Source organism: Syngnathus leptorhynchus, chromosome 9, assembly GCF_054491065.1.
Source record: "Syngnathus leptorhynchus isolate UIUO chromosome 9, UIUO_Slep, whole genome shotgun sequence".
NCBI classification, from domain to species: Eukaryota; Metazoa; Chordata; class Actinopteri; order Syngnathiformes; family Syngnathidae; genus Syngnathus; species Syngnathus leptorhynchus.
Window position 1 is genome coordinate 7,343,165 of NC_141203.1, and position 57,395 is coordinate 7,400,559.

At 47.0% G+C, this 57,395-nt stretch overlaps 3 protein-coding genes and 1 long non-coding RNA gene across 12 annotated transcripts; 1 reads left to right on the forward strand and 3 right to left on the reverse strand.

Moving 5' to 3' along the window:
- Nucleotides 1-25,564: 25,564 nt before the first annotated feature.
- On the reverse strand, nt 25,565-29,759 carry LOC147050922 (uncharacterized). The gene is made up of 4 exons (XR_015067326.1): nt 29,734-29,759; nt 29,112-29,172; nt 28,374-28,434; nt 25,565-25,873 (listed from the first exon to the last, which is right to left on the reverse strand). It is a non-coding gene; the product is annotated as an uncharacterized LOC147050922 (long non-coding RNA).
- A 767-nt stretch (nt 29,760-30,526) lies between these two features.
- On the reverse strand, nt 30,527-35,142 carry LOC147050923 (cell surface glycoprotein CD200 receptor 1-A). Of its 3 annotated transcripts, XM_085921158.1 has the most exons (8): nt 35,033-35,142; nt 34,779-34,858; nt 33,186-33,290; nt 31,995-32,297; nt 31,604-31,867; nt 31,330-31,429; nt 31,174-31,216; nt 30,527-31,062 (listed from the first exon to the last, which is right to left on the reverse strand). In XM_085921158.1, exons 3-8 carry the CDS (start codon nt 33,259-33,261, stop codon nt 30,991-30,993), a joined length of 858 nt encoding a protein of 285 aa, XP_085777284.1. In that variant the 5' UTR covers nt 33,262-33,290; nt 34,779-34,858; nt 35,033-35,142; the 3' UTR covers nt 30,527-30,990. The 3 variants fall into 3 exon arrangements, with proteins under 3 accessions (XP_085777284.1, XP_085777285.1, XP_085777283.1); XM_085921159.1 differs by lacking the exon at nt 33,186-33,290; XM_085921157.1 differs by lacking the exons at nt 34,779-34,858; nt 35,033-35,142 and having other exon boundaries at nt 33,186-33,335.
- cfap91 (cilia and flagella associated protein 91) lies at nt 35,053-40,088 on the forward strand. The gene is made up of 17 exons (XM_085920361.1): nt 35,053-35,401; nt 35,507-35,577; nt 35,920-36,068; nt 36,153-36,236; nt 36,340-36,393; nt 36,467-36,642; nt 36,715-36,892; nt 37,065-37,222; nt 37,295-37,465; nt 37,555-37,682; nt 37,749-37,838; nt 37,920-37,991; nt 38,074-38,220; nt 38,410-38,631; nt 38,696-38,844; nt 38,939-39,030; nt 39,200-40,088. The coding sequence occupies exons 1-17, from the start codon at nt 35,320-35,322 to the stop codon at nt 39,655-39,657; spliced, it is 2,481 nt and encodes an 826-aa protein (XP_085776487.1). The 5' UTR covers nt 35,053-35,319; the 3' UTR covers nt 39,658-40,088.
- Nucleotides 40,089-40,556: 468 nt separating this feature from the next.
- gsk3ba (glycogen synthase kinase 3 beta, genome duplicate a) lies at nt 40,557-56,940 on the reverse strand. Of its 7 annotated transcripts, none has more exons than XM_085920254.1 (11): nt 56,107-56,940; nt 52,717-52,946; nt 51,051-51,134; nt 47,043-47,153; nt 46,672-46,802; nt 46,487-46,593; nt 46,307-46,404; nt 46,127-46,222; nt 45,100-45,313; nt 44,882-44,980; nt 40,557-44,576 (listed from the first exon to the last, which is right to left on the reverse strand). In XM_085920254.1, exons 1-11 carry the CDS (start codon nt 56,192-56,194, stop codon nt 44,506-44,508), a joined length of 1,329 nt encoding a protein of 442 aa, XP_085776380.1. In that variant the 5' UTR covers nt 56,195-56,940; the 3' UTR covers nt 40,557-44,505. The 7 variants fall into 7 exon arrangements, with proteins under 7 accessions (XP_085776380.1, XP_085776379.1, XP_085776383.1 ...); XM_085920253.1 differs by having other exon boundaries at nt 46,115-46,222; XM_085920257.1 differs by having other exon boundaries at nt 45,100-45,286; nt 56,107-56,939.
- Nucleotides 56,941-57,395: the final 455 nt, after the last annotated feature.

A 57,395-nucleotide genomic window follows, 5' to 3' on the forward strand; every position in this document is an offset into this window, starting at 1 on the left:
CGGCATTTTCCTGGCGCAATCGAGGAAGTCCTGACGTGGTCTTAGCGCATCCAAGGCAATCCTAGCGTCGTTGAGGAGCATCCGAGGCAGTACTGGGTTCGTCCAGGCGCATTCAGAGGAAGTCTTGGGTTCGTACAGGCGCTACTAGTAGTCTTGGGTTTGTCCTGGCGCATGTTAGGCGGTCTTGGGATCGCCCTAGCGCATCCGAGGCAGTCCTGACTTTGTTCAGGCACATCTGAGGCAGTACTGGGTTCGTCCGGGCGCACTCAGAGGAAGTCCTGGGTTCGTCCAGACGCTACTGGTAGTCCTGGGACCGTCCAGGCGCATGTTGGGCAGTCTTGGGATCGCCCAGGCGCATCCGAGGCAGTCCTGGCTTCATCCAGGTGCATCTGGGGCAGTCCTGGCTTTGACCAGGCGCATTAGAGGCAGTCCTGAATCTTTGCCGGCCCATCCTAGGCAGTCCTGGCGTGATCCAGGTGCATCCGAAGCAGTACCGGCGTGGTCCAGGCACATCCAAGGCAGTCCCGGCGTCGTCCAGGCACATCTGAGGCAGTCCTGGCGTCGTCCAGGCACATCCGAGGCAGTCCTGGCTTCGTCCAGGCATATCAGAGGCAGTCCTGGCGTCGTCCAGGCGCCTCCGAGGCAATCCTGGGGTCGCCCAGGCGTATCAGAGGCTATTTTGGTGTCGTCCAGGTACATTTGAGGCAGTCCTGGCTGATCCGAAGCAGTCCTGACATCGTCCATGCGCATCCAAGGCAGTCCTGGCGTAGTCGGGGCGCATCCGAGGCAATCCTGGCTTCGTCCAGGAGCATCCGAGGCAGTCCAGATTTCGTCTAGCATCCGAGGCAGCCCTGGCCTGGTCCAGGTGCATCCAAGGCAGTCCTGGGTTCGACCAAGCGAGGGACTCCTTGACTTCCCTCTTCCCAGCCACTTCGTCCAGGAGGCATCTTGATGAGATGCTTGAGCCAGCTCATCTAGCTCCTCTCAACGTGGAGGAGCAGCGGCTCTACTCAAAGTCTCTCCCGGATGATCGAGCTTCTCACCTGGTCACTAAGGGGAGAGTCCAAACACCCTGCGGAGGGAACTCATTTCTGTCATTTGTATCAGAGATCTCGTTTTTACGGTCACAAGCCACGGCTCGTGACCATAGGTGAGGATAGAAACGTACATCGACCGGTAAATTGAGAGCTTTGCCTTTTGGCTCAGCTCTCTCTTCACCACGATGGACCGGTACAGAGTCTGCATTACTGCTGACACTGCACCGATCCGCCTGTCGATCTCGCTCTCCTCCACTTGGGGCAGGATCTCATCCCCGATCCGAAGAGGGCATTCCACCCTTTTCCGACCGAGGACCATGGACTCGGTTTTTGAGGTGCTGACCCACATCCTGACCGCTTCACACTCGGCAGCGAACCGCTCCAGTGAGGGCTGGAGGTCAAGGCTTGCAAAAAGCAGGGACGCAATGCTGAGGTCCCCAAAACGGACACCTTCACCGCCTTGGCTGTGCCTAGAAATTCTGTCCATAAAAGTTATAAACAGAATAACTGGGCAGCCTTGGCGGAGTCCAACCCTCACTGGGAACAAATCCGACTTACTACCGGAAATGCGGACCAAACTGTGGCATCGGTGATACAGGGACCGAACCGCTCTTCGGCACCCCGTACTTCCGAAGCACCCTCCACAGAACTTCTCGAGGGACTCGGTCGATTGCCTTCTCCAAGTCCACAAAACACGTGTGGACTGGTTGAGCGAACTCCCATGCCCCCTCGAGGATCCCGCCGAGGGTGTACAGCTGGTCCACTTATACACGGCCAGGATAAAAACCACACTGCTTCTCCTGAATCTGAGGTTCATGACAGCGCCACAACATCCAGAGCCTTTAAAAACTCCGGGCGGATCTCCTCCACCCTGGGGCCTTGTCCCTGAGAAGTTTTTTAACTAACTCAGTGACTTCAACCCAGAACTTAGAGAGTCCGCCTCAGAATCTCCAGGCCCTGCTTCCACAATGGAAGGCGTGTCGGAATTGAGGAGGTCTACAAAGTATTCTCCCCACCGACTCGCGACGTCCCGAGTTGAGGTCAGCAGCACGCCCTCTCCACTGTATACAGCGCACTGCTTTCCTTCCTGAGATGCCAGATGGAAAAGCAGAATTTCCACCGCTTGGCCATCCCAAACCTGTCGGCTTCATCTGAAGTCCCGCAGGCCAAAACAGCCCGATAGGACTCCTTCAGCTTGACGGCATCCCGTACCGCCGGTGTCAAAATCCACAGCAGGTTCGGGGATTGCCGCCACGACAGGTACCAACCACCTTACGGCCACAGCGCCGGTGGGCTACGTCAACAATGGAGGCACGGAACATGGTCCACTCAGACTCAAAGTTCCCCGCTTCCTCTGAGACGTGGGAAAAGCACTGCCGGAGGTGGGAATAGAAGCTCTTCCTGACAGGGGATTCTGCCAGACGTTCCCAGCAGACCCTCACAGTACGTTTGGGCCTGCCAGGTCGGACCGGCATCTTCCCCCACCATCGGAGCCAACCAACCACCAGGAGGTGATCAGTTGACAGCTTCGCCACTCTCTTCACCTGGATGTCCAAAACATGCGGCTGCAAATCCGATGACACGACTACAAAGTCGATCATCAAACTGCAGCCTAGGGTGTCCTGGAGCCAAGTGCACACATAGACACCCTTATGCTTGAACATGGTGTTCATTATTGACAATCCGTGTCGAGCACAGAAGTCCAATAATAGAACACCGCTCGGGTTCAGATCGGAGGGGCAGGTCCTTCCAATCACACCCTTCCAGGTCTCACTGTCACTGCCCACGTGAGCATTGACGTCACACTCTAGAACGATGGAGTCCCCAGAAGGAGTGCTCTCCAGCAGTTCTTCGAAAGACTCCAAAAAGGTGAGGATGTTGACCTACCGTTTGGTGCTTGGACACAAACCACAGTCAGGACTCGTCCCTCTACCCGAAAGGTGGAGGAAGGCTACCCTCTCGTTTAGGCTTTGTCCAGGCGCATCCGAGATTGACCTGGCTTCGTCCAGACGCATCCTAGGCAGTCCTGGCTTTGTCCAGACGCATCCGAGGCAGTCCTGGCTCCGTCCAGACGCATCCGAGGCAGTCCTGGGTTGGTCCAGACGCATCCGAGGCAGTCCTGGCTTGGTCCAGGCGCATCCAAGGCAGTCCTGGCTTCGCCCGAAGGCTTCCGAGGCAGCCCTGGCTTGGTCCAGGCGCATCAGCGCCAGTCCTGGCATCGTCCAGGCGCATCTAAGGCATTCCTGGGTTTGTCCAGGCGTGTCAGAGGCAGTCCTGAGATCTTCCAGGAGCATTCAGGGCAGTCCTGAATTCGCCCGGGCGCAATTGAGGCAGTCCTAGCGTCGTCCAGGAGCATCCGAGGCATTGTTGTTTTCCTGGCGGATCCAGAGCGGTTCTGAACTCGCCCGGGCGCAATTGAGGCAGTCCTGGCGTCCTCCGGGCGCCGTCCTAGGAAGTCCTGGCGTCGTCCGGGCGCCGTCCTTGGCAGTCCTGGCGTCGTCCGGGCGCCGTCCTAGGCAGTCCTGGCGTCGTCCGGGCGCCGTCCTAGGCAGTCCTCTCTTCGTCCGGGCGCCGTCCTAGGCAGTCCTCTCTTCGTCCGGGCGCCGTCCTAGGCAGTCCTCTCTTCGTCCGGGCGCCGTCCTAGGCAGTCCTGGCGTCGTCCGGGCGCCGTCCTAGGCAGTCCTGGCGTCGTCCGGGCGCCGTCCTAGGCAGTCCTGGCGTCGTCCGGGCGCCGTCCTAGGCAGTCCTGGCGTCGTCCGGGCGCCGTCCTAGGCAGTCCTGGCGTCGTCCGGGCGCCGTCCTAGGCAGTCCTGGCGTCGTCCGGGCGCCGTCCTGGGCATTCCTGGCGTCGTCCGGGCGCCGTCCTGGGCATTCCTGGCGTCGTCCTGGCGTCGTCCGGGCGCCGTCCTGGGCAGTCCTGGCGTCGTCTGGGCGCCGTCCTGGGCAGTCCTGGCGTCGTCCGGGCGCCGTCCTGGGCAGTTCTGGCGTCGTCCGGGCGCCGTCCTGGGCAGTCCTGGCGTCGTCCGGGCGCAGTCCTGGGCAGTCCGGGCGCCGTCCTGGGCAGTCCTGGCGTCGTCCGGGCGCCGTCCTGGGCAGTCCTGGCGTCGTCCGGGCGCCGTCCTGGGCAGTCCTCTCTTCGTCCGGGCGCCGCCCTGGGCAGTCCTCTCGTCGTCCGGGCGCCGCCCTGGGCAGTCCTCTCGTCGTCCGGGCGCCGTCCTGGGCAGTCCTCTCGTCGTCCGGGCGCCGTCCTGGGCAGTCCTCTCGTCGTCCGGGCGCCGTCCTGGGCAATCCTCTCGTCGTCCGGGCGCCGTCCTGGGCAATCCTCTCGTCGTCCGGGCGCCGTTCTGGGCAATCCTCTCGTCGTCCGGGCGTCGTCCGGGCGCTATCCTAGGCAGTCCTGGCGTCGTCCGGGCGCAGTCCTAGACAGTCCTGGCGTCGTCCGGGCGCCGTCCTAGGCAGTCCTGGCGTCGTCCGGGCGCCGTCCTAGGCAGTCCTGGCGTCGTCCGGGCGCCGTCCTGGGCAGTCCTGGCGTCGTCCGGGCGCCGTCCTAGGCAGTCCTGGCGTCGTCCGGGCGCCGTCCTAGGCAGTCCTGGCGTCGTCCAAGCGCCGTCCTAGGCAGTCCTCTCTTCGTCCGGGCGCCGTTCTAGTTATTCCTGACGTCGTCCGGGCGCCGTCCTAGGCAGTCCTGGCGTCGTCCGGGCGCCGCCCTAGGGAGTCCTCTCTTCGTCCAGGCGCCTAGGGCGCCGTCCTAGGCAGTCCTGGCGTCGTCCGGGCGCCGTCCTAGGCAGTCCTGGCCTCGTCCAGGCGCCGTCCTGGGCATTCCTGGCGTCGTCCGGGCGCCGTCCTGGGCAGTCCTGGCGTCGTCCGGGCGCCGTCCTGGCGTCGTCCGGGCGTCGTCCGGGCGCCGTCCGGGCGCAGTCCTGGGCAGTCCGGGCGCCGTCCGGGCGCAGTCCTGGGCAGTCCGGGCGCCGTCCGGGCCCAGTCCTGGGCAGTCCGGGCGCCGTCCGGGCCCAGTCCTGGGCAGTCCGGGCGCCGTCCTGGGCAGTCCTGGCGTCGTCCGGGCGCCGTCCTAGGCAGTCCTGACGTCGTCCGGGCGCCGTCCTAGGCAGTCCTGACGTCGTCCAGGCGCCGTCCTAGGCAGTCCTGGCGTCGTCCGGGCGCCGTCCTAGGCAGTCCTGGCGTCGTCCGGGCGCCGTCCTAGGCAGTCCTGGCGTCGTCCGGGCGCCGTCCTAGGCAGTCCTGGCGTCGTCCGGGCGCCGTCCTAGGCAGTCCTGGCGTCGTCCGGGCGCCGTCCTAGGCAGTCCTGGCGTCGTCCGGGCGCCGTCCTAGGCAGTCCTGGCGTCGTCCGGGCGCCGTCCTAGGCAGTCCTGGCGTCGTCCGGGCGCCGTCCTAGGCAGTCCTGGCGTCGTCCGGGCGTCGTCCGGGCGCCGTCCTGGCGTCGTCCGGGCGCCGTCCTAGGCAGTCCTGGCGTCGTCCGGGCGCAGTCCTAGGCAGTCCTCTCTTCGTCCGGGCGACGTCCTAGGCAGTCCTCTCTTCGTCCGGGCGCCGTCCTAGGCAGTCCTCTCTTCGTCCGGGCGCCGTCCTAGGCATTCCTGGCGTCGTCCGGGCGCCGTTCTAGTTATTCCTGGCGTCGTCCGGGCGCCGTCCTAGGCAGTCCTGGCGTCGTCCGGGCGCCGCCCTAGGCAGTCCTCTCTTCGTCCGGGCGCCGTCCTAGGCAGTCCTCTCTTCGTCCGGGCGTCGTCCTAGGCAGTCCTCTCTTCTTCCGGGCGCCGTCCTAAGCAGTCCTCTCTTCTTCCAGGCACCTTTCAAAGCAGTACTCTCTTCTTCCAGGCACCTTTCGAAGCAGTCCTCTCTTCTTCCAGGCACCTTTCGAAGCAGTCCTCTCTTCTTCCAGGCATCTTTCAAAGCAATCCTCTTTTCTTCCAGGCGCCTTTCGAAACAGTCCTCTCTTCTTCCAGGCGCCTGCCGAAGCAGTTCTGGCATCATCCAGGCACATCCGAGGCAGTGTTGGTTTTGTCCAGGCACATCTGAGGCAGTCTTGGCGTTATTCTGGCACAATAGATGCATTCCTGGCGTCATCCTTGCGCATCCAATGCAGTCCTGGCGTCGTCCAGGAGCATCCGAGGCAATCTTGGTGACGTCCAGGCGCACTCAAAGGTAGTCCTGAGTTCATCCAGGCACACTCAGAGGAAGTCCTGGGATTGTCCGGGCACATTCGAAGCGGTCCTGTGATCGTCCAGGGGCATCTGAGGCAGTCTTGGGATCTTCAAAGCATATCCGAGGCACTTCTGGCATGGTCCATGTTCTGTCGAGAGAGTCCTGGCTTTGTCCAGGCACATCCAAGGCCGGCAGTCAGGCAGGCAGGCAGGCAGCCAGGCAGGCGTCAGGCAGGCACATCCGAGGCAGTCAGGCAGGCAGGCGCATCAGAGACAGTCAGGCTCATTCGAGGCAGGCAGGCGCATTCGAGGCAGGCAGGCAGGCAAACATATCCGAGCCAGGCAGGCAGAAAGGCAAACGCATCCAAGCCAGGCAGGCACATAGGCGCATCCAAGGCAGGAAGGAAGGCACATAGGCGCATCCAAGGCAGGCAGGAAGGCAGGCACATCCAGGGCGGGCAAGCGAAATTTGATGCGAGGGGCCAGGCGGGGGGCCAGACGGGGGGGCCAGACGGGGGGGCCAGACGGGGGGGCCAGACGGGGTTGAGCTACTAAGCTTCCATCAGGTTTTAGGGTACATTACATACCATGCCCATTAGTATTGCTATATTTTCTGCCTACAAGTGTTTCTGCAAAGTTTGTGTTCAAATATTGGAGCTAGATTGACTGCAACATTGATCTAGGTTTGTTAAGATGTTAGCATTAAGCTCAGACAAAACTAAAACATCTGGGAGATACTAAAATACTTGTTGTAAAGTGTGACCTTTGAAAAACAGTGATAATGACTTACTTGTTTGCTGTTCAAGTTTTCGAATCATAATGGCTGACATCATTTTCAGAACGCCATATGAACACAAATGGAACTTAAAGTACACTATTGAAAATGAGTGATAATGACTTACTTGTTTGCTGGTCTCCTCGAGTGTTCAAATCATAACGGCTGTTATAATTTTTGGATCTCGTCCAAGCACATCGGAGGCAATCTTGGGATTGTCCAGGCGCATCTGAGACAGTCCTGGCTTCGTCCAGGCACATGCATCCAAGGCAGTCATGGGTTGTTCCAGATGCTTTTGTTGCAGTCCTGGCTCAATCCAGGTACATCCGTGACAGTGTTGACGTTTTCAGGCACATCCGAGGCAGTACTGGTTTCGTCCAGACCATCCGAGGCACTCCTGGCTTCGTCCAGGTGCATCAGAAGCAGTCCTGGTTTTAGGTAGGCGCATCCATGGAAGTATTGACTTTGACCAGGCAATTCCAAGGCAGTCCTGGCTTGGTCCAGACATCCGAGGCAGTCTTGGCTTTGTCAGGGCGCATCCGAGGAAGTCCTGGCATTGTCCAGGCGCATCCAACGCAGGCAGTCAGGCAGGCAGTCAGGCAGGCAGTCAGGCAATCAGGCAGGCGTCAGGCAGGCACATCCGAGGCAGTCAGGCAGTGAGGCAGCCGAGGCAGTCAGGCAGGCACATCCGAGGCAGTCAGGCAGTCAGGCTGCCAAGGCAGTCAGGCAGGAAGGCACATCCGAGGCAGTCAGGCAGGCAGGCGCATTAGAGGCAGTCAGGCGCATTCGAGGCAGTCAGGCAGGCAAACATATCCGAGCCAGGCAGGCAGAAAGGCAAACGCATCCGAGCCAGGCAGGCACATAGGCACATCCAAGGCAGGAAGGAAGGCACATAGGCGCATCCAAGGCAGGAAGGAAGGCACATAGGCGCATCCAAGGCAGGTAGGAAGGCAGGCACATCCAGGGCGGGCAAGCGAAATTTGATGCGGGCAGCCAGGCGGGGGGCCAGACGGGGGGCCAGACGGGGGGTCCAGACGGGGGGTCCAGACGGGGGGTCCAGACGGGGGGGCCAGACGGGGGGGCCAGACGGGGGGGCCAGGCAGGGTTGAGCTTCCATCAGGTTTTAGAGTACATTACATACCATGCCCATTAGTATTGCTATATTTTCTGCCTACAAGTGTTTCTGCAAAGTTTGTGTTCAAATATTGGAGCTAGATTGACTGCAACATTGATCTAGGTTTGTTAGGATGTTAGCATTAAGCTCAGACAAAACTAAAACATCTGGGAGATACTAAAATACTTGTTGTAAAGTGTGACCTTTGAAAAACAGTGATAATGACTTGTTTGCTGTTCAAGTTTTCGAATCATAATGGCTGACATCATTTTCAGAACGCCATATGAACACACATGGAACTTAAAGTACACTATTGAAAATGAGTGATAATGACTTACTTGTTTGCTGGTCTCCTCGAGTGTTCAAATCATAACGGCTGTTATAATTTTTGGATCTCGTCCAAGCACATCGGAGGCAATCTTGGGATTGTCCAGGCGCATCTGAGACAGTCCTGGCTTCGTCCAGGCACATGCATCCAAGGCAGTCATGGGTTGTTCCAGATGCTTTTGTTGCAGTCCTGGCTCAATCCAGGTACATCCGTGACAGTTTTGACGTTTTCAGGCACATCCGAGGCAGTACTGGCTTCGTCCAGACCATCCGAGGCACTCCTGGCTTCGTCCAGGTGCATCAGAAGCAGTCCTGGTTTTAGGTAGGCGCATCCATGGAAGTATTGACTTTGACCAGGCAATTCCAAGGCAGTCCTGGCTTGGTCCAGACATCCGAGGCAGTCTTGGCTTTGTCAGGGCGCATCCGAGGAAGTCCTGGCATTGTCCAGGCGCATCCAACGCAGGCAGTCAGTCAGGCAATCAGGCAGGCGTCAGGCAGGCACATCCGAGGCAGTCAGGCAGTCAGGCAGCCGAGGCAGTCAGGCAGGCACATCCGAGGCAGTCAGGCTGCCAAGGCAGTCAGGCAGGAAGGCGCATCCGAGGCAGTCAGGCAGGCAGGCGCATTAGAGGCAGTCAGGCGCATTCGAGGCAGTCAGGCAGGCAAACATATCCGAGCCAGGCAGGCAGAAAGGCAAACGCATCCGAGCCAGGCAGGCACATAGGCACATCCAAGGCAGGAAGGAAGGCACATAGGCGCATCCAAGGCAGGAAGGAAGGCACATAGGCGCATCCAAGGCAGGTAGGAAGGCAGGCACATCCAGGGCGGGCAAGCGAAATTTGATGCGGGCAGCCAGGCGGGGGGCCAGGCGGGGGGCCAGACGGGGGGCCAGACGGGGGGTCCAGACGGGGGGTCCAGACGGGGGGGCCAGACGGGGGGGCCAGACGGGGGGGGCCAGACGGGGGGGCCAGGCAGGGTTGAGCTACTAAGCTTCCATCAGGTTTTAGGGTACATTACATACCATGCCCATTAGTATTGCTATATTTTCTGCCTACAAGTGTTTCTGCAAAGTTTGTGTTCAAATATTGGAGCTAGATTGACTGCAACATTGATCTAGGTTTGTTAGGATGTTAGCATTAAGCTCAGACAAAACTAAAACATCTGGGAGATACTAAAATACTTGTTGTAAAGTGTGACCTTTGAAAAACAGTGATAATGACTTACTTGTTTGCTGTTCAAGTTTTCGAATCATAATGGCTGACATCATTTTCAGAACGCCATATGAACACACATGGAACTTAAAGTACACTATTGAAAATGAGTGATAATGACTTACTTGTTTGCTGGTCTCCTCGAGTGTTCAAATCATAACGGCTGTTATAATTTTTGGATCTCGTCCAAGCACATCGGAGGCAATCTTGGGATTGTCCAGGCGCATCTGAGACAGTCCTGGCTTCGTCCAGGCACATGCATCCAAGGCAGTCATGGGTTGTTCCAGATGCTTTTGTTGCAGTCCTGGCTCAATCCAGGTACATCCGTGACAGTTTTGACGTTTTCAGGCACATCCGAGGCAGTACTGGCTTCGTCCAGACCATCCGAGGCACTCCTGGCTTCGTCCAGGTGCATCAGAAGCAGTCCTGGTTTTAGGTAGGCGGATCCATGGAAGTATTGACTTTGACCAGGCAATTCCAAGGCAGTCCTGGCTTGGTCCAGACATCCGAGGCAGTTTTGGCTTTGTCAGGGCGCATCCGAGGAAGTTCTGGCATTGTCCAGGCGCATCAAACGCAGGCAGTCAGGCAATCAGGCAGGCGTCAGGTAGGCACATCCGAGGCAGTCAGGCAGTCAGGCAGGCACATCCGAGGCAGTCAGGCAGTCAGGCTGCCAAGGCAGTCAGGCAGGAAGGCGCATCCGAGGCAGTCAGGCAGGCGCATTAGAGGCAGTCAGGCGCATTCGAGGCAGTCAGGCGCATTCGAGGCAGTCAGGCAGGCAAACATATCCGAGCCAGGCAGGCAGAAAGGCAAACGCATCCGAGCCAGGCAGGCAGGCAGGCACATAGGCACATCCAAGGCAGGAAGGAAGGCACATAGGCGCATCCAAGGCAGGCAGGAGGGCAGGCGCATCCAGGGCAGGCAAGCGAAATTTGATGCGGGCAGCCAGGCGGGCAGCCAGAGGGGCAGCCAGGGGGGCAGCGTTGAGCAACTAAGCTTCAATCAGGTTTTAGGGCACATTACATACCATGCCCATAAGTATTGCTATATTTTATGCCTACAAGTGTTGCTGCAAAGTTTGTGTTCAAATATTCGAGCTAAAACGACTGCAACATTAATCTAGGTTTGTTAGGATTGTATGTTAGCCTTAAGCTCAGACAAAACTAAAACATCTGGGAGATACTTAAATACTTGTTGTAAAGTGTGACCTTTGAAAAACAGTGATAATGACTTACTTGTTTCCTGTTGAAGTTTTCGGATCATAATGGCTGACATTTTCAGAACGCCAAATGAACACAAATGGAACTTAAAGTACACTATTGAAAATGAGTGATAATGACTTACTTGTTTGCTGGTCTGCTCGAGTGTTAAAATCATAATGGCTGTTATAATTTTAGGATCTCGTCCAGGGGCATCGGAGGCAGTCTTGGGATCGTCCAGGCGCATCTGAGACAGGCACATGCATCCAAGGCAGTCATGGCTTGTTCCAGATGTCTGTTGCAGTCCTGGCTCAATCCAGGCACATCCGTGACAGTCTTGGCGTTTTACAGGCGCATCCGAGGCAGTACTGGCTTCGTCCAGGCCATCCGAGGAACTCCTGGCTTCGTCTAGGTGCATCAGAAGCAGTCCTGGTTTTAGGTAGGCTCATCCATGGAAGTATTGACTTTGACCAGGCACATCCAAGGCAGTCCTGGCTTGGTCCAGACATCCGAGGCAGTCTTGTCTTTGTCAGGGCGCATCCGAAGAAGTCCTGGCATTGTCCAGGCGCATCCAACGCAGGCAGTCAGGCAGGCAGTCAGGCAGTCAGGCAGGCACATCCGAGGCAGTCAGGCAGCCGAGGCAGTCAGGCAGGCACATCCGAGGCAGTCAGGCATCCGAGGCAGTCAGGCAGGCAGGAAGGCGCATCAGAGGCAGTCAGGCAGGCAGGCAGGCGCATCCGAGGCAGTCCTGGCTTTGTCCTGGCGCAATCGAGGCAGTCCCGGCGTCGTCCTAGCGCATCGCAGCCAGCCCTGGCGTCTTAGGCACGTCCGAGGCAGCCCTGGCTTGGTCCAGGCGTATTCGAGGCAGTCCTGGCAAGGTCCAAGTGCAGCCGAGATAATCCTGGCTTTGACCAGGCAAATCTGAAGCATTACTGGCGTCGTCCTGGCGGATCCAAGGCAGTTCTGGCTTTGACCAGGCACATCTGTGGTAATCCTAGTTTCGTCCAGGTGCATCAGTGGCAGTCCTGGCTTTCTCCAGGCTCATCAGAGGCAGTCTCGGCATTTTCCTGGCGCAATCGAGGAAGTCCTGACGTGGTCTTAGCGCATCCAAGGCAATCCTAGCGTCGTTGAGGAGCATCCGAGGCAGTACTGGGTTCGTCCAGGCGCATTCAGAGGAAGTCTTGGGTTCGTACAGGCGCTACTAGTAGTCTTGGGTTTGTCCTGGCGCATGTTAGGCGGTCTTGGGATCGCCCTAGCGCATCCGAGGCAGTCCTGACTTTGTTCAGGCACATCTGAGGCAGTACTGGGTTCGTCCGGGCGCACTCAGAGGAAGTCCTGGGTTCGTCCAGACGCTACTGGTAGTCCTGGGACCGTCCAGGCGCATGTTGGGCAGTCTTGGGATCGCCCAGGCGCATCCGAGGCAGTCCTGGCTTCATCCAGGTGCATCTGGGGCAGTCCTGGCTTTGACCAGGCGCATTAGAGGCAGTCCTGAATCTTTGCCGGCCCATCCTAGGCAGTCCTGGCGTGATCCAGGTGCATCCGAAGCAGTACCGGCGTGGTCCAGGCACATCCAAGGCAGTCCCGGCGTCGTCCAGGCACATCTGAGGCAGTCCTGGCGTCGTCCAGGCACATCCGAGGCAGTCCTGGCTTCGTCCAGGCATATCAGAGGCAGTCCTGGCGTCGTCCAGGCGCCTCCGAGGCAATCCTGGGGTCGCCCAGGCGTATCAGAGGCTATTTTGGTGTCGTCCAGGTACATTTGAGGCAGTCCTGGCTGATCCGAAGCAGTCCTGACATCGTCCATGCGCATCCAAGGCAGTCCTGGCGTAGTCGGGGCGCATCCGAGGCAATCCTGGCTTCGTCCAGGAGCATCCGAGGCAGTCCAGATTTCGTCTAGCATCCGAGGCAGCCCTGGCCTGGTCCAGGTGCATCCAAGGCAGTCCTGGGTTCGACCAAGCGAGGGACTCCTTGACTTCCCTCTTCCCAGCCACTTCGTCCAGGAGGCATCTTGATGAGATGCTTGAGCCAGCTCATCTAGCTCCTCTCAACGTGGAGGAGCAGCGGCTCTACTCAAAGTCTCTCCCGGATGATCGAGCTTCTCACCTGGTCACTAAGGGGAGAGTCCAAACACCCTGCGGAGGGAACTCATTTCTGTCATTTGTATCAGAGATCTCGTTTTTACGGTCACAAGCCACGGCTCGTGACCATAGGTGAGGATAGAAACGTACATCGACCGGTAAATTGAGAGCTTTGCCTTTTGGCTCAGCTCTCTCTTCACCACGATGGACCGGTACAGAGTCTGCATTACTGCTGACACTGCACCGATCCGCCTGTCGATCTCGCTCTCCTCCACTTGGGGCAGGATCTCATCCCCGATCCGAAGAGGGCATTCCACCCTTTTCCGACCGAGGACCATGGACTCGGTTTTTGAGGTGCTGACCCACATCCTGACCGCTTCACACTCGGCAGCGAACCGCTCCAGTGAGGGCTGGAGGTCAAGGCTTGCAAAAAGCAGGGACGCAATGCTGAGGTCCCCAAAACAGACACCTTCACCGCCTTGGCTGTGCCTAGAAATTCTGTCCATAAAAGTTATAAACAGAATAACTGGGCAGCCTTGGCGGAATCCAACCCTCACTGGGAACAAATCCGACTTACTGCCGGAAATGCGGACCAAACTGTGGCATCGGTGATACAGGGACCGAACCGCTCTTCGGCACCCCGTACTTCCGAAGCACCCTCCACAGAACTTCTCGAGGGACTCGGTCGATTGCCTTCTCCAAGTCCACAAAACACGTGTGGACTGGTTGAGCGAACTCCCATGCCCCCTCGAGGATCCCGCCGAGGGTGTACAGCTGGTCCACTTATACACGGCCAGGATAAAAGCCACACTGCTTCTCCTGAATCTGAGGTTCATGACAGCGCCACAACATCCAGAGCCTTTAAAAACTCCGGGCGGATCTCCTCCACCCTGGGGCCTTGTCCCTGAGAAGTTTTTTAACTAACTCAGTGACTTCAACCCAGAACTTAGAGAGTCCGCCTCAGAATCTCCAGGCCCTGCTTCCACAATGGAAGGCGTGTCGGAATTGAGGAGGTCTACAAAGTATTCTCCCCACCGACTCGCGACGTCCCGAGTTGAGGTCAGCAGCACGCCCTCTCCACTGTATACAGTGTTGACGGCGCACTGCTTTCCTTCCTGAGATGCCAGATGGAAAAGCAGAATTTCCACCGCTTGGCCATCCCAAACCTGTCGGCTTCATCTGAAGTCCCGCAGGCCAAAACAGCCCGATAGGACTCCTTCTTCAGCTTGACGGCATCCCGTACCGCCGGTGTCAAAATCCACAGCAGGTTCGGGGATTGCCGCCACGACAGGTACCAACCACCTTACGGCCACAGCGCCGGTGGGCTACGTCAACAATGGAGGCACGGAACATGGTCCACTCAGACTCAAAGTTCCCCGCTTCCTCTGAGACGTGGGAAAAGCACTGCCGGAGGTGGGAATATAAGCTCTTCCTGACAGGGGATTCTGCCAGACGTTCCCAGCAGACCCTCACAGTACGTTTGGGCCTGCCAGGTCGGACCGGCATCTTCCCCCACCATCGGAGCCAACCAACCACCAGGAGGTGATCAGTTGACAGCTTCGCCACTCTCTTCACCTGGATGTCCAAAACATGCGGCTGCAAATCCGATGACACGACTACAAAGTCGATCATCAAACTGCAGCCTAGGGTGTCCTGGAGCCAAGTGCACACATAGACACCCTTATGCTTGAACATGGTGTTCATTATTGACAATCCGTGTCGAGCACAGAAGTCCAATAATAGAACACCGCTCGGGTTCAGATCGGAGGGGCAGGTCCTTCCAATCACACCCTTCCAGGTCTCACTGTCACTGCCCACGTGAGCATTGACGTCACACTCTAGAACGATGGAGTCCCCAGAAGGAGTGCTCTCCAGCAGTTCTTCGAAAGACTCCAAAAAGGTGAGGATGTTGACCTACCGTTTGGTGCTTGGACACAAACCACAGTCAGGACTCGTCCCTCTACCCGAAAGGTGGAGGAAGGCTACCCTCTCGTTTAGGCTTTGTCCAGGCGCATCCGAGATTGACCTGGCTTCGTCCAGACGCATCCTAGGCAGTCCTGGCTTTGTCCAGACGCATCCGAGGCAGTCCTGGCTCCGTCCAGACGCATCCGAGGCAGTCCTGGGTTGGTCCAGACGCATCCGAGGCAGTCCTGGCTTGGTCCAGGCGCATCCAAGGCAGTCCTGGCTTCGCCCGAAGGCTTCCGAGGCAGCCCTGGCTTGGTCCAGGCGCATCAGCGCCAGTCCTGGCATCGTCCAGGCGCATCTAAGGCATTCCTGGGTTTGTCCAGGCGTGTCAGAGGCAGTCCTGAGATCTTCCAGGAGCATTCAGGGCAGTCCTGAATTCGCCCGGGCGCAATTGAGGCAGTCCTAGCGTCGTCCAGGAGCATCCGAGGCATTGTTGTTTTCCTGGCGGATCCAGAGCGGTTCTGAACTCGCCCGGGCGCAATTGAGGCAGTCCTGGCGTCGTCCGGGCGCCGTCCTAGGCAGTCCTGGCGTCGTCCGGGCGCCGTCCTAGGCAGTCCTGGCGTCGTCCGGGCGCCGTCCTAGGAAGTCCTGGCGTCGTCCGGGCGTCGTCCTAGGCAGTCCTCTCTTCGTCCGGGCGCCGTCCTAGGCAGTCCTCTCTTCGTCCGGGCGCCGTCCTAGGCAGTCCTCTCTTCGTCCGGGCGCCGTCCTAGGCAGTCCTCTCTTCGTCCGGGCGCCGTCCTAGGCAGTCCTGGCGTCGTCCGGGCGCCGTCCTAGGCAGTCCTGGCATCGTCCGGGCGCCGTCCTAGGCAGTCCTGGCGTCGTCCGGGCGCCGTCCTGGGCATTCCTGGCGTCGTCCGGGCGCCGTCCTGGGCATTCCTGGCGTCGTCCGGGCGCCGTCCTGGGCAGTCCTGGCGTCGTCCAGGCGCCATCCTAGGCAGTCCTGGCGTCGTCCGGGCGCCATCCTAGGCAGTCCTGGCGTCGTCCGGGCGCCGTCCTAGGCAGTCCTGGCGTCGTCCGGGCGCCGTCCTAGGCAGTCCTGGCGTCGTCCGGGCGCCGTCCTAGGCAGTCCTGGCGTCGTCCGGGCGCCGTCCTGGGCAGCCCTGGCGTCGTCCGGGCGCCGTCCTAGGCAGTCCTGGCGTCATCCGGGCGCAGTCCTCTCTTCGTCCGGGCGCCGTCCTAGGCAGTCCTCTCTTCGTCCGGGCGCCGTCCTAGGCATTCCTGGCGTCGTCCGGGCTCCGTCCTAGTTATTCCTGGCGTCGTCCGGGCGCCGTCCTAGGCAGTCCTGGCGTCGTCCGGGCGCCGTCCTGGGCAGCCCTGGCGTCGTCCGGGCGCCGTCCTAGGCATTCCTGGCATCGTCCAGGCGCCGTCCTAGTTATTCCTGGCGTCGTCCGGGCGCCGTCCTAGTTATTCCTGGCGTCGTCCGGGCGCCGTCCTAGTTATTCCTGGCGTCGTCCGGGCGCCGTCCTAGGCAGTCCTGGCGTCGTCCTGGCGTCGTCCGGGCGCCGTCCTAGGCAGTCCTGGCGTCGTCCTGGCGTCGTCCGGGCGCCGTCCTAGGCAGTCCTCTCTTCGTCCGGGCGCCGCCCTAGGCAGTCCTCTCTTCGTCCGGGCGCCGCCCTAGGCAGTCCTCTCTTCGTCCGGGCGCCGTCCTAGGCAGTCCTCTCTTCTTCCGGGCGCCGTCCTAGGCAGTCCTCTCTTCTTCCGGGCGCCGTCCTAGGCAGTCCTCTCTTCTTCCAGGCACCTTTCAAAGCAGTACTCTCTTCTTCCAGGCACCTTTCGAAGCAGTCCTCTCTTCTTCCAGGCACCTTTCGAAGCAGTCCTCTCTTCTTCCAGGCATCTTTCAAAGCAATCCTCTTTTCTTCCAGGCGCCTTTCGAAACAGTCCTCTCTTCTTCCAGGCGCCTGCCGAAGCAGTTCTGGCATCATCCAGGCACATCCGAGGCAGTGTTGGTTTTGTCCAGGCACATCTGAGGCAGTCTTGGCGTTATTCTGGCACAATAGATGCATTCCTGGCGTCATCCTTGCGCATCCAATGCAGTCCTGGCGTCGTCCAGGAGCATCCGAGGCAATCTTGGTGACGTCCAGGCGCACTCAAAGGTAGTCCTGAGTTCATCCAGGCACACTCAGAGGAAGTCCTGGGATTGTCCGGGCACATTCGAAGCGGTCCTGTGATCGTCCAGGGGCATCTGAGGCAGTCTTGGGATCTTCAAAGCATATCCGAGGCACTTCTGGCATGGTCCATGTTCTGTCGAGAGAGTCCTGGCTTTATCCAGGCACATCCAAGGCCGGCAGTCAGGCAGGCAGGCAGGCAGCCAGGCAGGCGTCAGGCAGGCACATCCGAGGCAGTCAGGCAGGCAGGCGCATCAGAGACAGTCAGGCTCATTCGAGGCAGGCAGGCGCATTCGAGGCAGGCAGGCAGGTAGGCAGGCAGGCAGGCAGGCAGGCAGGCAGGCAGGCAGGCAGGCAGGCAAACATATCCGAGCCAGGCAGGCAGAAAGGCAAACGCATCCAAGCCAGGCAGGCACATAGGCGCATCCAAGGCAGGAAGGAAGGCACATAGGCGCATCCAAGGCAGGCAGGAAGGCAGGCACATCCAGGGCGGGCAAGCGAAATTTGATGCGGGGGGCCAGGCGGGGGGCCAGACGGGGGGGCCAGACGGGGGGGCCAGACAGGGGGGCCAGACGGGGGGGCTAGACGGGGGGGCCAGACAGGGTTGAGCTACTAAGCTTCCATCAGGTTTTAGGGTACATTACATACCATGCCCATTAGTATTGCTATATTTTCTGCCTACAAGTGTTTCTGCAAAGTTTGTGTTCAAATATTGGAGCTAGATTGACTGCAACATTGATCTAGGTTTGTTAGGATGTTAGCATTAAGCTCAGACAAAACTAAAACATCTGGGAGATACTAAAATACTTGTTGTAAAGTGTGACCTTTGAAAAACAGTGATAATGACTTACTTGTTTGCTGTTCAAGTTTTCGAATCATAATGGCTGACATCATTTTCAGAACGCCATATGAACACACATGGAACTTAAAGTACACTATTGAAAATGAGTGATAATGACTTACTTGTTTGCTGGTCTCCTCGAGTGTTCAAATCATAACGGCTGTTATAATTTTTGGATCTCGTCCAAGCACATCGGAGGCAATCTTGGGATTGTCCAGGCGCATCTGAGACAGTCCTGGCTTCGTCCAGGCACATGCATCCAAGGCAGTCATGGGTTGTTCCAGATGCTTTTGTTGCAGTCCTGGCTCAATCCAGCTACATCCGTGACAGTTTTGACGTTTTCAGGCACATCCGAGGCAGTACTGGCTTCGTCCAGACCATCCGAGGCACTCCTGGCTTCGTCCAGGTGCATCAGAAGCAGTCCTGGTTTTAGGTAGGCGCATCCATGGAAGTATTGACTTTGACCAGGCAATTCCAAGGCAGTCCTGGCTTGGTCCAGACATCCGAGGCAGTCTTGGCTTTGTCAGGGCGCATCCGAGGAAGTCCTGGCATTGTCCAGGCGCATCCAACGCAGGCAGTCAGGCAGGCAGTCAGGCAATCAGGCAGGCACATCCGAGGCAGTCAGGCAGCCGAGGCAGTCAGGCAGGCACATCCGAGGCAGTCAGGCAGTCAGGCTGCCAAGGCAGTCAGGCAGGAAGGCGCATCCGAGGCAGTCAGGCAGGCAGGCGCATTAGAGGCAGTCAGGCAGGCAAACATATCCGAGCCAGGCAGGCAGAAAGGCAAACGCATCCGAGCCAGGCAGGCACATACGCACATCCAAGGCAGGAAGGAAGGCACATAGGCGCATCCAAGGCAGGAAGGAAGGCACATAGGCGCATCCAAGGCAGGTAGGAAGGCAGGCACATCCAGGGCGGGCAAGCGAAATTTGATGCGGTCAGCCAGGCGGGGGGCCAGGCGGGGGGCCAGGCGGGGGGGCCAGACGGGAGGGCCAGACGGGGGGGCCAGGCAGGGTTGAGCTTCCATCAGGTTTTAGAGTACATTACATACCATGCCCATTAGTATTGCTATATTTTCTGCCTACAAGTGTTTCTGCAAAGTTTGTGTTCAAATATTGGAGCTAGATTGACTGCAACATTGATCTAGGTTTGTTAGGATGTTAGCATTAAGCTCAGACAAAACTAAAACATCTGGGAGATACTAAAATACTTGTTGTAAAGTGTGACCTTTGAAAAACAGTGATAATGACTTACTTGTTTGCTGTTCAAGTTTTCGAATCATAATGGCTGACATCATTTTCAGAACGCCATATAAACACACATGGAACTTAAAGTACACTATTGAAAATGAGTGATAATGACTTACTTGTTTGCTGGTCTCCTCGAGTGTTCAAATCATAACGGCTGTTATAATTTTTGGATCTCGTCCAAGCACATCGGAGGCAATCTTGGGATTGTCCAGGCGCATCTGAGACAGTCCTGGCTTCGTCCAGGCACATGCATTCAAGGCAGTCATGGGTTGTTCCAGATGCTTTTGTTGCAGTCCTGGCTCAATCCAGGTACATCCGTGACAGTTTTGACGTTTTCAGGCACATCCGAGGCAGTACTGGCTTCGTCCAGACCATCCGAGGCACTCCTGGGTTCGTCCAGGTGCATCAGAAGCAGTCCTGGTTTTAGGTAGGCGCATCCATGGAAGTATTGACTTTGACCAGGCAATTCCAAGGCAGTCCTGGCTTGGTCCAGACATCCGAGGCAGTCTTGGCTTTGTCAGGGCGCATCCGAGGAAGTCCTGGCATTGTCCAGGCGCATCCAACGCAGGCAGTCAGGCAGGCAGTCAGGCAATCAGGCAGGCGTCAGGCAGGCTCATCCGAGGCAGTCAGGCAGTCAGGCAGCCGAGGCAGTCAGGCAGGCACATCCGAGGCAGTCAGGCAGTCAGGCTGCCAAGGCAGTCAGGCAGGAAGGCGCATCCGAGGCAGTCAGGCAGGCGCATTAGAGGCAGTCAGGCACATTCGAGGCAGTCAGGCAGGCAAACATTTCCGAGCCAGGCAGGCAGAAAGGCAAACGCATCCGAGCCAGGCAGGCACATAGGCACATCCAAGGCAGGAAGGAAGGCACATAGGCGCATCCAAGGCAGGAAGGAAGGCACATAGGCGCATCCAAGGCAGGTAGGAAGGCAGGCACATCCAGGGCGGGCAAGCGAAATTTGATGCGGGGGGCCAGGCGGGGGGCCAGGCGGGGGGTCCAGACGGGGGGTCCAGACGGGGGGGCCAGACGGGGGGGCCAGACGGGGGGGCCAGGCAGGGTTGAGCTACTAAGCTTCCATCAGGTTTTAGGGTACATTACATACCATGCCCATTAGTATTGCTATATTTTCTGCCTACAAGTGTTTCTGCAAAGTTTGTGTTCAAATATTGGAGCTAGATTGACTGCAACATTGATCTAGGTTTGTTAGGATGTTAGCATTAAGCTCAGACAAAACTAAAACATCTGGGAGATACTAAAATACTTGTTGTAAAGTGTGACCTTTGAAAAACAGTGATAATGACTTACTTGTTTGCTGTTCAAGTTTTCGAATCATAATGGCTGACATCATTTTCAGAACGCCATATGAACACACATGGAACTTAAAGTACACTATTGAAAATGAGTGATAATGACTTACTTGTTTGCTGGTCTCCTCGAGTGTTCAAATCATAACGGCTGTTATAATTTTTGGATCTCGTCCAAGCACATCGGAGGCAATCTTGGGATTGTCCAGGCGCATCTGAGACAGTCCTGGCTTCGTCCAGGCACATGCATCCAAGGCAGTCATGGGTTGTTCCAGATGCTTTTGTTGCAGTCCTGGCTCAATCCAGGTACATCCGTGACAGTTTTGACGTTTTCAGGCACATCCGAGGCAGTACTGGCTTCGTCCAGACCATCCGAGGCACTCCTGGCTTCGTCCAGGTGCATCAGAAGCAGTCCTGGTTTTAGGTAGGCGGATCCATGGAAGTATTGACTTTGACCAGGCAATTCCAAGGCAGTCCTGGCTTGGTCCAGACATCCGAGGCAGTTTTGGCTTTGTCAGGGCGCATCCGAGGAAGTTCTGGCATTGTCCAGGCGCATCAAACGCAGGCAGTCAGGCAGTCAGTCAGGCAATCAGGCAGGCGTCAGGTAGGCACATCCGAGGCAGTCAGGCAGTCAGGCAGCCGAGGCAGTCAGGCAGGCACATCCGAGGCAGTCAGGCAGTCAGGCTGCCAAGGCAGTCAGGCAGGAAGGCGCATCCGAGGCAGTCAGGCAGGCGCATTAGAGGCAGTCAGGCGCATTCGAGGCAGTCAGGCGCATTCGAGGCAGTCAGGCAGGCAAACATATCCGAGCCAGGCAGGCAGAAAGGCAAACGCATCCGAGCCAGGCAGGCAGGCAGGCACATAGGCACATCCAAGGCAGGAAGGAAGGCACATAGGCGCATCCAAGGCAGGCAGGAGGGCAGGCGCATCCAGGGCAGGCAAGCGAAATTTGATGCGGGCAGCCAGGCGGGCAGCCAGAGGGGCAGCCAGGGGGGCAGCCAGGGGGGCAGGGTTGAGCAACTAAGCTTCAATCAGGTTTTAGGGCACATTATATACCATGCCCATAAGTATTGCTATATTTTATGCCTACAAGTGTTGCTGCAAAGTTTGTGTTCAAATATTCGAGCTAAAACGACTGCAACATTAATCTAGGTTTGTTAGGATTGTATGTTAGCCTTAAGCTCAGACAAAACTAAAACATCTGGGAGATACTTAAATACTTGTTGTAAAGTGTGACCTTTGAAAAACAGTGATAATGACTTACTTGTTTGCTGTTCAAGTTTTCGAATCATAATGGCTGACATCATTTTCAGAACGCCATATGAACACACATGGAACTTAAAGTACACTATTGAAAATGAGTGATAATGACTTACTTGTTTGCTGGTCTCCTCGAGTGTTCAAATCATAACGGCTGTTATAATTTTTGGATCTCGTCCAAGCACATCGGAGGCAATCTTGGGATTGTCCAGGCGCATCTGAGACAGTCCTGGCTTCGTCCAGGCACATGCATCCAAGGCAGTCATGGGTTGTTCCAGATGCTTTCGTTGCAGTCCTGGCTCAATCCAGGTACATCCGTGACAGTTTTGACGTTTTCAGGCACATCCGAGGCAGTACTGGCTTCGTCCAGACCATCCGAGGCACTCCTGGCTTCGTCCAGGTGCATCAGAAGCAGTCCTGGTTTTAGGTAGGCGCATCCATGGAAGTATTGACTTTGACCAGGCAATTCCAAGGCAGTCCTGGCTTGGTCCAGACATCCGAGGCAGTCTTGGCTTTGTCAGGGCGCATCCGAGGAAGTCCTGGCATTGTCCAGGCGCATCCAACGCAGGCAGTCAGGCAGGCAGTCAGGCAATCAGGCAATCGGACAGGCAGGCACATCCGAGGCAGTCAGGCAGCCGAGGCAGTCAGGCAGGCACATCCGAGGCAGTCAGGCAGTCAGGCTGCCAAGGCAGTCAGGCAGAAAGGCGCATCAGAGGCAGTCAGGCAGGCAGGCGCATCAGAGGCAGTCAGGCAGGCAGGCGCATCAGAGGCAGTCAGGCAGGCAGACGCATCAGAGGCAGGCAGGCGCATCAGAGGCAGGCAGGCGCATCAGAGGCAGTCAGGCAGGCAAACATATCCGAGCCAGGCAGGCAGAAAGGCAAACGCATCCGAGCCAGGCAGGCACATCGGCGCATCCAAGGCAGGCACATCGGCGCATCCAAGGCAGGCAGGCAGGCACATAGGCGCATCCAAGGCAGGAAGGAAGGCACATAGGCGCATCCAAGGCAGGCAGGAGGGCAGGCGCATCCAAGGCAGGCAGGAGGGCAGGCGCATCCAAGGCAGGCAGGAGGGCAGGCGCATCCAAGGCAGGCAGGAGGGCAGGCGCATCCAAGGCAGGCAGGAGGGCAGGCGCATCCAGGGCGGGCAAGCGAAATTTGATGCGGGCAGCCAGGCGGGCAGCCAGGCGGGCAGCCAGGCGGGCAGCCAGGCGGGCAGCCAGGCGGGCAGCCAGGCGGGCAGCCAGGGGGGCAGGGTTGAGCCACTAAGCTTTAATCAGGTTTTAGGGCACATTATATACCATGCCCATTAGTATTGCTATATTTTTCTGCCTACAAGTGTTGCTGCAAAGTTTGTGTTCAAATATTGGAGGAAGAACGACTGCATCATTGATCTAGGTTTTTTAGGATTGTATGTTGGCATTAAGCTCAGACAAAACTAAAACATCTGGGAGATACTAAAATACTTGTTGTAAAGTGTGACCTTTGAAAAACAATGATAATGACTTACTTGTTTGCTGTTCTCCTCAAGTTTTCGGATCATAATGGCTGACATCATTTTCAATGGCTGTTGTAGTTTTCGGATCTCCTTCTCGGAGATTACAATATCGATATCTCCAGAGATGACAGCAAAAAATGACAATACTCATCTTTCATCAGCCTTTTTCCCCTACCATTACAGTACCCACATGAGTTACCCACTCCTCCAGAACTATCATTGACAACATCTTCACAAATATTCAATAGAACAAACTTGACTTTGGTGTGCTCTTCTCTGATATCTCCCTATAGTAATGTTTTTGAATCTTACACTCAAGTGTCCTACACTACAACATATAGCGCAAACTAGAGTCATAAACGAGAGTATACTACAGCAATTACACTTGACCTCCAGGTAAAGACTGGGGCAATGTTCAACTGTGGAACGATCCAAACACGGTACATGACAGTCTGGTCCTGGCAATCAGTGTTGCAATATTAAAAACCATCCCCGTCAAGACTGTCAGATGCAGCAAAAGGGAAACTAAACCCTGGGTAACCCAAGAGCTTTCTAATACCATTAAGCACAAAAATAAACTATACAAAAGATATTTAGGACAGACAACAATTGAAAATAAAAATAAACTTACACATTTATTCAGGATAAGTAAAGCCAACTATTATAGCAAACTCCTGCAAGATGACTCGAAAAAAATCTTGGCACATATTAAACAATGTCCTGAACAGACGCCATAAACAAACTCGGCTCCCCGAATCCTTTACTAACAGCAACAATGACCTCGCTAATGAATTCAATGACTATTTTATATCTATAGGTCAGAATTTATCAAGTAAGATCAGCCAACTACAAGGAGCTTCGTATCAAAATTACATGACAGGTAATTACCCAACTTCTTTCTTCCTGAAACCAACAAACAAATATGAAATTCTCAACATCATAAAGTCCATGAAGACTTGCAACCTAGCTGGTGAGTAAAGGATCAAGAGCAGAATTTTAAAATCTATAGCAAATGTAATCGCTGACCCACTTGCGCACTGTCTCAACTTCTCCCTACTCACAGGCATTTTTCCCAAAAGGACAAAAATTGCAAAATTCATCCCTACATACAAATCTGGTGACAAAAATGATAAGACCAATTGCTGGCCCATAGCGATACTACCCACCCTCTCCAAAATATTAGAAAGAATAGTCTACAGCAGATTAATCAATTACCTCAACAAACTAAACATGTTAACATCATCCCAATACGGTTTCAGGAAGAAACCCACTACCTGTATGGCTATCCTGGATCTATTTGAAAAAGTTAACGATACCTTAGAACAAGGGGACTATGGTATAGGTGTATTTTTGGACCTATCAAAGGCCTTTGACACCATTGATCGGAACATACTTATAGATAAATTGAAGCATTATGGGATCCGTGGCTTAGCTCTTAACTGGTTCAAAAGGTATCTTACTTACAGATAACAATACGTAAGGCATTAATAACACAGAAATGCATCAAGTGTGGGGTCCCACAAGGCTCTATTCTTGGCCAGTTGCTCTTCATCTATATAACCAACTTGGTTTATTCCTCTAAAACTCTCCATAAAATATTTTTTGCAAATGATACAAACCTGTTTATATCGTACAATAATATTTATGAACTTCATAACCTTCTCAACAAGGAATTACAGTATGCGAACTCTTGGCTTAAAGTAAATAAACTTTTTTTCACGATTGGGAAAACCAGTTATATGCCATTCCACTAACAAAAAAACTATTAAAAATGGAAAATCCTATCATTAATATAAAAACAAATGTGAAGAGATTAAAAGGGTTCACTCTACCAAATTCCTTGGGGTCCACATAGATGACTGTTTAAATTTCAAAAGTCACATCGACTACCTAGCACAAACTGTCAAAATATGTTGTTTTTTTCTTCAAGATGCGGTACCTGCTGCCATGCTCATCCCTTCTCACTTTATATTAAACTTTATTTGAACAACACCTTAACTATTATATTATTTGGTGCAACACCTATCCCAGCCATAAAGAAACTGGAAATATTACAGAAAAAGGTCATTTGCACCATCTCCTGGACTAAACCTAACTCACCCACCTGTCACCTGTTTGCCAGTTATTGTATCCTTTGACTTCATGATTTTAACTACAATCACAACGCTTGCGTGAAATATCAGGTAATCTCAGACTCAAATTACAGATTAAAATAGCTCATTCCCATCTTTGTTCCCCAACACACCCACAATAGACAAAAACCTCAGTGTAGGTAAGAAATGCAAATTAATGAGAACCAGTATGAGTGTGGTGTGCCGTGGACCACAGATTTGGAATGCGTTGAGCAACAACCTCAAAATATCACAATCAGTCTCCATATTCAAACATTAACTAAAACAACAACTGTTGAACTCTTTATATATATATATATATATATGCCTAAATGATATGTCCAGCAAGCTGTATAAATTATCTCTGTGTGTGTGTGTGTGTGTGTGTGTGTGTGTGTGTGTGTGTGTGTGTGTGTGTGTGTGTGTGTGTGTGTGTGTGTGTGTGTGTGTGTGTGTGTGTGTGTGTGTAAATGTAACTTGAAAGATGCTTAAATACTTGTCAGAAAATATGACCTCTGTACATGAGTGATAATGACTTACTTGTTTGCTGTTCTCCTCAAGTATTCTGATCATAATGGCTGATTATGATTTTCGGAACTCCAAATGAACACACATGGGACCTACAGTACACCATTGAAATGAAGGCAAATGCAATTCGCGCAGCCCCCTAAAACAAAAATAAAAAAAGGAAATTGGTTTATTTTTTACTTCATAAAAAACCTACAGTAATAGCATAATTAAAAAGAATGTGAAGAGTTACAGATAAACAGTTTGTACATCATGATTTCATGCTTCAGTATAATACAAAGAGTTGAGCCACGAAGCTTCAATCAGTTTTTCGTATACATAATATATGCCCGTGAGTATTGTTATATTTTCTGCCGACAAGTGTTACTGCAAAGTTTGAGTTCAAATATTGGTGTTATATTGGAGTCATAACGACTTCGACATTGATCTAGATTTGTTATCATTAGTAAAAAGTAAAAGTACAAAAAAGGATTTTATGAAAGTGTATATCCATAATTGAATGAATGATGTCTTTATTTTTAACACATTTAAAACATAGAAAGATTAAAAATAAAAATAAGACTTAAGTGCCATATTCAAGTCCATATAACAAACGAACAGACTATAAAGCAACAAACTGAAAAACAAAATCTGTAACAAAGAAATAAGTTATACAGAACCCTTTTTAGGTTGTTCTTATGTTTAAGATTTTTAAGTTGTGATTCACCTTTAACTGATAACCTCCCACCCGATTCCTGAATAAGTTCTTGATATGTTCTGGTAGTTGTTTTGCTTTTGTCTTATACATGATGATTGCTGTTTGATAAGACACGATGTCATTGAATTTCAATAGTTTGGATTGTATGAAAAGTGGATTTGTGTGTTCCAAATAGTTGACTTTATGAATAGTCCTTATTACTCTTTTCTGCAGGATGATAAGTGGGTGTAGTGAAGTTTTGTAAGTATTCCCCCAAACCTCAGCACAATAATGCAAATAGGGCAAGACAAATGAACAATAAAGTGTTCGAAGTGAATGATAATCCAATCATTCTTTTGCTTTGTATATGACTGCAATGCTTCTTGAAATTTTGGACTGTATGTGTTTGATGTGTGGCTTCCAACTCAGACTGTCATCTATTATAACCCTAAAATTTATTTTTCTGCACCATTTCAATTTCAGTCCCATCTATTTCTATTCATACCTTTATGTTCGCTGTGCCTTTGCCAAATAACATAAACTTGGTCTTGTATACATTTAATGATAATTTGTTCCAGTCAAAACATTTTTATTTTTTTCATTTCCTCATTTAACACTGATTCCACTTGTTAGATATTACCTGAACAATAGATATTGGTGTCATCTGCAAAACTGACGAGTTTTAGTTCTTAACAGACTTTACACATATACTTTATGTACAAAATGAACTATTTAGGGCCAACATTTACAAAGAACTTATTAAGACTGTTCGCCACCTCTTCCATATTATAATTTTTAGTATCATTTATAACAAAATATTTAGGTAATTTGTGTTGTTCGGTAACTCCTCTGATAATGTTGTTTAGCAGAGTCCATATCTCGTTAATGTTATTTTATTATCCTCCAATTTATTTTTATAGCATTAATTTTTGCTTAATCTTATAACATTAGTGAATTTATTCTTATATCTTTTATATTAATCTTCAGCGCCTTTGTTCTTTGTTTTGCGAAGTTTCTATTGAGTAGATTTTTCTTTTTACAGGCATTTCTTAAGGCTATAGTTATTTATATTTTTTTTGTTATATTCCTTGATCGGACAATGCTTATATAATAAAGTGAATATAGTTATTAATTTATTGTATGCATTGTTTACATATTTTTCTTTATATATTGTATCACAGTTCTGTTCCATTAATTCATGTTTTAGAGTAGCAATTGTCTTCTGTCCTAATTCTTCTTTGTTGTTTGAACTCCCCTATTTCAATCTTGAAATTATTGTCATATACTGCGAATACTGGAAGGTAGTCAGTAATGTCATTAATTAATAACCTGCTCGCTGTCCTGTTTTCCATTATATTGGTGAATCTTATCTATCAGAGTAGCTATAATTAATACATGATCTGTAGTATTAAAACTGAAGTATACAACAATAATTTGAAATTAGGATTAATATTCCTTCTCTACAACGCTTAAACCCTCAAACACTGCAAGATAATAATAATATTATATTATTAATTATTAATAATATATTAATATTCCAGTTGGTTATCAACACTTTTGGGCAAAGACACCAAAATACTGCATGAATATCAACCGATAGAAAACGAAGCATCATTGCACATATTTTTAAATGGACGATATAAACACATTTTCCACAAGACATATCTTTAAATGTTGTCATATTTAGGGGCAAGTCTATCAACAATTCTCACAGTACAAACAAACATACAATTGTAAAGCGGTTTAGAAAGAAATCATGTAGTATGGTAGGCTAAGCTACAAGCTAAAGCTACCTCGTGTTGCAAGAATGCTAAATTAGCGCGGAACGAGAACATTTACTACAGTACTACAAATACTAGTACGACGATAGTTTATTGTATCATTTAATAAAGTTGTTTATTGTTACATTTACCACAATATTACGAGTGTTGGTAGTAGTTAATTTATAATACATCGTTCTTACCTCGTGCGTTTTGACGTTACTCAAAATGGAGGCCGCCGGCATTTGATTACACACACCTGCGCTGCACGAGAAAAAAAAAACTAGTACTCACGGCTTGTTACTGATTAAAATGACGATATGAATAAAACGAACACGATGGGATTAAATAAAAAAGGATTCTATGAAAGTACATTTTGTAATTAAAACATGAAATGTAGCATTCAAGCAAATAGGTACAACAAGAAGATAATGTGAAATTAGGATTACTATTCCTTCTCTACAATGCTTAAACCCTCAAACTCTGCCACAATATGGCAATATTAATATTCCAGCTGGTTATCAACACTTCTGGGCAAAGACACCAAAATACAGTATGAATATCCACCGATTGAAAACGAAGCAACATTGCACATCATATTTTCAAATAGACGAGATAAACACTTTTTTCACGAAACATATCTGTTTCCATATTTAGGGGCAAGTCTATCAACAGTTCTAACAGTACACACCAACTCCATACAATTGTAAAACTGTTTAGAAATAAATCGTGAAGTAAGGTAAGATAAGCTACAAGCTAAAGCTACCTCGTGTTACACCGAATGCTAAATTAGCGCTGAACTGCGCGGAACGAGAAAATTTACTACAGTACGACAAATAGTGCGACAATAAATTCTTGTATCATTTAATTAAGTTGTTTATTACATTCTCCACAATATTTCGAGTGTTGGTAGTAGTTAACTTATAATACATCGTTCTTACCTCATGCGTTCCGACGCTACTCAAAATGGAGGCGGCCGGCATTTGATTACACGCACCTGCGCTACACGAGAGGAAGAAAAAAAACTAGTACTCACGGCTAATTACGGAATAAAAATGAACTAAATGATTAAAACGAACACGATGATTTTTCACCAGTTACCTTTACAGTTTACCATATTGAGGAGCAAACCTATAAAAAGTTTTAACAGTACTCACCATTTCCATATATTTGTCAAGGAGTTTAGAATAAAATCGTGTTGCCCCGAATGCTAAATTACCGCTAAACTGAGCTCTAACGAGAATAATTACTACAATACGACTATTAGTACGACAATAGTTCATCGTATCGTTTAATAAAGTTGTTTATTATTACATTCACCAAGTTATTACGAGTGTTGGTCGTCGTTAACTTATGATAAATTGTTCTTACCGCATGCGTTTTGACGCTACGCAAAATGGAGACAGCCGGCAATTGATTACACACACCTGCGCTACACGAGAACCAACCTAGTATTCACAGTCAATTACTGATTAAAATGAACTATATTAATGAAACGAACACGATGAATTTAAATAAAGTCGTCAAATAAAATACTCGACGAAAATGGCCAAAATAACTTACTTTGACACGAACACGATGCGGTCTGTAGAAGAAAAGGACCGCTGCTGTCTGTCGGGCCTCTTTTGTATAGGATACGTCAGAGTCTCAAAGTCAAGGCGCGGGGGCCAGATCCGGCCCGCCACATAATTTTATGGGGCCCGTTGCTGGTTTAAATGCCAAAATTCTAAATTGTCTTTCCTCTTAATAACAGTGAGATATTGCAATGATCTTTTGTTAAAACCACACTCTCAAAGGGAATTACAAAATTGTTGAATTTTTTTTACTGGATGTTATTATGTCTATGCAATAATATAAGTCATTATTGGCCCCATGATGGAAACCATGATGATGTGGCCCGCAACAAAATGTTGTTTGACACCTCTGGTGTACGTGGATAGAGGGGCGGCCGGACGAACTGCACCATAAATCTGTTTCCCTGAAGCTGTCACAAAAGTAACAGTGGCTATACTTTACCTCAGGACTTTAGCAGGAAAGAAAAAAGTTGATGAGTCAAAATAAATTGGACTTGATTTGATGATGATTTCTTCACTTTTTTTTGTCACTCATACATTCACACAGTCATGTGTGGGAAACAAACACAGGGTGTTGGCACACAAGCCAAGCAAGTGCACGCTACACCACCAGTAGGTCTTGTTATTTTGAGAACCGTTATGGCTTCCATAGGACAGTATTTTTATATTTGCCACGATGGTGTCGCTTGAAAAGAGAAGTGATTCTTTTAGGTGGTACTTTATGTAAAAATTTTGGGTTACCACCAATGTCTGATGATTGGATGTTATGTATTGTAGGGTGAATAACTGTTTATTTAATAAAATACAAGAAATACTACAAAATAATGGTGCTGGTGTACTTCATGTGATGACTGGTGAACATCTTAAACCGCTGGCAGTTGAGTTGATTTGAAAAGAAAAAGAGAGAAGGGAAAAAAAAGCAAGATTTTTTTTCATAACAGCACTGTGGCGATAACACTCGTTGAAAAAAAGAACGTGTCACATTTCTGCAGTGCATGTCATGTTTCAGAAATATATTTAAACTTAAGGTATATGGATACAATATGTATTTTAATTTCAATGTATTAGTGTTCTCAAGCAACCTGAAGTATATGTAAATATACATTTAAGACACATAATTAAGGTACACGCCGCATAGGTCAAACATAATTGTGTTCCCCAAGTTAAGTTAACATAGCACAAGAGGAGTGGACTTCATGCACTGACTAGTCAAGTGGTGCAAGTACTTCTTATTTTTTTTTGCACGTCATGAGTTATAGATGGAGTTGACACGTTCAACGTAGCACTCATAAGGCTCCACTTTGTCTACTTCCTCAGTCTGAAAAAAATAACAGACCACAGACAAAGTATGGTGTCATTATCGGAAAACGAAAATGTGCAGAAAAACCAAAGAAACTAAACCTCATAAGAACAATTGAAAAACACTTACGGGCTCAGGTTTGGTGGGCGAGCGGTCTGTGATCAAGCAATTTCTGAAAAAGGAAACGGAACTGTTTAGTAGTAAAAGAATAATTTAGTTCCCCCCAAAAAAGGGGAAAAAAAACAATATTCCAGAATTTAAATGGAGTAGATTGTAAATTCTCACCTGAGAATGATTTGCTTCTTGTATAGAAAGAATAAAAGTGCAGCTAGGACCATCAAGACTGACACGACTATAAGAAGGCACGCCACGGTATCAAGAAGACCTGAATGGTAAACGAGAAAGTAGTTCATTAGTTCTCATTAACTTTACTAACCTTGGTGCTGATGTACAATCTTATCACAATCTGATTGTTTTGCGTCCTCAAGCTTCTTAGATAGTGTTCACTCATTGACTCATCCTTGTTTGGCACTAAATGAAGAACTTAAAATTCACAAACCTTTTCGGTGCCTTGGTACCAACATCTTCTCTGCTTCCCAGTACGGATGCCTGATGATGCATGTCGTGTTCTTCGAGCCCTCAGGTAGTTTCAGGCAACTTTCTACAGAGAACAATCCACCGGAACGCCACTGCGTCACCACGGCTGATTCGTTTTCAGCATAGCGCCACGTGACATTGGCGGCCGGCTTTCCTCCCTCCGCTGCGCAAACGGCCACCATGCTGTTGTCCCTCACCTCTAACCAGGAGGAAATACTGGGAGGAACTGGGAAAAAAAATGATAGATGCTGCAGTTCAGGCTGATGGCTATGACAGACACAATTTTAGCTACTTTTCTATTTTGGTTTTCTCAACATGCATGCACATTCAATGTGAAAATTTGCTTTTCACACCTGTAATGGACACGTGGATTTGACAGGTGTGGGTTCCTCCAATGAAAGCCATTTCGCACTTGTATATGCCCACATCGTGTTCAGAGAAGTTGGGGATGTGCAGGTAGGAGCGAGACTCCGTGATGCGGCGCAGGGACTTGCCATCAACGCAGGTGTCGACTGACTCCTGATTTATTCCCCGGCCCACCTCACACTGCTTGTTTCCAACCAGGTCCACTCTCCAGATGGTATAGATAAAGTCCTTCAACATTTTGCTGCAGTTCAGCTTGACCTCACTCCTCACATTGAAATATAAATGGGTCACTGTGAAAAAAAAAAAGATCATTGTTATCTTTGCCAAACTTGTGCTTGAGCAGGTTTACCTAATGTTTGGGCAAGTGGAAAGAATGACTTCAATCCTGTACAGAGCTAACTACTTCAGAAAAAAAAGGTCAAGCATTGTTCAGCTTCTTCAATCGAACATCTTACATTGCTCACGTCTCCTTCACTTTCTTTCTGTTAGCTGTAAACATTATAACTCATAACTGCACTCTATCTTCACCAACAGAAGCCATCTATTTGTGGTGCGCTCATACACTACTAAACTAAATGCAGTAAATTAATTCCTCTCCAACCTTGTAAAAGTATATGAAATTAAAACGAGGACAGCAAAAAAGTCTCAATAAATAATTGAAATTAGTCAATTATATTTCTGGCATACAAATTAAAAGAGATACTATGAAACTTGTATTATGAAAGTAATATTTGAAAAACAAAACTAACAAAAACTATCAACCATAAAATTATAAAATCTATGAAAAATAGTATAAAATACTAAACTGAATAAATAATCAACAAGGAAATAAAATGAATTTGAAAAACATTAAATATTTGAAATGAATAAGAATGAAAATAGGAATAAAATACATACTGAACAACAAAATAAACAATGAATAGTCCAAAAGTGTCAGAATTAAAAAATAATACTAATGATCTTTGGGCAATTATAAATTATGAAGTTACAAAACTAAATGATTATTATTATTATTATTATTATTCGCCATAAAAAACAATATAAAACGCTAAATGTATTATTACATTAAAAAAAGTCTTGTTAAATTATTAACTATCTGGCTGTCAATCAATGATGACCATTATGGCTGATTATGTAAAGTTTGACACTGGTACCCATATTGCAGCTATATTACAGACCTGAGTCCTGAGTCCATGCTTGGCACAGCAATGACAACAAGAGAATGACAGCAGAAACCCCAATCGGCTCCTTCATCTTCAGCTATCCACACGGCTTTAAATCATCTTTTCAAGACAGAACTAGCTATTAGTTAAAGAGTGCTGCATCTCTAATCCACAAAACACATTTACATGAAAAGTGTGGTCACAATCCATCCCTCCCTTCTTCCTCCTCCTCCACAAGCATCATCATGTGATCATCACAGGAAGTTGAATGCTGCGCTCTACAGAAAATTATACTTTTTTTTGCTTTACTCGGGTTGCTGCGTTAGCATTTCAGCTGTTAGAAGTTGATCAGTTCTTACTGACCCGGCAGGCTGTTGGTAAAATTAAAATCTTTGGTAATCTTATGTCCTGTTTATTCATCTGGGTTTATGTCCTGGAATTAACATTATGAGTCAGCATGAGTTTTAAATATAACCCTTTATGTACAATTCCAACAACTGAACATCTACATTACAATTACATCGGTTGAATCATTCGAAATTGATGGTGGTGATTTGTGAAGACAAAAATCATGTTAACTGTCATGCTTTTTAAACTAACCGCCGATCTGACACTTGTCATACAAGCACGATATATAAAGTCACACTAACACAAAGTGATGAAAGCACACGTTAAGTGTGAACTTACCACTTTTTATGAACTGTTTAGTCACTTGGGACATATGAATCATAACTTGCTTTCACTACATGTTTTCTATGGAAAATTAATCAGAGCCAGACATGCTTTTTTGTGTCAGGAAGTGAGAGAAGGGGCATTGGAAAATAATTTTCATGCCAGCTATTAATAACTAAATGGATCAAGTTTTTTTTTCTATGGTGTTTGAATCAAGAGAAGGGCATTGGAAAATAATTTTCACAACAGCTATGAATAACTAAATACATTTACTTTTTTTTTCTATGGTGTTTGAATCAAGAGAAGGGCATTGGAAAAGAATTTTCACGACAGCCATGAATAACTAAATACATCTACTTTTTTTTTCTATGGTGTGTTGGGATTCAATATTAACTCCACATCTTAATTTTGAAGCTGCGGAGCTTCAGCTGACTGTGAGCTGGCATGTTTTGCAAGACATCACAACTTTGTATTTGCTTAGGTCAGCGTAGTATCCCCTAGGCCAAAAATAAAACGGAGGTTAACTTTTTGAGATAAATTTGACTTTGGGGAAGACAAGAGTCTTCCACAAACCACAATCATTATGCAACATTGACACAGGATGAGAGAAAGATGACTGACATCCTGTTTATGTCAAAATCCACTTTAGGGTAATGGAATTTGTTTTGGGTGATAACACTACACAAAACACAGTTGCCTTGATGTATTTCTCAGTTTCAGTTATTTTGTTATTTTCCCCAAATCTAAGACCTCTGGACACATACTTTATTTTGAGTTTTTTTCTTTCTTTACGAAACTACGTTTTTGTGACAGGAAAAAAAAGGCAAAATAAGCCTTGCATCAATTGCCAACAACGTTCAAACGCTTGAATTATTCAATTGAGTTGGGGTTTTATTTTTTTTTAGAAGTATTTAACAAGCAAGAAACGTTTCTTACTTGATTGGTTGGCCTTTGCTCGGCCAAGAGCATCTTGGGAGTTGTAGTTGACCCTTCCTCTTTGACGTCATAACAGCTTTCTTTAAAAAAACAAAAACAATAAAACGTAAAAAAAAAAAAAAAACTACACATTTTCCAACATGAATGACTTATAGGACATATTTTATGTCACTTTTTCCAACTTGTCACGCAAACCCATTTTTTGTTTGTCTCAAGTTTACAGTTTCCATGGTAACACAGCGAGGATACGATACCTTTTGCTAGCCATCTCAGGATACACCGTGCACTTTTTTTCTTACACGACAAAGTAAGGCGGCCATGCGTCAAAAAAATTATTCTACATCATAGAACAACACATTCAAATATTTACATGCAGTATGCTCGTCTAAATATACATTCTGCCGACGCTGATGACGTCATAGAGAACGCATACAAGAAGCGTCTACTGCTAAATACATTACTTCTCATTGAGACTTAAGCAGCTTTGTTTCTTCCAGGCACCGGTTGCGATTTTTTGTGTGGATAAAAATCATTATTAAAAATGTCAACTGTCACTCGTACCATTGCCAAGCAGACGGACGCAAGAGTTTCCAAACGGGAGCGTGAATATGACTATTTGTATGGTAAGTTTTTTTTTTTACGTTTATTTAGCCAGCCAGATCGTAGGACGAGCTATTGTTTAGGAGGAAATATTGGTAGTTGGAATAAATGTCACTTTTTTTTTCCAGAGCCGGTATACTTCCTTTCTTCCGAGATCGACCATGTCAGGACCAGTTTTAAGACATTCAAGCCGCCAATTGTAAGAAACTTTAAAAAAATAAAAATACACCTACCACTCAATTAAACTCCTGCACAAATACGGTACTGTATCCAAATGTACAGTGATATATTCCTTAAAAAATGCTTGCTCAGTTCCAAATGAAAATGACAAAAAGGTATGGATGTAACAAAGGACAAATAAACAACACTACCACCTTTTGCAAACCACAACAAAAAGCATTTCAATTTATTTTACAGTGATTTATCAATGATAAATTATCATGTTAAAATATGAAAGGTCTGCTAAAAAATCAGACCTCATAATATGAAATCTAGCCATCATAGAAGAATAGATATGTATTCTATATTTATTGCTTTGCAGAGAAAATTGCCCGACTTTGAAAACATGTTCAACAATGAGAAGGTCACCTTTCGTCTGGACCCCTCCTTTGAGCCATCGCCACATTCTATGGACCATCGCTGGCGTGGCAGCGCAGAACAACGACAGCAGGCCCTCCAGCAACTGGCTGGGTAATACAAAAACACCTACAGAAATTTGCATGTTGTATTTTACCATTAAAGTTTGGTATCACTCATGACTGTCTTCCTTGACAGATTTATTCCAACAATTCAGCCAATGATGAAGAAAAGAGAAACATTTCAACCAAGTGGAGCTGATCGCTGGAAATATTTTAAAAGGTTTGAACTTGGCTCTCTTTGCAACTCCAAATATAACAAACACTCACTGGCCATTTCAGAAAGTCACAAAGATAATGATACGACTCTATTGTCTTTTTTTCAGCTCTCTTCCATTTGTGCAACTGACTCCCTTGGATGTGAATGGTGATAGTTGTCAGTAAGTTCAACATTCACCATTATTTTTTTATTTTTTATTTGATGGATGTTTAATTTTTTTTCATCTTCATCAGAGAGGAGTTAGAAGCAGCTGGCAGAGAGGCTGAGGAAGTTCCCACCCACTTGAATGTGGCAGTGCAGACAGACTACAGGGAGAGCGAAGCACAGACAGACCCGTACACCCCGGATTATTTGCTACGTGCCGGGACCACCCCTCCCGAGCTGCTGGCGCTGGCTTCTTTCACCTGGGGTACACACACGAGCCACTCTTGAGATCTTTACATAGCCCAGTGTACTCAGTAATAACACACTTTACCGTCAGAGCGAGGCCTGCCTGCAAGTATTGAAGAAGTGGAAATGATCGAGCGGGCACGAGCCAGACGGGTGTGGGAAGCTCGACTTCCTACGCTCAATGAACCGAATCTTTTACGTAAACGAAGGCGGATGATGGAGGAAATGGAAGCAAAAGAGTGGGCCTTCAGAGAAGGAAAAATACAGAAGTAAATGCTTTAAATGACTGGTTTTAATGGCTTATTTGTTCAGATATTTATATAGAGGCTATGCTTTGTTTATATTTATTCTTTTTTAATAATAGTTTAACAAAATAACTTTTTTTTTTTTTTTAATAAGATGGCAGTAGCCATGTCGGACTCAGCACAATGTCATCTGCAGGCTGCAGGACGCTCGTCTGGTCATACTGGCGGAGATGCTGCAGCATAAGGACGAACCCCAGTTGACCTTGACCAAAGATCGACTCAATAATATCTACTCCAAGCTGCTCAAGGAGAAGGAGAGCAAGCTCCACAAAGTGGACAAGCAGCACATGAGATGTAAGTTTCGGTGAAATGAGCGAGATTCAAAACCGTCGATAACTTTTAAACATAAAAAAAATGGCCATGCAGCAATGAGGAAGCTGGAGACCAAGCGGAGGAACATGGAGGAGAACATCAAGCAGCTGGGTACTTGTAAAGACTATACGGTGTACTCATCGCTGACGTGTGCCTCGCGAGTATGCGGCAACAACTTCAAAAAAACTGCAAATCACGACACCCAACGCCTGGAGACATACGAAGGTGCGTATTGAAACTCTTTGAATGATTTTGAGCTTATATTTGAAATTATTAAGATCCAAGTAAAAATTTATTTGAACTGTCATTACCAGGCTTGCTGAATCGAATGCATAGACCCAGTGAGGCGCTTCTCAAGCTGCAGAAGAAACAATCCAAACCCAAACTCAACACGAGCAAACCCCCTGATAGCAAAAGCAGCATTCTGATGGACAAATACAAGGTTATCAAAAAAAAAAAAACTGTGTGTGCCACCACATCTCATTGATCATCATTCATATTCGTGTAGAACCTCAAAGAGGAGATGGCCAAATATCTCATCAAGAAGGAAAAGCCTGCTCCTCGTCCTGTCACCCCCACTGTGGAGGAACCGCCGGAGGCCAGTTCTCTTCTCTGACATACTTACATTAAAACGTGATCATTTTAATTCTCACATCTTAATTGTCATTTTGCTCTCCAGGGGGAGGAGGAGAAGGAGCTGGCTGTCATCCATTTGCAGAAACTCCTGAGGGGAAGAAGCATCCAAACGGAGGTGTTTGTTTGCATGTGTCTACCCATGGCGTCTTCATCCTCTCGTTGCCATGCTCAACCCTTGTATGTTTGCCACCATGCAGATATTCACCAGCAAAGAAAACCACTTGGACCTCATCAAGGAGCTGAGGACAGCACACGCCCTGCGAGCAGAGGAGCAGCAGATGCAGAAAGCTGACAAAGAGATGGTCTTGGCTCTCAAAGAAGAGAGAGAGAAACAGCGACTTGAGGTATTGTTCCTTTTAAATCATTGTTTAATAGACAAGTAGTGCTTTGACACTATCTCGTGGCATCTAGTGCTAGCGACCTATGTTGAAGTGAGGAGAGGAACTTCTTTTGGAAAAGTATATCTCAGGGAGTCTGCAAATCCCCCCCCAGTTTACTAATTCTACCTGCAATCGTTTCTCCTTCCCTGGCAGAAGTCACGCGAGGATGCTCATCACGCTGCCGCTGTAGGTGGCCAGCTGGAATACGTGTTCGATACTCTGTCCAAGGAGCTGATCCGTCTGCAGGAGGAGCGCCGCATCCACGCTTTCACACTACTGGCCGAGCGGGAGCGACTGAGGCGCGAGGCGGAGGAGAGCGGCCGGAGGCAGGCAGAGGAACGCCGCCGCAGGGAGGACGACCAGATCTTCAGAGAGGTACGTCAGCCGGATCGAGTCCTGCTAAAACAGATTGCGTCACAAGTGTGCGTGTGTGTGGTAGGTGGTGAAGGTCCACCAGGAGACAGTGGACTTGTACTTTGAGGACATCATCCTTGACACCATGGAGATCACGGCAGACCAGCAGGCCCGAGAGGAGATCCGCCGGGTGGCCAAGGAGGTCAACGACATCGCCTACGCCATCGAGGAGAGGTGATGGACCCTCACCAACTTGTCTGTAAAGTTGTGTATGCAAAGAAGAAAAATCTGTACCATTGATTCTATGCTTTTTTTTTTGCGTAAACAGCCGCAATAATCTTCAGTCGGAGGAGATCGTGTCCGAGTTGGTCTACGGCTTCCTCATTCCTGAGATGGAGAAGATCACAGTCAGGAAGAGAGGTTAGTTGCCATCACTGAGAATATTGGCAGACAAAAAAACAAAAGCTAAGCAATCAAACAACTCAAGTTAGTATGTACAGGGGCATCTTAATAAAGCGGAATGTGATAGAGAAGTTCATTTCGGTAGTTTATAATGCAAGATTCTAATCTTGCTTCTCCGCTCTCCTAGTGCACGAGAGACAGCGCAGACACCTGTTGGCGGTGCACAGCATCGTGGAGGGCAACTCCATGCCGCAGATTGTGGCAAGCACTATGGGCACCCCGCAGGTGACCCGCCCTTCCGACGTGGCCGCCCAACAGGTCCTGGTCGACATGCTTGTCGACACGGCGGGCCTGGATGACACGCCGGGACTGGACGACACACCGGGGCGGGATGATACGGCAAATCTGGACGACACACCGGGACCGGACGATACGGCAGACCTGGACGACACACCGGGTCTGGATGACACACCGAGACCGGACGACACACCGGGCCTGGATAACTTGGCGGACCTGGACGACACAGCAGACCCAGACAACACGCCGGGACTGGACGACACGTCGGCCACAGACGACACACTGGCTCCGGCTGACACTCCGGTCCAAGACGACATTCCAGCCCCGGATCACAGCAGTGCTAAATAATCATATAATTGTTAAGTCACATCAAAAGCAAAGTCAAACATTTTACCCACAAATCATACTATGCTCCCCAAATGTTTTCAGGATGAACGTTACAAACTTACTGATCCAAGCATGATGCAATGTATTTAGATTTAGTTGCCTAACTTCGCTTTAACTGTAACCAAATCAAGGAAATGAGCTGTGGTAGGGGGAAAAAAAAAAAAGTCTTGCCATGACTTACCATGTTGTCATTAGTTTCGTTTCCGGAGTAAATCGCTGTGTTCCACTAGCACGACTTTGTTTTTTTCACCTGAAAAACTCTGAGTGCCTTCATAGACAATCAAAATGAGTCATGTTATGTTCAATGTTTGAAATAAAAGAGAGTTACAAATGGAGCAAAGTAATACGAGTAGTACAGGATGTGTACACAGCTGCAACTATAAAATAAAACAATGGACAAAAATGTTTTGTTTCTTTTTTTTTTGCTTTAATAAACAGTTTTTTAGGGTCTGAGAAGACCCTTTTTATTTTGTTTATTCTGCCTAGTGTGAAAGGAAGAGTTAAATGTGTAATCACCACAAATCAATAAACACCCCCTAACCAACTACAGAATCAATTGAATCTTATTGAATCTATTTAAAAAATGTGACCACTTTTTAAGACTTTTTTTCCAAATATACCCTGAAACCTTTTATTTCCAATTATGTAAGGTTACCTTTCAAATGGCTGCTTCATTTTAAACTGTATCGTATAATTTGTGTCTTAAATGAAAAGTCACACTTAAATTCAAAACATTTAATTATTGGTTAATGACATTTGTAGGACAATAATTTAAATTTTTTTTCAACACATGGTAATTCATTGTATATATTTTTTAAATTTTGTCAGCAAAATAAAGACAAAAGACAAAGTTTTTTTCTTTTCCAGGCTATCCTACTCTTTATTTAATGCAAATTACAGTACCAGGGGAACTATTCCTCAGAGCACGCAGAGGGAATATTTACAGAGGTGCACATTTAGCATAACTTCACAGAACAAAAGAAAACATGAAATAAAAATGTTCAGTCACAGAGTCATTCAAGTAGTACTGTTATATGGGATTTTATTTTCAGAGTCTTTTCAACAATTGTCTTTTCTTAAACCCGGTTAGCACATTGTGCTACATTACCATGGAACTCGAGCATCTCCGCTTGTTTATTTTTTTTGGCAAATTTTGTGGTGTTTTTCTTGAAGTGGCTATTTAGGGAGAGGGGAAGTGGTACTTTTGGAGGGCTGCAAAATGTTTGTGGATGCAAAATTACAGCAAGCAGGAAGCGGGAGAGGTCGCATGACTCGAACCCTTAGGTGCTACTGAATACTGGACTAACTTTCCCAAATATGTCAGACATACAGTAAAAGGAAAACAAGTTGTTACTACCTACGTTTTACAAGGACTACAAGGGCCACAATTAAGGGGCGAGGGGGAACAAGAAATTTCTGTGACAAAAGTCGCAATGTGATGAGAAAATGCTAATAAATAATAATGAATTAAGTGGCTACAGTTGTAATTTTATGAAAACAAAGTTGGGCGATTGTGAGAATTAAGTTGTAACAATACAATAATAAAGTATTGCAGATGAACAGTTGTAATATTTCAGTGATAGCCGCAATGTTACGGAATTTTAATACTTCAGAAAATAAAATAATGAGTATAACAATACAACAAAAAATAGTAGTAAAATGTTGCATTGATACGAGACTAATGTCGTAATGTAATATTCAAAAATGAAGTGGTAATGGGAGCAAAAGTAGCATTATGATAACTTGGGGTATAAGTTAGTTATAACAATAAGTTATAAATTAGTTAGAATAGTTAGAATATTAGGACCTTGTACTGCTACTAAATTAAGTTGTCATCTGACGGTAAACAACAATAAATTGAAGCAATATGAGAATAAAAGTAATAACAAAAAACGGTAAAGGCGGATTATTACAAAAGTTAAGTTGTAATGACACATGAAAGGTGTTTACATGTTACAAAGGGGGCGGGGATCATAATTTACGAGAAGAGAAGAAGTGATGATACGAGGATAAAGTGTATTGTTACAACTGAAACTGTCAACGTTATTGCAATGTTACAACTTTTAACTTGGAAACGGTTTTAATATTTCAAGAATCTGAATTTTGCTAGAACAAAGGTGAGATGTTATTACAATGCATGTGGGATATGAGATTTAAGGCATAATGATGCATGGAAAAAGTGAGAAAGTTTAGAATATAAAGTTGCGATGATCAAAACTCAAGTCAAAATGTATTTTACAAGAATAAAGTTGGGATTTTGAAAGGGATTATGAGTGCAATCATTTATTTGTGAACGAGAATTCAATTTTTTGTTGTCGTATTGCAATAAATGGCCGAATAAGACCAAGGGTTAATGGTCTAAGTATTTAATTTGAGTTTTCATATTTAATTTCTTAGTGAAACTTGTACCTAAACCATGACATCCTCAAAAGTCATCACTTTTAGCTCATGTTTCAATTTGTGATTTGAGGATTTTATTTTATTTCAAAATATATTTCAACTTTAATCTGTTAAAACTGCGATTTAATACATACAAATCGCTTTTTTGTAATTTTCTCATTTTGTATTTCTTTCATTCAATACGTACACAATACTGCCCTGTATTGTTTCAAACAACTTTGGTCATTACTACTTAATCTTCATGTAACATTAACATTTTCTCCTGGCAACATTTTAACTTTGTTTCAATTCCATCACTTTCGATTTTTTCCCCCCTGCTTTTAGTGTGGCCCCGATACACCTTCATAATACTGTACTGTATTTTCATTTTATGTAGTCTTTTTTTTTTTTTTTTCATTTGAGGTCCTTGTGCAGACTACTGCGTTACTGACTGCTTGTGCGCGTGTCCAAGATAAATCTATACCACCTACTCAAACAAACACTAAAAGGAAACTATCCTTACTATTAACAGTCAATCAACAATCTGTATATTACAATGAAATGTGTTTTTGTGTGCATGTGTGGGGGTGGGGAGGGGGTTCAACAGCACCAAAGGGGGGAAAGGGGGCGAGTCACGATTACTGTAGGGGTGGCGACAAGGCGAAAGTGTATGAAAGCAAAGGCACTCCAAACTATAGTTACACTATACATGACTAGTTGTCATTACAAGATCTACTGTACTGTACAGGTCAACATCAGACATATGGCTGGATAAAGATCATCGAAAATATCCATCAACTGCTCAACATTTGCCCTGATTCTGCTGTTGGTGTGTTTATTTTCTCTTTTGCTTTTTTTAAACAGTACATGGGTCTGCATATGTACATAACACAAGAAGAAAAATGACTTTTGGTGAGGAGCATTTATATTATATTTACAGTTCGGGCTTTTTTTTTTGTTGTTCTTTCCTTTTTTTGTGTGTTATCAGTTAGAAGATGCTTTGATGGGCTTTGGCAAACACAAGTAGGAGCCAAGGTGGATGACTTAGTGGTTACAAAGGGTTCCTTGGATAAGGGTGGGAAACCTCAGCTTGTCCAATTAGGGGTTAGTTTAGTTTTTTTTGTAGGACGCCATTTTCGTATTGATGCCATTTTACCCAATCGGCAGGGATTTTAGGTTGTACTAGAAAGGGCCATTTTAGGTCAGCTGTAATTTGTTTGGGCAAAAAGGGATCAGTTTAGTTTTTCTAATGTCCACCAAAGGCCACACTAAAATAATAAAAATAAAAACATCTGTATGATGGATCATTCGTATACATCATGAGCACTTTTGAGCTACATTTTTCATGCTAGTGAATTTGTATGTCTTTTATTTTTTTAAAGCATAGCAGCGTGTGGCATGGAGAGGGATCCCCCACCCTAATCCACACGTCAATAAAAGATGATAAATGGAAAACGGGGGGGAAGCGACGCTGGGATTTTAGCACATTTCAGCAAAACTGGGGTGGGGATTGTTTGTCATCAAACAGCAAATATTGCCGGCTCTAATGATGGATATGAACTCACCCATTAACAGACTTCTGAACCGTAGTAGTTAATATACATATATCTATATATACTTTTTATACATAAGGAAAAGTAATATATAAATTGTGTATGTAATGCAATTTTTTGTATGTATATATTATACAAGCACACAGGACCAGATAAACATGTCACATCTGACGCAAAAAAAATAAAAATAAAATAATGGCCCGAGCGGGGGTCGAAAAATATTTTAAAACAAAGTTGAGTAAAACGGCTTGCTAAGCATTTTAAAAACAAGCCCTGGCTAAAGGAAAAGAAAATTCCCATCTGGATTTGCTTCTTTGCACATGCATCCGTGTATGTGTGTCTGTGTGTGTGTCTGTGTGAGGGTTGTTTGTATGTGTGTTGTGTGTGTGTGTATGTGTGTGTGTGTGTGTGTGTGTGTGCTTGCACAAGCCTCATGCCTAGACTGCACCCGAGCCAACCCTGGCAGCCCCATCCCCTAACCATTCTCAGGCCATGCATTATATAGGAGGAAAGGTATTAAGGAGAATTGGGGTGGTGATGATGCCATTAAATGGGGCAAAGTGTAGGGGGCGGGCAGGGCTGGTTGGGCGCAGCTTCAGATTCTTTTTTTTTTTTCTTTTCTTTTTATAATACATACAATCGTCCTGGAAAACATTAGCAGATGAGCTTTGTGTGCACAATTAAATGTACACACCTGTGCCGCCGCCCTGCCCACTGAGAGACGGCTAACAACTGGATGGCAAAGGAGGCTCGCCTTGTGAGGGAGCTAAAAGGCAGATTTTCATTTGCGTTTGTAGCCTGTTGTGCCAGCCGGGTCAACAGTGGGGAGGCTGTGGACCGGGGGCTGAGACCGGGTGGGCGGAAGATGACGGCGTGCTCAGGAAGTGGAGTTGGAAGCCGAAGCCGAGGCGGTGGTGGTGTTGGGGACTCGCTCTGTGTTGCTGCCGTCTGTGGACACAAGGTGGCCATGTTGACAACAATTTCAGGAAATCTTTGGACTTTGTACCGCTGTTATGTTCACCAAACAAGGCAGGATCAATGCTGCGCTTCTCACGCTTATTTCGTGACTCACAAGCCCCCTTTAGACACGGCTTCGCAGCAGACCACAAACCTGGACCATTACTTGGCCGCAAAAACAGTTGTTTTTTTTTGTACATCAGATGCATCCACCATTAGATTCTAATAATTTGTTTCTGGTGGTTACGAACAATTGTGTTCCTTGTTAAGCAGCTGGAGGGCAGCATGACTCTTACCTGTGGTGGTAGAGGGGTTGGTTGGGGTGGAGGCGGCAGCCTGACTGCGAGCATGGGCGGGGATGAGTATGGAGGCTAAAGACGGATTACTGGACAACTCTGAGAGAAGACAGACAAAACATACAGTATTAAAGCGGCTTGTGGGTCTGAATTCTCTTTGGGTGTTTGATGTGATTGTAGGTGTGTCACTTTTACACCTGATGTAATGCGTCACAAACCTTGGGTGGTAAAATTGAAGAGTGAGGGTTTCTCACGACCATTGGGCAGCTTGACGTTCTGGTCGCGTAGCTCGTCGAAGAAAGAGTGCGCGCAGGCCTCCAGGGGCGTGAGGCGCGCGGTGGGCGTGTATTCCAGCAGGCGCGAGCACAGGGCGATGGCCTCTGGGGGCGTACGCGGCCGGAACACCTGCACACCCATCGCACACACAGACGTCTGTACAGTGATCACACACACAAGTCAAAAAACACAACAGCATATTTCTGTTTCATGGGCACAAACAGCATGACAAGGCAATGTGAGGCGGCAGTCTGGCGAGGGCAAGTGTGCTACGAGGACTCCCTCTTGTGATGCTTGACAGAATTACCGCACGAGTAAAGATCAGTTGTATTTAATCTTTAACTTCAATACATTTGCATTTAATCATTAGGAACGGTTTGTTTTTTTAAACATTTATTCTGTATAGTTAATGCAACCTTTATATGCAATATATTTTATTTGAATCCATGTTTGCGTCATTTTAAGCAGTGTTGATGTTTCAACTGCTTAGAGTTGAAGTTGCTTACAATGTTTATATTTAATATATATGTTATATTTAATAACATGTGGGCCTACTACTTGACAGTATTTTATTTTAGTATTCATACAAATTATTATTTTTTGTTGTTGTTGCAAAGACTGTTTTCCTGACATGTATGCATGCAATATAATAAAGACAGCTTTTGTTATAATTACACCTTCCATATGTTTACCAAACACCACCGCAGTATTTGACTTTAGTTCTCTGTCCAATTTGGGACAAACTCAATCCCAATTTCAAAAATCACAAGACTCCCGTCGCAGTCAGGAAATGATCTAGGGATGAGTTTCACACATGCCTGTCAACCAGTAAATTATCATATTCATTTCAGAAAATTGTTTGACCTCAGTAGCAAAAATGACACCGCCCCACATTGAGTGTAATGACAACACACATGCATGAAGTGGTATATTAGAGAATAAAAAGGGCTCCTGTACCTGTTGACTCACCTTAGTCCAAGGATGGGCCTTGATCTGGGGGAATTTGAACTCTGTATAATTTGGATTCATCTCGCGGATCTGCTCCCGGGTTGGTGTGCCGAGAACCTGGAACGAACAGGTGAAAAGCTCAGTCACAAAAACGGGAGTGGTGGATGGCAACTTTTAACTTTTGGCAATTGCGTTCGTTACCTTAATAATTTCAACCAACTGATCCACACCACTGTCACCGGGGAAGATCGGCTGTCCTAGCAACAACTCGGCTAGCACACAGCCTGCTGACCACACATCTGAAAAGAAGGTTGAATTCAATTTTAAGGAGACAGATGCAGGCGTGCCAATTAAAAGAGCAACGGGAGGGCTCACGCTTACCTATGCTGGAGGTGTAGTCAGTGGCCCCAAAAATGAGCTCCGGGGCTCGGTAGTAGCGAGAGCAGATGTAGGACACGTTGGGCTCTCCGCGGACAAGTTGCTTGGCACTAAACAGTGAAAAAAAAACAACTTTAATATTATGCTTAGTGTGAGGGTCCCAAGGTCAGATGACCACAGCGTCCCACCTGCCAAAGTCGCAGAGTTTCAGTACAGCCGTCTCGGGATCCAGGAGCAAGTTTTGAGGCTTGATGTCCCGGTGGCAGATCCCGAATGAATGGATGTAGGCCAGACTTCTGAAGAGCTGGTACATATACAGCTGCAAACACAAACGCACAACACATACTTAAGTATGCGAGGAGGCGGAGTTTGCATTGACACTCGTGGTCTTGAGTAATCTTGTGAATAATGCAGTCATTTCGTGAGTTTTGTGGCACAAGCTACCCTTTTTTCTCTCTCATGCCAGGTAAAAAAAAAAAGAAAAGAAAAGGAATCGTATCGAGGCATAAGGTAATCGTTAACATGAGCTGCGGTAGTATTTAGACATGAGACACAGTACCTTGACATAAACCATTGGCAGAGTCTGCTTGGCTCGGCTGTAATGTCTGGCCACTCTGTAGACCGTCTCAGGAACGTAATCCAGAACCAAGTTCAGGTAGACTTCATCTTTCTGTTAGTGAGGAGCACAGATAGAAAAAAAATTTAATAATTCATGCACAAAGTATAGTTGTAAATCAGACATCACTGTAATGCACATATATGAGTGACACTCAATTTAATGCCTCTGTCTTGCCTTTCCCTCTGTGGGGTTCATAAAATGTCTCATGCTGATGAATGAAGCTTCTTGAGTTCAGATATAAATGACGTTTTTCCCCCCTTAGTCAAACTGGGGCTCCATTGTGTAGGGTTTACCACCCCCGAGGGCAGGAAACACACACGCATGCGTCACAACGTCCTGTACTCCAGAGGACTCCACAGAAACTGATATCATTTCCTCCACGGAGGAGAACGAGTTTGCGCACGTTCTTTTCTGGAGCACGCTGACCCTGAAGGGACACAGGGGTCACGCTATTATTCTGGGATGATTTCCTTTTCCCTTCGTTTCTGAATAGATCCCGGCCAGCGTTTTTTTTTGTAATTTGGTTTTTGTATACTTCGGGATTCATTGTGCCGTGAGCATCAGGCGTCTTTCACTAAACCACACTAATAGTTACAAATATAGTAAATATTCATAAGAAAATCACTTCTAGGTCATAAATACAAAACAATAAAATTAGAGATAGACCAAAATGGTTTTTTTCAGGGCTGGTATTATATAACGTTTATTGGTAGTCAGGGAGGCCGACAACCAATATTTGGAGCCAATATTCGGTTTTTTAGTGAAAGGGAAAACAACGTTAAGAATAGACAGAAACAGAGCACGAAGAGGAACAATGATGAGCATCATTTCCCAAACCACTTTCAGCCCTCTGGTGGCTTCAGGTAAACATTAATCTGGTGTCATCCCACTGCACTGTGTGCAAGTGTGTGTTGCCGACACCCATTGATAAGATTTGCCACTACCTCCCGCTATTACCACTCAAGCTATATTTAGCCTAGCAACAGCAATGACTCACTTCCTGCCTGGTTGCAAAGCCACTTCCTTGGCTGGATCCCAATGGGGTTACAGCCAGGCAGCGACCTGATTGGCCCACTTTTGCTAAATAATTCAGATGCCAATTTGCTGCCGTAGCTACTCACACACCTGAACAACGGGTTCAGTTGTCAATCATCAAGTGTTACCACGTGACGCTGTGTCAAATGGAAATATCCGGCACGTCAAGTCAACTGCATCCCAAACGCGCCACATGACATAGGTGGCGATGTAACATTGTGGGTCAAACTAAGAAAAAAAACAGGGGGGGTAAATTTAACACTTGGGTTTTGTCTGGATTTACAGTGTACAAGTGGAACAATCTTCGTTTTGTTTGGCACAATTTGAATATGCGTCACACTAGGCGGGGGGGGGGGCTGCACGGAATTGGATCTCTTCGCATTGGAATCAGAACTCTTCTAAATGTGATACGCGTTGGATATACACCAAACGCACAGATCAAATATAGCCTGTTAAGGTGAGATTGACGTCGTCCAAATTCAGCGATCGCTAATTTACACACAGCCGTGCGTGCTCAAATAGCACAAATAAGCAAACAAAAAAAACTAGGGCTTTCACTACCTCCCCTTTTTGTAATCTATTATTCTATCGATTACTCTGGGAGGATTACTTGTGTGTACTGCCCAGTTGGAGTGTGCTTTTTGAGCTGCTGAGGATTCACTCTCAACTAATTTGCTACCTAAAGGAGACCAACATGACATCACCTTGGGGAACTTTTGAACTACACTGTTGCAACTTGACCTCGGAGCAGCATTATTGTGCTCAATAGATTGCTTACTACAAACGGGAGTTGAGAACATTAAGAATTACAATTGTTCAAAAAAATACTTATATTAATAAATAAAATATTTCTATTATTCTTATATTGATAAATACAAAAAAGTTGTTAATATTTTATATATTATACTTCGATTAATAAATAAAATATTCATTTATTAATCCAAATATTAATTCTTTATTATAGATATTATACTTTTAGTAATACATAAAATTAAATATTAATCCAATGTCAATAAGTTTATCAAATCAATGTCACACTCAAAAGGCCATCACTAACTAGTGAGCATATTATCAAAGTGGTGAGCGGGTCAAAGCACACCACATGGTAGGGGTTACATAAGACTGCCGAAACACGTGCTCACAAGGGTTCAGACTCATTTCCCAGGGTCCAATTCAAACACTTTTCCAAGTACTTTCAAGATTATTCTTCAGCATCGTAACCGCTGGCAGTGTAATGCAAACACAATTCTGTTAACTAATAGATGAGGGAGTCAAATTTGTCGTATCAGGTCAAACCTGGTTGGGACAGTCACTCTTAAAATTCAAAAACAATATTTAACGCTAGTAAACATTAAGCGACTTTGGAGGACATGCTCTCACATAAAAAAACTAGTACGGTAGTCGTACTAGCAGCAGCAGTCGTAGTGGCTGCTCTGACACACAGTTTCACCCACCATGAACTCTTATCCAACTTGTCCTGTCCATCTCTTATCTCGTGCCCCCTTAAGCCCACTTGATCCATTCACATTTTCACAAACAATCCCGCTCAAAAACTTACTACTCTCAAACAGTGCTTTTAATGGGTGTGTGGCTTCATTACACCATGCATTTATGCGAAATTATACGCAATTAGTACAGACTCTCCTCATTTTGTCTTACAACAAGTGAGATTACAAAAAAAAAGCAATGAAAAGATTGTCACTGCAGAATTTCACCAAGGCCTGTGAAAAGGTGACAAGGGTCAGAAATCTTAAGAGCAAACGCGCTCTATGAAAGAGGAGGTTAATGACATTGGACGATAGCCCTGCTTATCCCCTCTAAGCTGCTAAAATACAGCTAAGCGTTTGCTCAGATTTATGCCTGAATCACCTTACATCTGATTAAACGGGGTATGGTGCTATATCAGCAGTATTGTTCTTGGGATAGAAGGAGACTCTACTTTAAGGTAAACACGCCTGAATCACCTAAGTGTCCTAAAACCTATCTGTGCTTGTCAGGTCAATGCACACATGGTGTGACCGCATGGAGGGAAGTTCTATAATTAACAGACCCCCCCCCCCCCAGCTCTTGTTCAGTCGCCTCTGTATCCTCTTTGAAATCCCCAGTGGCCATCTTTTGGCTTGTGGAGGTACTATGTAATAAGGATGCATTCCTAACAGCAGAGTCATGGTAAAGTTCCATACGAGCGCGTGTGTCTATATTTGACACACGCACTGTTTGCCAGCAAAGCCCGTGACGCCATCTCGCCTTGTTATCTCGCCAGGGGACCACCGCCGCTCAACAGGCAAGTCGAGTCGGGCAGCCGACAGGGACTTCCCTTTAAGCCAAGTGCTGATGGGGGCGAAAGGCTACACAGAAGTAACAGCCGGGTTCACATACCTGCTGGGACATAGATGAACAAATTACAGTGTCACCTCTTACGGACGACTCAAACTAGGCCATTCAAACTTGTGCTTCAACCTATTTGAAGTCCAGGACATTTGGCCAGTGTGAGTTCTCTGATGCAAAATCAAGATTGATCCACTTTCTTTCCTGTGGCACACTTGAAAGAGGCGAGCCTTGGTCAGGCACGAGGGGCTACGGAAATTATTCATTTATAAGCGATCCTTGGTTTAGGAAAACCTTGCCGGTTATTTACGGTAATTGACAACTTGCGTAACTGAAATAAACAGAACATGGACAAAATTGAGAGTGAAAAAAATAAAGACTTCTGTTGCACACAGTTTACTGATGTCTGTAGATGTGTGCAGCGTACACTCAAAGCATGAATGTGATTGCTAACACACGGACAGATGGATGGACGGACTGACAGTCAGGCTTTTGCAACTAATTTTTGCATTAAACATGTTCAGGTGTACCTGATGCAGTGACTGCTAAACACACGAGACATCTTATAATGGTGCAATGACTCACCTTGTCTCCACTGGAATAGAAGAAGTATCGCAGTCGGACAATGTTGCAGTGGTCCAACTTCCTCATAATCTGGAGCTCACGATTCTTTATTAAAAAAAAATGACAGATAGTTATAATTTATTCTGTGTCAAAAAGGAGGAAACATTGCTTCCAGCTGCAAAATGTTCTTCATCTTTTGCTTTGCTAGCAAGATGACAATAATGGCACAATATCTGACGCTGCTTGAGGCTATATCCACACGGGTCAATTTTTTACCCAAGCGTGGTTTGATAACAGATGTCTCCACATGAAAAAACAACACTGGCATGGGAAAAGGGGTTTGGAATATTCAGCGAGATCCTCCCATTCAATGTTTCAAAGCCATATTTTCGTGAAAACACCTACGTGCGTTTTACATTTATATACAAGTTGAGCAATGAGCAGTCTTCTGCTTTCGAGAACCAGAGTAATTTCATGTGTTGCTCATGCGGGGCTAATTTTGTACAACAGATAAAGAAAGTGTTATCACTCACTAAAACACATTATCTACTCAAGAGTGACCACAGCGTCTCTTCCCCAAAAAATTGAATTAACCTTGAAGGAAAATGGCTCCTTCCTCAGCCTTTCTTGCCTGCCGAAATGTGACATCAATGCATGTAGGTCACAAACTATTGTGTTCTGCAGGAAACACCCGTTTTATGGTGTGTCTAGGAGCGCTGGGAGGAGGAGGAGGCTTGGGGAAGGGCTGTCCAGTAACTACTGGAGCCATTCAGCCTATTCTGATGAATGATTTACATAAAATGGGTTCAAATTGGCAAAAGGAATATACAAGCCCCAGTAAATCCAATGTTTGGTCATTCGGTTTCATTTGGATTGGAGTTTTTGCCACTCTTTGGTTAGGCACACAATAATTAAAGCCATTAAGCTATCTTCAAAATGTCATTCTCGAGAAGATACTCATCAGCGACAGCTAAAACATCCCTATTTTGTTCTCGTGTTATAGCCTTTGATGAATAACACTGCATTGATTTTCATAATCTTATTACATTCAGAGTAGACATTATTTTCTCTCATGTTACTCTCGTGAGATTATCAGCAGAAGCTAACAGCTATTGGCTTGCGTCAGCACCGACCAGTTAGGACTCAATTTGATTTTGCTCAGGATACCACATCAACACTTATGGACATAAACTACATTTATTATACTTGGTTTAATTGAAATCAATAAATCTCAGAAGCATCAAATAGAAAAGATTCAACTTTTTAATGTTTGCAATATGGACAATAGAGGTATTTTATTCATAGGAATAAGACAAGCGAGCTTTTGATTCGCGCACTTTGGAATTTTTCGGTGGAATTTGTGATAGCAAAAAAAAAAAAAACCAGACGTATCCTTTTGCAACGCGTGTGCGCAAGAGCGGGCAAGTGCTGGTTCCATTGCGAGCATCTATTTTCCAGTAGGCTGAAATGTGATCCCTCATATGCGTGCAGAGGGGGGCCTCTCCCATAATGCATCAGTAGCACCATCTCTCACTTAACTTACTCAACACAAACTCTTGCGCAAATTCAGATTAAAAAGAAAAGTTTTAAAAGAACACCGAACTGTGACTCAGGTAGTTTTCATGTTTTCACAGGTACGGAATTTTACGGCGACGCCTTCCTTTAATATGAGATTAAGATAATTTACCTTAAACCTCTTGTCTTGCAACACCTTCTTGATGGCCACCAACTCTCCAGAGTCACACAGCTTGGCCTGGTAGACGACCCCAAATGAACCGTTGCCGATGACTTTGGTGTCCGTGTAGCTGACCTCCTGTGGCCGGTCGGGGCCTTGGCCTGGAGTGGCCATCACTGTTGTTACCTTGCTGCCATCTTTATCCCCTGAGAGAGACAGACAGTCATTGGGCGGGCGTGGCACTGCAGGTGAGATAAAGTTAAAAGAAGTGAAACTCTGGAAGGACGTGGTTGTTTGTGGTTATCAGCTGCGGCTCAGCTTTTCAAACTAAGTGACAGCGAATCATGGGTGGTCTGAACATCTCATCCAATTTTACTCCACGGCAAAGCTAGCTAACGCACACGCTTTCATCCTTCGACGCACAGTCCAACTTCTCGCTATGAAAACACACAGTTGATGATGATTCCGGAGGACAGGTAGCAGGTTTGGGTTCTCTGCCTTACTTGGTCCTAGCAAACTATTGTGGAATCAATGGAGCCAAGACAACAGTTGTACGATTCAGCCTACTTAACTCAGGAGGGCCTTTCCTAGCCGCCTCTGCACTTCCTCAAACTGTGAGAAAAGTCTGTTCGCACGCACCCGATCGTACAGGGATTTCTCACAACTAAAAGCAGCATGCAAGCAATCAGGATAGAAAGGGAAATGTCGTTTTTTTTGTGTGTGTGTGGGGGAAGATAACAAGTCCATAAAGATATAGACTTGAAAATGAGAAAAAGTGTGTCCTTTTGATCCCATGAATTGCAAAAGGGAAGCGAGGGGGTGATGAAAAGGAAAAGGGGAAAAAAAAAAGATAGAAACGACGGGCTGCAGCTTTAAAACGCTACACAAGCCGGCTCATTGTTCTTGGTCAGCTGTCTTACCCCCCAGCAAAGGTGGGTGTGTCAACGTATGGCGCATGAGCCCTCACTCCAGGAATATAACAGCAGCAACAGCCCAAACTGACTGAGAAAATACCAAGATGTGCAAAGTTGTTATCCAGGAAAAATCATCCTACTTGGAAGAATTTAAAATTGTCAAACATTTGTTTTTTTTTGTTTAACAAATGATTCCTCCGCCTACCGCCCTAAGACAGCTGGGATAGGCACGCCCACGGCCCTCATGAGGATAAGCGGTTTAAAAGACGAACAAACGAACAAATGATTTTTATTTATTTATTTCCAAACTTTTGTACTGTATATATGTATAGATATATTTTTGATCTATTATTCATTAAAAAAAAAAAAAAACATTATAGCAGAAACCCTGCTTATTCATTAGACTTCAATTGTCTGCCATGATGGCCTTTCTTGCTCATGACAAATAGCTGCACTAAGTGCATCATGCATTGACAGTTTGAATCAGATAAATCAATTTCGCCTGTGTTGCTGGATTTGTGTTCCAGCTTCAAAGGAGATGCTTGTAAAATAATTAAACAAAACTGTACATTAATATTACATTTAGACGTTCTGCTAACATGAGTAGTACTAAAGATGTTCTGTGTGATGTCTGCAAAGATTCTCAGTCAGCCAGGTCAAATACAGCAATCAGTAAAGTTTGAATCGAGGCAACTGGACTTAAGGGCTTCTTCAGTTCTAAAGAAAGCGTCCAATGAATACCAAACCAAGAAAGCCATCACTAAACAGAGGAGGGCGTTTGAGGCATTGCAAATTGACGTCTGCAGGACGGTTGTTCGCTAACCATATCAGGCAACAACAAAAACACCTCAGATAATTCAAACTAAAGAATGCTTGAAATGTTTAAGAACGCATCTAATTCCGCTCTAAATCTCAATGCAATGCAAGATAATTCAGACAAAGTCCATCTTTACATCAACAGGATAAAAAACAACAGCTGACCATTTAACAAGACTAGACAATGTAGTGTATGAAGCACACAGATAGCAATATCTGCCGCGAGGAATGATTAGCTCTAGCCCCCAGCCTCACCCCAACAAATTCATGCATTCATGTCTGGGGCTTCTTTTGGTGAGCATGTCTTGGTCACCAGAGGGCAGTATAATACTAATAGTAATAATTATTACTTTATTATGAGGAATAATTACTCAACTAATGCTAATAATTCATAAAGAAAAGATTCACAAATAAGTGGCTCAGTAAGCTGCAAAGAATAGGAACATTGACATAATGCCTGTCAACGTGTGTTGCTGCACCATTAGGGTTCAATTATACATTGAACAACTTCGATGCTATTTCCGGTGGCCCGTGTACAGCACACAAAGTTATAGGGTGTTGGGTTAAAACGCAATGTGTAATGCTGTTTTATGTTTGGTTTTTCAGTAATCTCCAACTGGGAGTGGCAATGAATAAATGGGAGGCAAGAAGCTTTCCCAATCGATATTAAATAATACCTATGTTACCAAATGAATCAAAGAAAATACATCCATTCATTTAAAAATGCCTAGTGTATTGATTTTAATATGCAATACAAACTTGAATATTTTTCTGATTTTTTTTATTTTATCTTTTAGAGCCTATCCCTGTCGACTTAAAAATAAGAGATCGGTTTTACCCTAGACTGGATACGGGCCAACTGCAGGTCACAGACAGTCACGCTCACATTCACACCCATGAACAGGTTACAGTTATCAATGAACATAGCATGCATGTTTATAGAATGTTGAAGGAAGGTTAAGTGCCTGCAGAAAACAAGAACACACAAACTCCACTCACTGTGGCCAAGATTCGAATACTTCCACTTGGAAATGAAGGCAGTGGGCCACCAAGTTGCCCGCAATGCTCATGACATGAGTGGTGTGTATTTTTGGATACATGACTGAATTGGCTCCTGATAAGCAAAAGGCTCCACACCCCACATATAGAACGTGATCAACCTGAATGCAGCAAGGAGGCCTGCATCTTTCCTAGACTGCTACTAACGACACTGCAGCCATACGACACGTTTCAAATAAAAAGACAGGAGAAATCTTCTGCCTTGGATTCCTCCAGCCTGTGCAGTCATTTTATGGGCGCACCTTAAGCCGTGACAGTTGCATAATCGCCGGCCTGCTACTGGCCCTGCCTGCTGTGTTAACACGCGCACAGCCTATGTGGCAACCCGGCTATGACTCATCTTCCAAATGGTCCATACTACCGTATTCATCATTGTCGCCACAGAACCGAACCGAGGCTCGCATTCAACTTCCAAGGCAAAGGACGGGCCTGTCACGCTCTGAACCGAGTGAGGGAAGCACCTCATGCGGGATCAGCTAAGCTAATCGGCGGCTAACAGTTTGGTTCGTTGGGGGGTTACGGCTGGAAGAGGGTGGGGGGGTTCGGTTGGTTGGGTGGAGCCCACACCGACCGGGCCCGGTGCAGTGCAGGCGGTGTAGAGTAGACGACTTACTGCTGACTTTCATACTGCCGAAGGCGGACGGCTGCGGTACCGGCTTGCAGCTTTCCGCGAAGGATGTGGTCCTGGGACGACCCGACATGCTGAAGGCGCTCGATGGTGGTTCTCGGAGGACTTGCTTTAGCCACTGATGTGATCTCTGAAGCTGTTCATCCAAAAAAAAAAAAAAACAGGGCAGGGAACGACAGCAAATCAGTAGCTACGAATGAGTAGCTACAGAAGGGGAAAGACAGACAGGGGACCCTCGCCTAATAAACGAAGCCTTTCTGTCCAAATCTTTGCATTATCCCCTTGCTTGGAATCTTTCAGTCAAGGGGGCCCTTTAGAAAGAAACGTCTCCTACTAAAATTGTCATGAATTGGGCCTCCTTTGTGGGTGCGTTTCAAAAACAAAATATTTGCTCCGAATCCAGGGTGAGTTTCACAAAGATGCTAAACTTAGCATGTAGGCTAAATGCGGCGTTTTATGGCCCGTCCAGATCCTCTTCATATTCCAATGTGGAGCCTCAGTAAACCGACTGCCATGGCGGCTCCCTCGCCGTAGCCGACCGAGCCTTGCAGATCGTCCACTGGCAAGCCGTCTACTTTACCCCCAAAACGTCTAAGGCGTTCGCAAGATGCACCGCCAGACAAAATCTTAGCATAAACCGACGTTGAGTCCAGGTATGACTTCCAAATAGAACACTGTTAGATAATGGAGAGCGACGAAACTGGATTTCTTTTTTTATTCCTTCCCCATAGGTCTCGGGCTCGCCGTCTTTGTCACTACGCACGTTAGCTACTCCGATTGCGTACAGGCGTTGAGAAACGTGCTGATCTTACGCTCTCCACGTAAAACTAAATGGAGAATACGGGAAGCCGTGAACGCGCAATGGCGACTCGGGGGAGGGTGGATTTAACCAATCAGAAAGGGTTATTCTTCCAGTAGTGGGCGTCAACTTTGAATTTAGTACACCAATCAGAACGCCGTTCCGAAACACCACATGGCATAATTTGCTTTGCACCGCCCACAGGGCTTCATAGACTTCCCTCCAAAGCCGCCACAGATCTGATGGGCGGAGCCTCAACAGTGATGGATGACTTTTTGGACCAATGTAGATCTGGTATTTAAGTCGCCATTGAAGCCGCCAGCTGTCACGGGGCAGCAATAGAATTCGGCACTGTTGCTATGTCAGTTCAAGACTGCTCTTCAGGACAATGTTGTGCTATTGTAGTAAATATCACAAATGTCCTAAATTAACTGCACATCCATAACTGGACACTAAATTAGGTACTTCCTGCAGT

What these genes read in the sequence shown, in the direction of transcription:
- gsk3ba (XM_085920253.1), bottom strand. Translation starts at nt 56,194, where the DNA reads ATGTCGGGTCGTCCCAGGACCACATCCTTCGCGGAAAGCTGCAAGCCG. An exon ending in TGCAAGACAAGAGGTTTAAG is followed by an intron (nt 51,135 to 52,716) that starts GTAAATTATCTT and finishes TTTTTAATAAAG; the next exon opens with AATCGTGAGCTCCAGATTAT. An exon ending in AAACTCTGCGACTTTGGCAG is followed by an intron (nt 46,594 to 46,671) that starts GTGGGACGCTGT and finishes TTCACTGTTTAG; the next exon opens with TGCCAAGCAACTTGTCCGCG.
- LOC147050923 (XM_085921158.1), bottom strand. Translation starts at nt 33,261, where the DNA reads ATGAAGGAGCCGATTGGGGTTTCTGCTGTCATTCTCTTGTTGTCATTG. An exon ending in AATCCACGTGTCCATTACAG is followed by an intron (nt 31,868 to 31,994) that starts GTGTGAAAAGCA and finishes TTTTTTTCCCAG; the next exon opens with TTCCTCCCAGTATTTCCTCC. An exon ending in AAGAAGCAAATCATTCTCAG is followed by an intron (nt 31,217 to 31,329) that starts GTGAGAATTTAC and finishes TTCCTTTTTCAG; the next exon opens with AAATTGCTTGATCACAGACC.
- cfap91 (XM_085920361.1), top strand. Translation starts at nt 35,320, where the DNA reads ATGTCAACTGTCACTCGTACCATTGCCAAGCAGACGGACGCAAGAGTT. An exon ending in AGAGAAGGAAAAATACAGAA is followed by an intron (nt 36,893 to 37,064) that starts GTAAATGCTTTA and finishes TGTCATCTGCAG; the next exon opens with GCTGCAGGACGCTCGTCTGG. An exon ending in CTGTGGAGGAACCGCCGGAG is followed by an intron (nt 37,839 to 37,919) that starts GCCAGTTCTCTT and finishes TTTGCTCTCCAG; the next exon opens with GGGGAGGAGGAGAAGGAGCT.